Source organism: Macaca mulatta, chromosome X, assembly GCF_049350105.2.
Source record: "Macaca mulatta isolate MMU2019108-1 chromosome X, T2T-MMU8v2.0, whole genome shotgun sequence".
In the NCBI taxonomy this organism is placed as follows: Eukaryota; Metazoa; Chordata; class Mammalia; order Primates; family Cercopithecidae; genus Macaca; species Macaca mulatta.
The window spans coordinates 129191554-129263642 of record NC_133426.1 but is presented as its reverse complement, the minus strand read 5'-3'; the positions used below and the strand labels follow the sequence as shown (position 1 = coordinate 129263642).

At 38.2% G+C, this 72089-nt stretch overlaps 1 non-coding gene across 1 annotated transcript; it reads right to left on the bottom strand.

Annotated features, from left to right (window-relative positions):
* Nucleotides 1–40470: 40470 nt before the first annotated feature.
* On the bottom strand, nt 40471–40688 carry LOC114675286 (small nucleolar RNA U3). The gene has a single exon (XR_003726360.2). It is a non-coding gene; the product is annotated as a small nucleolar RNA U3 (small nucleolar RNA).
* Between the last annotated feature and the right edge of the window lie 31401 nt (nt 40689–72089).

Below are 72089 nucleotides of genomic sequence, written 5' to 3'. Positions count from 1 at the left end.
CTCTTACTTGACAAATATTAGTTGAGCACCTATAATGTGCTAGGCTTTATATAAGTTGCTGGGTTTATAACAAAGTTTAAGATACAGTTCCTGACCTAAAGTATTTCAGAGATGAATTACAATACAGCAAGTATTTTGATGAGATGAGCAAAGGAAGGGGTGGGAGACTGAAGAGAGGCTCAGCCCAGTCTCAGGGTTTAGTGGCATCTCAACTTTACAACTAAGAATCCTAACAGTGAGACAAATAGAAGCTCAATTTGATTTTTTGTCATGCCCTACTTCCTTTCTGAGCACTCCATCCCTCCAGGATATATGATTTGAAAGTCTATTATTTCAAGAACAAGGGCATTTGTCAGCATTTATGTTCCTGAGGGTCAGTTAGTAGTAGCAGCAGAGGGAAGGCCTTTAAGAGGGCTAAGTGCTACATGTGCAAAGATAGGGTTAAAAGAGTTCTGTTCAGATATCTCATCCTCAGAGATCAATGCCCAAAATAGCCAGAAAGAATATTAAGTCTTAGAAGTAACTTCCTATGAATGACGGATGTGGTGACAGATTGCATCCCGCTGGGAAAACCAGCATCAGCTACTCAGAAGAGGGAGCTTTTAAGGTTTGAGATATCGTTTCTGCACATTGCATAGGGCAGACAACTGCCTTCTCTGAATGGTATGTCTCGTGCTAACAATGGTGGCAAGTCCTAATTCAAACATTTTAGGCAAGGAAAGGAAGGAAATTAATACATCTACTGTGCTGTTTTCACATGTAAACTCACAATAATCCTGGAAGATAGTAATCAAAAGTCTCTTTTTATAGATAAGAACATCGGACTCAGAGAAATTAAATATCTTAATTGGGGTCATGCAACTATAAGATGGCAAAGATTTGAATTCAGCTCCAAATTTCAACAGGCAGCAATAAAGTTATATTCAAAGGAAGATGTGTTTGGAGGGTGGACACACTTACGTGTTGAAAATGTTTGATTTCACTATTCTGTTTCCCTTGCCTCCAACGTAGTTATGGTGCCCTGGGTAATAGCTTGTGGGTGCTTAGTGTTAATCACCATAAATTCCCTTTACAAAGAGCTGTCTTGGTGGATTTGCCACTCTTGTCAAACTCTTGTAGGCACTAGCTAATCAGGTCATGAACATAGTAGTCAAGACCAGAGCCAAACAGAAACTTGTCAAACTATTTTGACTATCTTAACATGACTGAAGCACATTCACAGTAGAAACATTTGAGGAATATTCACAACTGTTGAAGCTCCAGTTCAGTGTAGTTCCCAGCATTCTTTATTTTCACCCCTACACCTACATTTTCAATGTATTTTGAACTATTTTAGATAGGCCATGTTACTGGAGTGGAAAAGATTTTAAGGAAAAGGCTATGCATAAGAGCAACTTGCTGACAGCCCATTAGGAGGCTTCTGCTGAAAGTCTACCCTGAACTGACAGTAGAGATACAAATCTAGAGTAACCTGGCCAGACTGAAACATTCCCCTAATGGCCCTTGAAGTGAGCTTTTGGGGGAAAACAAAAGTCCAAACTGTCATATATAGAAAGGTTGCTTGGGTTGTTTTGTCTTTTTTTTTTAAGTAAGAAGAAGGGACAGTGAAAATGAGGTTTCAAGATTGTTTGCCTCTGTTTCCACCATTCTCTTTTCAGATGGATTATTTATTTTCTCTTCTGTAAAGAGAGACTACTTCTCCTTGATGCCTCAGTGTATATACATAGCCATATTTATGACTTTTTCATATGGTGACTGATAAATACCCACTTTCAATACATGTTCAGTTTTTTGGGTGGTAGTGTGAAGAATTAGTCACAGACACAATTGCTGTTGATTCAGATTGTTTGTCTTCTCTATGTTATAAATTATAATCCCATTTATCCTGAACATCACTTGACACCAGAGCAAGACAAGATATTTGGGAGGACCCAAGTGAGTCTTTCAGAATAAAAGATTTGCCTTAATAATAGAAATACTACTAGTGGTGATGATGTTTTTGATGGTGCTGATGATGATAATGACACAGTGATGATGATGATGCCCTTAGTTCTGCAGCCCTAATATAATGTAGGCTAGCATTTTCACCTTTAGAGAAGGAACTCCATAGCAATGTTTCTCAATGTGTCTTTTCTTTTCACGGCACATACAAAATAATATTATTTTCATGCTGTAGTAAAAGGAAAAGACTTCTTATTGCCAGAGTTGAATAGTACAAGACTCTGGCTACCCTAGTGCTACCCCCACTGCCGCCGGACCCCTGAGTGCTGGTGTACAATATTTCAGCACACCTGTAACTCTTGCACACAGATTCAAAAAGCCCTCTAATCTAGACAACAGATGACAAAAGGCTTCCTTCTGATTCAGACTCACATAGTAGTTTTCCCAGACAGCCCAAATCTTCATGCATCTTAAAATCCTTTAGAACTAATCTTTAATGTCTTCGATTTATCAATTTCAGCCGAAGTAGCGTTGTCTTTTTTTTTCATTAAATACTGACAGTTTATTGATATCTTGAAGGTCTTTGAGAACCCTATGTAAATGATTTGCTATCCTAATCACAGATGGATAATGCTACAAGCTCCCTATTTATCAGCATGGTGAACAGTTTGAGCTACTCTTCCAGGAAAAAGATGGGTTTTCCATTACCCAACTATTTTCTCTCTGTCTGAGGGCTTAGAGCCTAAAGGATTCTGTCTAATGGACTGAGTGGGATTGAGGATTTAGTTTGTTACAACAGAAACATCAACTAATCTTTGCTATGCTGTCTCCCCTGGCAAAAGTCTCTTTCCCTTTTCTCCAGCCTGGTAATAGCTACTCTTCTTTCAAGTTTAAACTCAGATCCCACCTCCTTCCAGAAGCCTTCTCTGAGCCCTCTCTTCTACTGTGTAGACTTCTCTTCTACTGTGACACCTTCTCCTCCATATACAATATGGTAACTGAGTCTACCTCTACCATAGCATTTATCACACCTTGTAGGAGATGTCTCTCACTGATGCCCTCTACACTGTGAGCTCCAAACAGGCAGAGACTCTTAGAACTGGCTTCCCAGGGCCTGGGTCAGGGCAAAGGAATTTGTTGAAAACATCCATGAATATGTGAACTGGCCTATATGGAGATCAAATTCACAACTTTGGACTTATGCTATATACCAACTCAAAATGAGAATAATAGTACTATGTATTAAGTACTTCCTGTGTGTCAGGTGTTTGATACATATTATGTCATATAATCATCTCAACAAAATGAGATGGGCATTACTTTCTCCATCTCACAAAAAGCTTAGGAGAAGGAATATAAAGTAATTTGCCAAAGGGACGTGGCCAAGCCAGGGTTTAAAACCCAGGTTTGGTGGACTTAACTGTGTTGTTTTTATCAACTGCACCTCAGTATTTTTTCTAAATTGTGCATTCCTAAATGATAATTGATACAGAGCAGACCCTTTTAACAGATAAGAGATTATTATATATTTTACTTTTGAACTTTGAGGCCCTGACATTTCTGGGGCCCTATAATTTTTAGAAGTTGCTTGAACTGTAACCATTCTATAACTGCAGCATTATCAAATGAGATCAGCTCATTCCAGTACTTTTGAAAAATGAAATTCCATAGCGATGTTACCCAGAGATGCAAAAAATAAAAGACATACACAAGCAAGTTCAAGCTAGAGCTCTAAACTATTATTACTATAAACTGTTATTATCAGAATATTTCCATTTCTTCTTCTACTCAGGAGACTGCTTTAAGCTCAATATTCAGGATATGTTATTGAAACATGGGTAATAGTTTTCAAAACTACCTGCTGTTATCACAATTATTATGCTTATAATTATTAATGCTTACCATAATGGTGTCACTCTAAATTTGAAGGGTGAATTAATGATGGCAAGGCCATGATAACCGGCTGCTCACTGTATATTAAAAACAGCCATTGCCAATATATGTGTCCAAGGCTGCAGTGAGCTGGGCCAGTGGAATTTTAAGACTATCTCAGCCGATGGCTTCTCCAAGTTGTCAAATTACGTAACTAATAACTTGTGAGCTTACCAAATTCAAAGTTATGAACTTGATCTCCATACAGGTCAGTTTACATATTCACAGATATTTTCAACAGACCCTTTTGCCCTGAGCCAGGCTCTGGGAATTCAGCCCTGAGTCCCTGTCCCCTTGGCACTCACAGCATAAAGGACATCAGTGAGAGATGTCTACTACAAAGTGTAATAAATGCTATTATAGAGGTAAGTTACATTTGCTGGTTACAGGCTGTAGATAGTGAGGTAAAGGTTTATGGGTTAAATGTCCAACCCAGGCTACTCACTGGGCTGGGTTCTGGAGCTCAGGTAGGCTTCTAAACTCTACCTACTCAGGGAGCACATGAGGGTCTATGGGGTTCTTTGTTAAGAATGATTGCAGAGCTCCTGGAGGTTCAGCATACATAAGGCTCAATTCCACTAAAATGTACACACTCACACATACACACAGATACACATACACTTACAGAAACACACAATTCTTCCTGAGCTCCTACCATGTGTGAAACCCTTTGATTCTGTGGGTGATTTATAAATAAAAACATATAGGATCCCCCTTGTCCTTAAATAGCTTATAATCTAGTCCTTTAGAAAGGTATATATTTAAATAATTTTAACATAAGATTGACTATGTAAATCTTTATAAGGGGTGGTAAAAACTAGGTGCTGTGGGATTGTAAGAGAAAGAGAGAGAAATTTCCACCGACGTCTCTGAAGATAGTTATGTGACTTAGGTGGGATTCTAGGAATGCTTGAAGGATGACTGTGCTTTTGAAACATAAATGTCTTTGAAGGGAAGGTGGCTTATATGGGACAGACCAAGCAGAAAGAATAACTTGAACATATAAAAATCCATGGTGAAGTCTAGATTCACTTTGAAAGTACTAAGGAGAATAATATTGCCAGGTTTAGAAGAGACTTGAATTAGTAAAGGACTTTGAAGACAACATTGCTGGGTTAAGGTATTTGAAGTTTTAAATTTGTCATTGTTGTATCCATGCGTCATTCTAGGCCTGAGGGTGGCTTTATTTGGTCTATGAATCCAGGGCTAACTGAGGGATGTGGTAGAGCCAGTTGAGACTGAAATCTGGGAGGCTTATTTGGTAACTACTATTAGAGTTTGGACAAAAAAATAATAAAGGTTAAACTGAAAGAGACTACTGGGGTTTCAAGCTCTGGTGGCCTTTAAGAGTAGCGAGACCACATGACAGGAAGTACTGGTTTGAGGAGGAAGGCAGGATATATTGCCAAGTTTAAAATCCAGCAAGAAATAGAGATTTATAACTTCAACTCAGTTGAGGTTAAGGTCAGAGTCATACATTTGGGACTCATTTACACAGAGTTAGCTCTTGCAGCTGCAGGATATGTGACTGCCTAGCAAGAGTGGGCTTTGTGGGAATTGGAGTGTCCCAGAGCTAGAACCTTGGAAAATATCTGTTGAAGAGGCTGGAAGAGAGAAGCTTCTAGTGCAGGAGATATTTTATGTAGCAGCAGGAGCAAAGGCAGCAGCAGTAACAACAACAGAATATAATTTTAGACTGACTAAAAAGGGAGAAATTTAAGAAAGAGGGATGGTCAATAAAGAACAATGTAGCAGACAGGGAAAATAGAATGAGACTTAAGAGCATTCGAATTGACATTTTGGAAGTTATAGATGACCTTTTTAAGAGTAATTTTAGTATAGTTGCAAGTCTAATGCTGGATTGCCAGCGGAGGAAAAGGAGAGGAAGGAGGCAGTAGTGCAACAGCCTGTTGCTAGGCATACATTCCTTATCTCCTTTAGTCCTCATAACAGAAATATGTATCAGGATTCCTGTTTTTCAGAGGAAGAAAATAAACTCCAGAGGTAAGAGTTACATTTGTCGAACACTCCCCCTGTGCCAGGCACCTTACTAAGCATTTCACATAATCTATCACATTTGGTGCTCACAGAATTTTTTGAGATAAATACTAATAGTTCCTTATGGATGAGACAATAGGGTTCAGAGAATTTAAATAGTTTAAGATCTCATCATTAGTAAATGTTAGAGCAGGTATTCATCAAACCCTGTTTTGTCTGATGCCAGAGCCCAAGCTAAGGTAATTTACCCAAAGGATAATGTTAGTATGACTCAACTACAGGTCTTCTTGCACAAAGCTTAGCATCTCACTTTCTCATAACAACCAAAATGTATTAGGTCTGGGAGTATAGATCCATGGAATAGGGTCATGTCTCTCAAGGGTTACAAAGTGTAGTCCAATAAGCATTTTAGGGCCTTGACATAAGAAAATTTGGTGGTGTTGAGTTATTGGCGCTCTATCTTGGTATAAAAACCAGGATCACTTTTGTACTTTTGTGGTTTACCCAAGCGGTTAAAAGTCTAGATTTTGAAGCCTCACTTTTGGGTTCAAATCCCAGCTCCAACACTTCCTAGTTAAATAACATTGGGTGAGTCATTGAACCTTTCCAAACCTCAGTTTTCTCATCTGTTAAATGGGGGTAGTAATAGCACCTACTTCACAGAATTATTTTGAGAATTAATTAAGTTAATAAATATAAAATAGAATGGTGCCTGGCATACAAGAAATGTTAATTAAATGTTCTAGATGTTTTGCAGATCAATGGGTTCCTGCTTTCCAGCTTCTTATAATGTTTAAATCAGACCACTTCTGGGTCTCTTTCTCTAAGAAGACAGGGCAATGGACTTCAGCCCTAATTTTATTTGTCCATTTATTAATTTAGTCTACATACGCACGCTGAGTACCTATTTTGTACCAGCTAATGTGCTAGGCACTATAAATATAAGAAAGAAATGACAAGTATGATCTCTCCTCTCATAGAGCTAACAGTCTTGACAGAAGAGATGGGCAAGTAACCAGAAAAACAATACAGTGGGGTCAGTGTTACGATAGGGGAAGCACATGGCTCTGTGGATGCACACTAGTCCAGGCTTGGGTTTTGATGGAGGCTTGTCAGAAGAGGTGACATTTAAACTGAGATTTGACTTCCAGGTTCTATCCAGCAGCAACAAGGTTGCTGCCAGCTGCCATTCTTAGATCCACTGGAATTGAGTCCATAATGTCATTAAATTTTCCTTTCACTCAGTTTTATTGGTAGCTGTCAAATCCAGAGAAGTCCTGTGCATTGAAAAGAGAGTTCAAGCACTGCCTATGATGTCATAGCTAGTTCTGCTTTGGCACTTTCCTTTGTTAGGGGTGCTAGGGAAACTTATGATGGAAGGATCCCTAAAGCCAGAGATATAGCCCTTAGCTCTCATGATATGAAACAGACTGGGCAGTGAATTAAGACTTGTGCATCATGACCTTGTCCTGAGGGAGGCACCATCTATTATGGGCAATGGAACCTCAGCCTACTCAAAATGATTAAAGATTCTTTGTGTGTTTTCTTGGCAAAAATTACATCAGCAAATTACATCCTGTCTGTCTGGACTGCATATAGTTGCTTGGATTGGGAAACTGCGCTTTTCCTGTCTGGCTCATGGTATTTAAAATTCCTACTATCAGCCAGAAAAGGCCATGAACTGGTAGGGTTAGATCATAGTTTAACTCTTAGGTCAGTCTCTTACTATTAGGCCTTGAGCAAGTTGCTGATTTTCTTTGAGGTTCAGTTTTCTTTTTGCTAAATGGGAAAAATAATAATTCTTATCTCACAGTGCTGTTATGGAATTAAAAGGAGATAACAGCTTTGTCCCTGAAACATATTTGTACTTAATAAATAATGGCTTACTCTCTACTTACTTATCTTTGCATCAGAACCTTGATGGCCATGTCACCGTACAAATACTTTACACACAAGAGTGAACAAATTATCATTTTTCAGCCATGGATATATTAACTCATAGTAGGTACTCAATTAGTACTTGTTCTTTTCTTACTCACCTTGTTGTAATTGATCATATTTTCTAATAAAAAGAGGACATTTGGAACGTAAGGCAGAAGAGTTATCAGTCTTATCCATTATGACATTTCCCTTCATGTTTAACTTTATCATATAGCCCCCATTATTAACCCTATGATATAACATTTGGAAAACTATAGGTACTCAGTATATATTTGTTGAGTAATTGAGTAGCTGACTGAATACATAAATGAATAAGTGATTGACAGGTAAGCTGTGATGAGAATAGGAGCTGACTGGAGCATAAGCAGTGACTAGTAGTGGCATGGTTGTGCTCAGAGGAGGGACATCAAATCAATGGGTCCTGAAAGTGAAGAGGGAGGAGTAGAACCTATGAAAGATGACTGTCTTGTGCCTCACCTTTTTTTTGTGTGTGTGTGTGCTGGGATTGACTAAACTGATAACTAGGAGCTTGAAGTGACCACTTGGCTCCTCAGGTGGAGCCCAGCTAATCAAGCTGACTGGCTCGGGTCTACATTTCTAAAAAAAAATCCAGCATTATAGGAACAGAACTTGCAAGTAATGTTGAGGTACCAAAGGAATAACTTTCTGAGGAATTTTTTTTTGAAAAACATGCAATGGAATCCTCCTTACACTGTTGCCACGCATGTAAATTGGTACAATTACTCTGGAAAATAATTTGTTATCCTTTGGTGAAGATGTGGATATACCCTACAGTCCAGTAATTCCATCCCTAGATATTCCCCCCCATATGGTTTGAATTTGCGCCCCACCCAAGTCGCATGTTTAATTGTAATCCTCAATGCTGGAGGTGGGATCTTATAGGAGGTGATTGGATCATGGAAGCAGGTTTCTCATGAATGTTTTAGCATCATCTCTTTGGTGCTGTTCTTATGATAGTGAATGAGTTTCTCACAAGACCTGGTTGTTTAAAAGTGGGTGGCGCCTCTCCCAGCTTTGCTGTTACTCCCACCATGTGAGATGTCTTGCTCACCCTTTGCCTTCTGCCATGATTGGAAGCTTCCTGGGGCCTCCCGAGAAGCAGAGGCTGCCATGCTTCCTGTACAGCCTGCAGAACCATGAGTCAATTAAATCTCTTTTCTTTATAAATTACCCAGTCTCTGTTATTTCTCTATACACGTGTAAGAATGGACTAATACACCCCCCTCTAGGGAAGATCTTGCACATAAGTGCCAGGAAACATTCTCACAGCAGCATTAGTTGTAATAGCAAAAAGGTGGAAACAATCTGAATGTGCATCTACAGAGAAAACTTTATAAATTTGTAGTATATGAATACAATGGAATACTTACAGAAGTACAAACGATTCAGCAAGAGCTATGTGCATCATTATGGATGAATCTCAACAATTGCAATGTTGAATGAATAAAAATTATTGAAAAATACATACAGTATGATATTATAAAACAAAAAGAAAATATTACATGTTGTTTATGGACATATATGTACATAGTATTAAAAATGCATGGGAATAGACAACACAAATTTACAATCAGTACAATAAGTGCTTACTTATTGGGGAGAAAGGAAGGGTATGGAAACAGGAGGAGATGCATGAGTGGCTTCATTTATATCTGTGATGTTTTATTTCATAACATGAGCAGTGGATAGGAGGGGGTTTTAATTATTTACTATGCCTTTTGCAGTTCTTAAGTAAACAAATTTAAAAGCTGCATACCCAGAACATTCTCTGGAAGGCTGGGAACAAGGATTTCTGGTAGTGATCTGTCTTCACTGTGATACACACTTTCAAAATAACAAGCAAAAGTGGGAGGTTCTACTTACCCTAGAATATTTTACTATGCACAAAATCTGGGTGCTTGGTGATGAGGTCTGAAGCCAGAAAACAGCTTGACCCTTGGGCAAAATTGTTTTGGATAGCAAAGACTCTGATTGTTCAACCTATTTTTAAATGGGCCTTGCATGGTTAGAAGTACATTTCTGCTGCACTTGATTTGTGAACACATGGAAATTGCCACTTTTTATTTTTCATGGACAGCAAATGTGAGATTAAATGAACAATTTACAAAATTAAATTTTCATCTAACTGCTTTCTGTCAAGCCCAGCACCTCTTGTACCTAGATAAAATTGATTTCTGAGAAAAGTGGTGCTTATGTGAGCTATTTCAGCATTGTTTTAGCACCCCAGGTCTTCTAAAAATTAAGTGCATTGTGGAGAAATCTAGAGTTCCATGTCTAGGGATCCAGGATGTATCTTTATCTTACAGTAGCTGCTAATGCTGAGATTTTTTTTTTTTTTTTTAAATTTGAGATGGAGTTTCACTCCCTCTGTTTCCCAGGCTGGAGTGCAGTGGTATGATCTCAGCTCACTTCAACCTCTGCCTCCCAGGTTCAAGTGAGTGTCCTTCCTCAGCCTCCCGAGTAGCTGGTATTACAGGCACGCCACCACGCCTCACTAATTTTTCTATTTTTAGTAGAGACGGCATTTCTCCATGTTGACCAGACTGGTGTTGAACTCCTTACCTCAAGTGATCCCTCTGCTTTGGCCTCCCAACGTGTTGGGATTACAGGCATGAGCCACCATGACTGGCGCAATGCTGAGAAGATCTTAAGGCACTTCAATGACTCATTCTCTAGTAAAACAGAACAAGTGGGGCCCTCTTAAAAATTTGATAGGAAGTTCATACAGAGCATTCACAACCATGTCTGAACTTGGCTTTTGCTCTATTTATGACTTTTGCTGAATAATTAGCATTTACAACTGCTGTTAGTAATTTATCATAATTAGTTCCACCAAAGCAGCTTTCCATCATTAGAAGTAACTTGCACATGAGCATAGTCTGAATAAATATCTAAATTGCCTTCCAATTAAAATGCACATTATGCATATTATGTCATTGGAGACCTTTTCTCCTTAGTTATTCATATAATAAATGATTAGAAAAATTTCTATAGCGCTGAGGTGGAACCTGGTGATTAATTACCTATTGACAATGAAAGATGCAAACAAGAGGAAGTAATGGTGTCTTTTGCTCTTGGAAGATTTGTGTAGTCATTCCAGCTGCTCTGGATTGAATTGAACATTCTGAATGGGTTATGAGCTTGATTGGAGAGGGTAGCTGCTGATATGAAGGCTGGTCTGACATCGCACTTATTTTATTTTCCTGACTTACAGAATATGGCTAAAGGTCTGACTTGATGAGGCCAATTAACTTGGCAATCAGTTCATCCATTCTAAATTAAAACCAAATCTGTAGATTCTTTGACACTTTGGGACCATAGTTTTTGATGAAATGAGAATAATTATTTCCCCTAAGTGCTGATAATTTACTATGTGAGTGTGTGAGTATGTGGGTGGATGATAGTGTTAATCAGTTTTACTCCTGATGTTATTAGCAACACAAAATTTACTATTTTTGCAATGAAATTATTGTGGAAGCCAGTAGGCTAGTGCTATATGATATTTGTAAGGATTTTCTAGAAGAATAGAAAGAACAGCGGAGGGTCTAAGAATCTTGTATAAAGTTTTCTTGGTGAGCTCCAACCTGCAGAACGTAAACTCCTTGAAGTTACAGATTTGCTTTATTCATCTCTGTATCTCTTGTTCTTAGTATAGGATACACTGGAAGTGCTCAATAAATATTTATCAAATGAATGAATGCAAAAAAAATAACCAAATTAGCATACCTGGCCGAATGGTTTTGGATCCAATAGATTCAGCGTTCTCATTTATACAATGTGTGGGATGTATCTAACTGCATATGGTGCGGGCACAAACACTGTTATAACCCATATAAGCTGGGCTGCAAAAGCCACTATGACTTTAGAGGTCCAGTAGGGAAGAAAATAATCCAGGAGAGAACATGGTCAGGGCTGTGGTCAGGGCTGTGGCACTAAACCAGTTTAGCAATCGATGGCTTCTTAAGGAGCAAGCAAGCAGTTAGTGTCCATAGTAGTGTAGCATGTTTGGACCTAGCCAGCATAGATCTACAAGGGGGAGGGTGGCCTAATGTGATTGGATAGTATATGGATGCTCATTAGTAGAAGTTTCCAAGTAATGGTTAGCTCTGTATGCAGAAATATGGTAGCACTGTGATTCTATAAGGTCCATTTGTTTGAGGGCAAAAATAAGGAGTATGTCTCTATCAGCAAAAGATAACCAGGGATTCAGGGATTCAATATCTAGACCCACTAAAGAAACTAGAGTGCAATGTGGAAACAGAGACAGTAATTCCAGTTATATACACTAGCTAAACATAACAGGAAATGGTAAGGAAGCTAAGGTTCATAAAGTACATGGTAACTAATTCTGAGCTTGTCCCAGACACACAGGTATTAGGCTTAGGACCAATAAAACAATTCAAAATCTTCTCAACTGTCAGTGAGGCTCAGGAATGTGATGGACTTCAGTCTGCAACTTTAAAGGCCTTCAGCCTCTATAGCACGGAGGCATGGAGAAAGCAGAGGCTGAAGGGTCTTGTAGGCAGAAAATCAGTTCAAAACAGTCTTTAACTCTGGAGGATATGTTACAGCACAAGCATCCATTTCAAAAAGGAGAAAGTCTAAATAATTACAACAACAATAGTAATAATAATAGTAACAGCATGACTATAGTAATAACAACATCTATTGCCATTTAATGACTATTTATCATGCTCCAGGGCTGTATTAGGCAGTTTACATATATTATCTCATTTAATTCTTACAACAACCCTAAGAAATAAATTCCAGTATTATCCTAATTTTAGCCACTTGTAGAGATTAAGTAACATGCCCAAATTCACACAGCTAGTAAATGGTAGGGCTAGGACTTGAAGCCAGACAGTTTGATTCCCAAGCACATGTTTGCTATTAATACATATAATACACACATATAATGCTGAATAAATATTACAAGAGACAAATTTTGTTATCAATTTTACTTAAATGCAAAAATAATGAAGTGGATCTCAGTTAGTGATTCAAAAAACATGTATTGTGCACCTACTATATGTCAGGCATTGTGAGGTACTGGAGATAGAGCAATGAACAAAGCATGCAAAATCACTGTCCTCACAGAGCTTAACGCCTAATATGGGGCCCTGGGATAGTTATTGGCTACCCTTAGCCAACCATAATTTAAAGAAGATAGTTTACAGTCTGCGTTATTCACCTCTTAGACTCTCTGAAAAATTCTGTGGAATGAAATTCTTCTCTGAAAGAGTAAGGATAGCATAGCAATTAAGTGCATGAACTCTGGGGCTAGACTGTCTGAATTCAAAATTTTATCTGTTAGGGTCTGGCCAGTAAAACATAAACTAATCTAGATCATTAAGCTAAATGGAACTTCATATTGGAGGCTGGCTAAATGAATGATGGACTCAAAAATGAGTGATGGACTCAAGAAGTGAGGCCATCAAGAGATTAGCACCAACAGGAAGCTGCTTCCACTTCTGGGACTATAGGGGCAATGGAAGAAGGTGATGTTAACAGAATCTAGAAGCTAGGCTGTCTAGTTGATGCTAAAACCCAGGAAGGAGCTGCTTAGATAGACCTGTGGCTATGGAGAGAGGACTGTCTACTGGGGCTTTTCTCCAGCTTCTGTTCTACAATTTTTTATACGTGCCTCCCATTTACCAAACCTACTCAGAAGACAAAGGACAAAGGAAACTTGGAAAGTAGTTGCTTGTGATGAAGAGTGGATCAGGAGAAGGCGGGAAGGATTTGAAGCAGTTAGTGGCTACAAGAGCCAAGTCTTATTATGTATTAACTGTCATCATGAGTGAATATCCCTGTACCTCAGTTTCTCCACCTATGAAGTTGAGATTTTGACATAGTACCTTCCCATAGGGCATTAGTGAGAATTGAACAAGTTGATACATGTAAAGTGTTTAGGAAAATGTTTGGCAAATAGTAAACCCTCTAGATCTTACTTATAATTTTTACTACATACAATATTACCTGCTAATTGTATTTAATAAAGGATTCATAGTTACAAGAGCTGATAGCTCAAGTGTCTCAACAAACACGAATTGGAAATAAACGAATCTGACTATTCTTTTCCATGGCATCCCTCCCTTGAAATCATTCTCATAGACCTGAACAATGATCAGGCCAGAATTAAAGAAAGCTTATGAGTCAGATGATAGGCCCAGCCGCCGACAACCCAACCAGGAAGAAGTACTCAACATAACCTGCTGTGTTAAGTTAGTATGGTTCCAACACATTAAAAATAAGAAACATAAGAAAACAGTGTTTTGAGTTTACACCACAAATAAGTGCCCTGTGGTCTTTTTGACAAACATATACATTAGTACTAAATCCTCCCTTATAATTACTATCATCAGAATCCTGGAATCAGACACCAAAGCTGGTAATAAAACAGAGAATGCGAATAGGATGGAGATAGGAGCAAAAACAACACAGTAGTCCCCTCCTTATCTGCATTGTATATGTTCCAAGACTCCCAGTGGATGCCTGAAATCATGAATAATACCAAACCATACATACTAGTTTTTTTCCTATACATGCATACCTATGATAAAATTTAATTTATACATTAGGCACAGCAAGAGAGTAACAATAATAACTAATAATAGAATAATTATATCAATATGTTAAAATAAAACTTAAAACTTAAAATTGCTTATTTCTGAAAATTTCTGTTTAATTTTTCTTTTCTTTTCTTTCTTTTTTTTTTTTTTGAGATGGAATCTCACTCTGTCGCCCAAGTTGGAGTGCTGTGGCATGATCTCGGCTAACTACAAGCTCCGCCTCCTGAGTTCACGCCATTCTCCTGCCTCAGCCTCCCGAGTTGCTGGGACTACAGGCGCCCCCCCACCACACCTGGCTGATTTTTTTTTTTTTTTTTTTGTATTTTTAGTAGAGACAGGTTTCACTGTGTTAGCCAGGATGGTCTCAATATTCTGTCCTCGTGACCCACCCGCCTCAGCCTCCCAAAGTACTGGGGATTACAGGCGTGAGACACTGCACCCAGCTGTTTAATATTTCTGACCGAGGGGGGCGGAGCAAGATGGCCGAATAGGAACAGCTCCAGTCTCCAACTCCCAGCGCGAGCGACACAGAAGACCGGTGATTTCTGCATTTTCAACTGAGGTACTGGGTTCATCTCACTGGGGAGTGCCGGACAATCAGTGCTGGTCAGCTGCTGCAGCCCGACCAGTGAGAGCTGAAGCAGGACGAGGCATCGCCTCACCTGGGAAGCACAAGGGGAAAGGGAATCCCTTTTCCTAGCCAGGGGAACTGAGACACACAACACCTGGAAAATCGGGTAACTCCCACCCCAATACTGCACTTTAAGCAAACAGGCACACCTGGAGATAATATCCCACACCTGGCCGGGAGGGTCCCATGCCCACTGAGCCTCCCTCATTGCTAGCACGGCAGTCTGCAATGTCGCGGCAAGGCAGCAGGGAGGCTGGGGGAGGGGTGCCCGCCATTGCTGAGGCTTAAGTAGGTAAACAAAGCTGCTGGGAAACTCGAACTGGGTGGAGTTCACAGCAGCTCAAGGAAACCTGCATGTCTCTGTAGACTCCACCTCTGGGGACAGGGCACAGTAAACAACAAAAGCAGCAGAAACCTCTGCAGATGAAAACGACTCTGTCTGACAGCTTTGAAGAGAACAGTGGATCTCCCAACACGGAGGTTGAGATCTGAGAAGGGACAGACTGCCTGCTCAAGTGGGTCCTTGACCCCTGAGTAGCCTAACTGGGAGACATCCCCCACTAGGGGCAGTCTGACACCCCACACCTCACAGGGTGGAGTACACCCCTGAGAGGAAGCCTCCAAAGCAAGAATCAGACAGGTACACTCGCTGTTCAGCAATATTCTATCTTCTGCAGCCTCTGCTGCTGACACCCAGGCAAACAGGGTCTGGAGTGGACCTCAAGCAATCTCCAACAGACCTACAGCTGAGGGTCCTGACTGTTAGAAGGAAAACTATCAAACAGGAAGGACACCTACACCAAAACCCCATCAGTACATCACCATCATCAAAGACCAGAGGCAGATAAAACCACAAAGATGGGGAAAAAGCAGGGCAGAAAAGCTGGAAATTCAAAAAATAAGAGTGCATCTCCCCCGGCAAAGGAGCACAGCTCATCGCCAGCAACGGATCAAAGCTTGACGGAGAATGACTTTGACGAGATGAGAGAAGAAGGCTTCAGTCTATCAAACTTCTCAGAGCTAAAGGAGGAATTACGTACCCAGCGCAAAGAAACTAAAAATCTTGAAAAAAAAGTGGAAGAATTGATGGCTAGAATAATTAATGCAGAGAAGGTCATAAATGAAATGAAAGAGATGAAAACCATGACACGAGAAATACGTGACAAATGCACAAGCTTCAGTAACCAACTCGATCAACTGGAAGAAAGAGTATCAGCGATTGAGGATCAAATGAATGAAATGAAGCGAGAAGAGAAACCAAAAGAAAAAAGAAGAAAAAGAAATGAACAAAGCCTGCAAGAAGTATGGGATTATGTAAAAAGACCAAATCTACGTCTGATTGGGGTGCCTGAAAGTGAGGGGGAAAATGGAACCAAGTTGGAAAACACTCTTCAGGATATCATCCAGGAGAACTTCCCCAACCTAGTAGGGCAGGCCAACATTCAAATCCAGGAAATACAGAGAACGCCACAAAGATACTCCTTGAGAAGAGCAACTCCAAGACACATAATTGCCAGATTCACCAAAGTTGAAATGAAGGAAAAAATCTTCAGGGCAGCCAGAGAGAAAGGTCGGGTTACCCACAAAGGGAAGCCCATCAGACTAACAGCAGATCTCTCGGCAGAAACTCTCCAAGCCAGAAGAGAGAGGGGGCCAATATTCAACATTCTTCAAGAAAAGAATTTTCAACCCAGAATTTCATATCCAGCCAAACTAAGTTTCATAAGTGAAGGAGAAATAAAATCCTTTACAGATAAGCAAATGCTTAGAGATTTTGTCACCACTAGGCCTGCCTTACAAGAGACCCTGAAGGAAGCACTAAACATGGAGAGGAACAACCGGTACCAGCCATTGCAAAAACATGCCAAAATGTAAAGACCATCGAGGCTAGGAAGAAACTGCATCAACTAACGAGCAAAATAACCAGTTAATATCATAATGGCAGGATCAAGTTCACACATAACAATATTAACCTTAAATGTAAATGGACTAAATGCTCCAATTAAAAGACATAGACTGGCAAACTGGATAAAGAGTCAAGACCCATCAGTCTGCTGTATTCAGGAGACCCATCTCACACGCAGAGACATATATAGGCTCAAAATAAAGGGATGGAGGAAGATTTACCAAGCAAATGGAGAACAAAAGAAAGCAGGGGTTGCAATACTAGTCTCTGATAAAATAGACTTTAAAGCATCAAAGATCAAAAGAGACAAAGGCGGCCATTACATAATGGTAAAGGGATCAATGCAACAGGAAGAACTAACTATCCTAAATATATATGCACCCAATACAGGAGCACCCAGATTCATAAAGCAAGTCCTTAAGAGACTTGCAAAGAGACTTAGACTCCCATACAATAATAATGGGAGACTTCAACACTCCACTGTCAACATTAGACAGATCAACGAGACAGAAAGTTAACAAGGATATCCAGGAATTGAACTCATCTCTGCAGCAAGCAGACCTAATAGACATCTATAGAACTCTCCACCCCAAATCAACAGAATATACATTCTTCTCAGCACCACATCGCACTTATTCCAAAATTGACCACATAATTGGAAGTAAAGCACTCCTCAGCAAATGTACAAGAACAGAAATTATAACAAACTGTCTCTCAGACCACAGTGCAATCAAACTAGAACTCAGGACTAAGAAACTCAATCAAAACCGCTCAACTACATGGAAACTGAACAACCTGCTCCTGAATGACTACTGGGTACATAATGAAATGAAGGCAGAAATAAAGATGTTCTTTGAAACCAATGAGAACAAAGATACAACATACCAGAATCTCTGGGACACATTTAAAGCTGTGTGTAGAGGGAAATTTATAGCACTAAATGCCCACAAGAGAAAGCAGGAAAGATCTAAAATTGACACTCTAACACCACAATTAAAGAACTAGAGAAGCAAGAGCAAACACATTCGAAAGCTAGCAGAAGGCTAGAAATAACTAAGATCAGAGCAGAACTGAAGGAGATAGAGACAAAAAAAACCCTCCAAAAAATCAATGAATCCAGGAGTTGGTTTTTTGAAAAGATCAACAAAATTGACAGACCGCTAGCAAGACTAATAAAGAAGAAAAGAGAGAAGAATCAAATAGATGCAATAAAAAATGATAAAGGGGATATCACCACCGACCCCACAGAAATACAAACTACCATCAGAGAATACTATAAACACCTCTATGCAAATAAACTAGAAAAACTAGAAGAAATGGATAATTTCCTGGACACTTACACTCTTCCAAGACTAAACCAGGAAGAAGTTGAATCCCTGAATAGACCAATAGCAGGCTCTGAAATTGAGGCAATAATTAATAGCCTACCAACCAAAAAAAGTCCAGGACCAGATGGATTCACAGCTGAATACTACCAGAGGTACAAGGAGGACCTGGTACCATTCCTTCTGAAACTATTCCAATCAATAGAAAAAGAGGGAATCCTCCCTAACTCATTTTATGAGGCCAACATCATCCTGATACCAAAGCCTGGCAGAGACACAACAAAAAAAGAGAATTTTAGACCAATATCCCTGATGAACATCGATGCAAAAATCCTCAATAAAATACTGGCAAACCGGATTCAGCAGCACATCAAAAAGCTTATCCACCATGATCAAGTGGGCTTCATCCCTGGGATGCAAGGCTGGTTCAACATTCGCAAATCAATAAACATAATCCAGCATATAAACAGAACCAAAGACAAGAACCACATGATTATCTCAATAGATGCAGAAAAGGCTTTTGACAAAATTCAACAGCCCTTCATGCTAAGAACGCTCAATAAATTCGGTATTGATGGAACGTACCTCAAAATAATAGGAGCTATTTATGACAAACCCACAGCCAATATCATACTGAATGGGCAAAAACTGGAAGCATTCCCTTTGAAAACTGGCACAAGAAAGGGATGCCCTCTCTCACCACTCCTATTCAACATAGTGCTGGAAGTTCTGGCTAGGGCAATCAGGCAAGAGAAAGAAATCAAGGGTATTCAGTTAGGAAAAGAAGAAGTCAAATTGTCCCTGTTTGCAGATGACATGATTGTATATTTAGAAAATCCCATCGTCTCAGCCCAAAATCTCCTTAAGCTGTTAAGCAACTTCAGCAAAGTCTCAGGATACAAAATCAATGTGCAAAAATCACAAGCATTCTTATACACCAGTAACAGACAAACAGAGAGCCAAATCATGAATGAACTTCCATTCACAATTGCTTCAAAGAGAATAAAATACCTAGGAATCCAACTTACAAGGGATGTAAAGGACCTCTTCAAGGAGAACTACAAACCACTGCTCAGTGAAATCAAAGAGGACACAAACAAATGGAAGAACATACCATGCTCATGGATAGGAAGAATCAATATTGTGAAAATGGCCATACTGCCCAAGGTTATTTATAGATTCAATGCCATCCCCATCAAGCTACCAATGAGTTTCTTCACAAAATTGGAAAAAACTGCTTTAGTTCATATGGAACCAAAAAAGAGCCCGCATCTCCAAGACAATCCTAAGTCAAAAGAACAAAGCTGGAGGCATCACACTACCTGACTTCAAACTATACTACAAGGCTACAGTAACCAAAACAGCATGGTACTGGTACCAAAACAGAGATATAGACCAATGGAACAGAACAGAGTCCTCAGAAATAATACCACACATGTACAGCCATCTGATCTTTGACAAACCTGAGAGAAACAAGAAATGGGGAAAGGATTCCCTATTTAATAAATGGTGCTGGGAAAACTGGCTAGCCATAAGTAGAAAGCTGAAACTGGATCCTTTCCTTACTCCTTATACGAAAATTAATTCAAGATGGATTAGACACTTAAATGTTAGACCTAATACCATAAAAACCCTAGAGGAAAACCTAGGTAGTACCATTCAGGACATAGGCATGGGCAAAGACTTCATGTCTAAAACACCAAAAGCAACGGCAGCAAAAACCAAAATTGACAAATGGGATCTCATTAAACTAAAAAGCTTCTGCATAGCAAAAGAAACTACCATCAGAGTGAACAGGCAACCTACAGAATGGGAGAAAATTTTTGCAATCTACTCATCTGACAAAGGGCTAATATCCAGAACCTACAAAGAACTCAAACAAATTTACAAGAAAAAAACAAACAACCCCATCAAAAAGTGGGCAAAGGATATGAAGAGACATTTCTCAAAAGAAGACATTCATACAGCCAACAGACACATGAAAAAATGTTCAGCATCACTGGTCATCAGAGAAATGCAAATCAAAACCACAATGAGATACCATCTCACACCAGTTAAAATGGCCATCATTAAAAGGTCAGGAAACAACAGGTGCTGGAGAGGCTGTGGAGAAATAGGAACACTTTTACACTGTTGGTGGGATTGTAAACTAGTTCAACCATTATGGAAAACAGTATGGCGATTCCTCAAGGATCTAGAACTAGATGTACCATATGACCCAGCCATCCCATTACTGGGGATATACCCAAAGGATTATAAATCATGCTGCTATAAAGACACATGCACACGTATGTTCATTGCGGCACTATTCACAATAGCAAAGACTTGGAATCAACCCAAATATCCATCAGTGACAGACTGGATTAAGAAAATGTGGCACATATACACCATGGAATACTATGCAGCCATAAAAAAGGATGAGTTTGTGTCCTTTGTAGGGACATGGATGCAGCTGGAAACCATCATTCTTAGCAAACTATCACAAGAACAGAAAACCAAACACCGCATGTTCTCACTCATAGGTGGGAACTGAACAATGAGATCACTTGGACTCGGGAAGGGGGCCATCACACACCGAGGCCTATAATGGGGAGGGGGGAGGGGGGAGGGATTGCATAGGATTTATACCTGATGTAAATGACGAGTTGATGGGTGCAGCACAGCAACATGGCACAAGTATACATATGTAACAAACGTGCATGTTATGCACATGTACCCTAGAACTTAAAGTATAATAATAAAAAAATATATATATATATATATAAAAAAATATTTCTGACCACAGTTGACCACAGGTAACTGAAGCCACAATAAAAATCATGGATAAGAGGGAACTACTGAAATTCATCAAAATGAAAAAGACAGAGAGAGTTCACTTGGTCTACAGATATTTGAATAATTATAGTATATCATTTTAGAATAAAAACAATATAAAACGTTTAATCATTGAAGGAAGTTATTAGATAAATGTATCATTCTGTATCAAAATGGAGAAACATATAAGGTAGCATATAAATAAAAAGAAAAGACAAAGGAAACTCTAGTCAGCAAAATAGTGTTTAATGTTTTAATGCTGTGAGAGACTCAGTGTTTTTGCTGCTATTTGGCACTTGCTGAGAGACAGATTGGTAGCAGTCTAGCAGGTATTTTATATCTCTAATTTCCTTATGGTGAGCCCATTGGATTACTAAACGTAGAGAAAATTCTAATATCTTTGAAACAAACAATTGCTAATCTGGACCTGGCAAGTAGATTTCTGTAAATACATTTAAAAATATTATTGTTTTCTTTACTGGGAGTGCCGATAAAATTGTGGCATAAGCAAAGATGTTAGATATTTTTGTTTGTCTTTGGAATCAGGCTGCATTGGTAAGAGCAGCACTTTGCTGGCAATGTGAGCGGAAAAGCTGGGCCAATCATTCTATTAAGGTAAGCCCTTGGCTTTCTTTTAGCATCCCTGATTCAGGTATTTCAGTCTGAGACTTTTTAGGATATGAATATTGCAGGTAAATGTCACATGCTCTGCAGCACTTTGCATGTCCAGACTGGGCTGAAATGTTTATTTGGTGGTATTTTATATATCAATGTTTCCTAGACTAGACTGTGGGCATCATGAAGGCACAGATTTAGCTGTCCTGTTTACCATTGTATCCCCATTGCTCAGCATAGTGCCTGGCAAATGCTAGGCACTCAGGAATTATTTGCTGGGTGAATGAATTAAAGTTTCTGGTGACTAGTAGACATATCTATAGGAGTTACTAAAAAAGCAACACGAAAAATTTGCTAGACATTTTCAATGATATTGTTTTTCCAAATGAAGAAAAATGTTATATTCCTAGTGGGAGACTGTCTTTAGAGAACCCTGATTGTTTCTGGGTAATATTTTTTATATAACAAATGTTAGATTAGTAACACTTTGGCTGATGATGATGTTGATGGCTACTTTCTCAGTTTTTCTTGAATGGAACATCCCGCCTCAGCATTTTTAACAGCTGAATTGAGTCAAGGTTCTGGCAATTGAATTTGCCACTTAATGCTTTACCATATATGATCTCTGAAAGTGACAGTAAACAAATTGAGAGTTATGGTTCATTCCTTTTGGAGGCTAATACAATTCTGTCTTGGTATAGTGTAGCTTTCCAAAGTGCATTCCATAGAACACTAGTCCCACAAGATACTTTATAAGAGGGATAAAAAGATTATATGGTCTAATAACTTGCTCAATGCTGTCTAGTATAGTCCTATCTTGGAAATTCATAATGGACATTAATTAGCATAGCAAAAGCTCTGAGAAGTAAAGAAAGCTATTTTTTTAATGTTGAGTTTCTCAAATTGAGTTAATTACAGCTTTCTCCTTTTATTAACATTCCTACAAGATTATTATTCCATTGACCAGACATTAGGAAAATCTAGTAGAATAAAAAAGATTTCTCTGTATCTCTTATTTAATAACTGTGTGACATGAGTCTTAGTCTTCCAGGCCAAATTTTTTCCTATTTTCAAAAGGAGATCATACCACATGTCCTCAGGTCTAATACAAAAGTTTTGTTTTCATACTTTAAAGTCTCTGAAATCAGAATAAGTCTTATGTTCCATTTAACATAATATTTAAGTTTTCTTAGAAAAGTTATAATTAAATTGATCGTTCATCTCATAATTTAAGCCATTTTAGAGACAAAGAAATGTAGTAAAAACCTTCCTGTCAATTTCCCAGCATTGCTGTGCAAATCAAATGAGGCAATAGATAAGAAAACATCATATACAAATAACCTGTGATGATGGATTTTCTAATGGCTGGTTTGTCTATTTTAAGTAGGAGATGCAAGCTACTAGGCTGACCATATCATTTAATGTCATTTCTTCAGGTGGACATGAACACATTTAATCCAAGTATCATAACTGATTTGTTTCCATTTTCATTTGGTTGTTTGGCTTGATTTATATGACAGTTCTGCTTTAGTACATAGTCACTTCCTCAGTTACAAAAACAAAAATAAACCAACTTTTAATGTTTAGCTAAGATTTCTACCAAAAAAAAATTTTTAAAATGTGTTATAACTTCATATGCCATTGAGAGAAATTTGTCACAAACTGGAGGCTTCTTAGAACCCAGCAGGGGAATTAATTCCTCAACAAGCATTTACTGAATTTCTGTGCCCCCTTTGGCAGTAAGAGCTGTTAAAAATACAGTTAGGAGGCACTAAGTGGATGTTTTTGGAATGACTTTGGGTTAGACTCTGCAGTAGGTATAGAGTACAATAGAGATGAATGAAGGCAGATCACTATCCTGGAACAGCTCATAGTCTAACGGAAAATACAGACTTATTTCCAGGTAAGTGCCATAAGTATTTATAAAACATGATTGCAGACACAAAGAAATAATTACTGGACTAATTCAGCTTTGTGGAGTTTGAATGAGAGTTGAAACTTCACAAGATGATGTAATATGGGCTAGATATTGAAGAATCAGTATAAGTTGGGGCAGAAAGCATGGAAAACCGGTGAAGACATAAAAACTCCACATGTGCCGAAACATAGTTTGTTGAAATTTCATGTGTGCCCCAAGATCTGTACAAAATATTGAGTTTATATGATATAATATTTCTTGGATGCATAGCAAAAGACAAGCCCAGAAATATAGTTTAGGTCAAAAGTGAAAGGCCACTGCATGCCACGATAACATTTTTGGACTTTATAGTGAAGATGATGGGGAGCTATTAGAGGATTTGAGTTCCAATAGTAACATGGTCAGTTTTGCATTTTGGAAATATTACTCTGGTAGGAGCCTGGAGCATGGATAAAAAGGTGACAATACTGGAGGAGGGAAGACTGTTTAAGAGCTGTTGCAATAATCTAGCCAAGAAGTGATGTTAGTGAGGGTGGGATGACAATGATTGATTTGAGAGATGAGTCTAAGGTATAAGTTGTAGATCACAAAGACTAAGTGGACATGGGTTGTATAGAGGGAGAGAAGAGAATCAGAGAAGTCTGCACCTTTGAATTTGAGAGACTAAGATAATGATGTCATAATTTACAATCAGGAGTTTAGAAGGAGGAATGAACTTAGAGACAATGACTTTAGTATCAGTGTTATTTTTAATAGTCAGTAAGACATATGGATAAAAGACAATATTTTTGCCCTTCTAGAGTCTAGTATTTTTGTTTACTAGGCCAGAAATACATGTATTCTTCAAGTAGCTTCTATACAGTAGGCGCAAAGTCTCCACTGAGCCCAAGGAGAGAATTCCAGCAAGACTCTCCAGCATTATTTTGTGCCATGAAAGGCTTCATAAAAGAGGTAAATTTTAAGGTGTATCTGGAAGAATGAGTGAAAATTCATGAGAGATTTATAAGAAAGCCATTCTAGGCAGGGGAAATAGTATGAACAAAAGCAGAGAACAATGAAAGATCATAGAATTACTGGGAATTTTAAGAAGTAGCTAAAGTGTGTGGTAAAAATGGTGGGAAAAGAGATCTAAAATTGTTTTCACCAGTATCAAAGTTAAAGACTTTATACTTTACCCAGTAGTCATTGAGGAACTAATGAAAATTTAAAGCAGGAGAGTAAGCATCCACAGATTTGTATTTGTAATTGCTGATGAGGCACTGAGTTCAAAAGAGATCAGAAGGGAAGCCTATGATTCCCTTTGTAGTACTAGGTAAAGTCTGAGAACCTTAAGAATACCTAATTAAGGCCTTCCATCAATTCTACCTCCCTAGAGCTTTGGCTCAATTTGGGATCTTCTTGCTCTTATTTGAGATTGTCAGACATTTGTCTTTTACACAAAAACAGCTTCTCTCACTGGAATATGGCATCAAGCAGGCTTGAATTGATTCTGCTAAGTTCAGCCTGCCACACAAACTTTGAGATTTCCCGTGGAAAGGTTATTACTAAGAATTCCCCATTGTGTCTGATATTTTTAAATATTTTAGTAAAGATAGTTCTAATAAATTCCACTGAGTGCCTAGTAGATATCAAATATCTGGTTAAAGGCAGGTTGGGGCCTGGCGCAGTGGTTCACACCTGCAATCCCAGCACTTTGGGTGGCTGAGGTAGGTGGATCACCTGAGTTTAGGAGTTTGAGACCAGCCTGACCAACATGGTGAAATCCCATCTCTACTAAAAATACAAAAATTAGCTGGGTGTGGTGGCAAGCGCCTGTAATCTCAGCTACTTGGGAGGCTGAGGCAGGAGAATAGCTTGAACCCGGGAGGTGGAGGTTGCAGTGAGCTGAGATCATACCACTGCACTCCAGCCTGGATGCCAGAGGGAGACTCTATGTCAAAAAAATAAAATAAAATAAAAGCTGGTTGGGAATCTATCTAACCTATTTACATATTTCAAGGTATATAAATTGAGTGTGTGTGTACAGAGTAATAGGTTTTTTCCATGTAGAGTTTTATTTTGAGGACTATTTGTCTTAATTCAGTATTCCTTCAGCTATGAACCTTGTTTAAAATGCAGATTCATGATCTCTATTCTAAATCTACTAAATCAAAATGTCTAGCTGTAAAACCCAATAATATCAATGTAAAAGGTCTCCACATAATTCTTATGCTACAATCTTGAAAACCACAAAAATAAGGAATCTATGGATTAAAAATTCATAATGATATATTTAATTTAGAGATTCTACACTGCATGAAGTTACTTTTAAATGTGACAAGATAGTCTTCCTTCTAAATACCTGTTAGTATTCTTTTTAAAATTAAAAAAAAATTTTTGTGAGTACATAGTAGGCATATATATTTATGCATTACATGAGATATTTTGATACAGGCATGCAATGCATAATAATCACATCAGAGTAAATAGAGTATCCATCACCTCAAGCATTTATCCTTTGTGATTCAAAAAATCCAATTGTATTTTAGTAATTTTAAAATGAGTAATTAAATTATTTTGACTATAGTCACCCTGTTGTGCTAGCAAATACTAGGTCTTTTTATTCTAACTATTAATTTGTACCTGTTAACCATCCCACTTCCCCCACACCCCTTACCCCTTACTAGCCCTCCAAGCCTCTGGTGAACTATACTCCATGAGTTCAATTGCTTTAATTTTTAGCTCCCACAGATATATAAGAACATGTGATGTTTGCTTTTCTGTGCCTAGCTTATTTCACTTAAAATACTGACCTTCAGTTTCATTCCTATTGTTTCAAATGACAGGATCTCATTGTTTTTATGGCTGAATAGTACTCCATTATGTATATGTACCACATTTTTTAATCCATTCACCTGTTGATGAGCACTTAGGTTGCTTCCAAATATTGGCTATTGTACAAAGACTTGGAATCAACCCAAATGTCCATCAGTGACAGACTGGATTAAGAAAATGTGGCACATATACACCATGGAATATTATGCAGCCATAAAAAAGGATGAGTTTGTGTCCTTTGTAGGGACATGGATGCAGCTGGAAACCATCATTCTTAGCAAACTATCACAAGAACAGAAAACCAAACACCGCATGTTCTCACTCATAGGTGGGAACTGAACAATGAGATCACTTGGACGCGGGAAGGGGAACATCACACACCGGGGCCTATCATGGGGAGGGGGGAGGGGGAAGGGATTGCATTGGGAGTTATACCTGATGTAAATGATGAGTTGATGGGTGCTGACGAGTTGATGGGTGCAGCACAGCAACATGGCACAAGTATACATATGTAACAAACCTGCACGTTATGCACATGTACCCTAGAACTTAAAGTATAATAATAAAAAATAATTTAAAAAAAACAACAAAAACAAATATTGGCTATTGTAAACAGTGCTGCAACAAACATGGGAGTGCAGATATCCCTTTGATATATTGATTTCATTTATTTTGGGTATATGCCTAGGAATGGGATTGCTGAATCATATAGTAGCTCAGTTTCTAGTTTTTTTCAGAAACCTCCAAACTGTTCTCTATAGTGGTTGTACTAATTTACATTCCCACCAAGAGTATACAAAGGTCACGTTTCTCCTTGCCTCTGGGGTACTGCTCAAGAAGTCTTTGCCCAGATCAATGTCTTGCAGAGTTTCCCCAATTTTTTGTAGTAGTCTCATATTTTGAGGTCTTAGATTTGTCTTTAATCTATTTTTATTGGATTTTTCAATATGGCGAGAGATACCAGTCTAGTTTTATTCTTCTGTATATGGATTCCAGTTTTCCCAGCACCACTGATTGAAGAGACTGTTATTTCCCCAACGTATGTTCTAGGACCTTTGATAAAAATGAGTTCGCAGTAGATGTATGGATTTGTTTCTAGGTTCTCTATTCTGTTCCTCTGGTCTATGTATCTGTTTTTATGCCAGAATCATGCTGTTTTGGTTACTACAGCTTTTTAGTGTAATTCGAAATCAGGTAATGTGATTCCTCCAATTTTGTTGTTTTTGCTTAGGATAACTTTGGCTCTTCTGCATCTTTTGTGGTTCCACATAACTTTTAGGACTCTTTTTTCCTTTCTGTGGAGAATTTCATTGGTATTTTGATAAAGATTGGATTACCTCTGTAGATTGCATTGGGCAGTATGGAGATTTCAATAATATTGAGTCTTCCAATCCACAAACATGAAATATCTTTCCATGGTTTTCCTCTTCAATCTCTTGCATCAACGTTTTACAGTTTTCCTTGTAGAGGTCTTTCACTTGTTTGGTTAATTCCTAGGTATTTTATTTGTAGCTAGTGTAAAAGGAATTACTGTCTTGATTTCTTTTTCAGATTGTTTACTATTGTCATATAAAAATACTGATTTTTGTATGTTGATTTTGTACCATGCAACTTTACTGAATTTGTTGATGAGTTCTAATAGTTTGTTGTTGTTGTTGTTGTTGTTGTTGTTGTTGGAGTCTTTAGGTTTTTCTAAATATAAGAATTGAAACCCAGTAATATGCATTTTGAAATGGTCTCCACATAATTCTGCATTCCAGCCCGAGTGACAGAGAGAGACTCTGTCTTAAATAAATAAATAAATAAATAAATAAATACATAAATAAAAATAAAATAAAAGCAGGTTGGGAACCTATCCAACCTATTTAGATATTTCAAGGTATATAAATTCTGTGTGTGTGTGTGTGTGTGTGTGTGTGTGTGTAGACTAATAGGTTTTTTCCATGTAGAGTCATATTTTGAAGACTATTTCGTTTAATTCAGTATTTCTTCAACTGTGAAGCAGAAGGTGTTTTACCCCATAGCCATCACAGCTGGGAATGTGCCGAGTCTCACCTGAAGCCAACAACGCTCAGAGGCTCACCCAAGACCCTCACTGTAGTACTTGGGTGTTGCTGCTGGTTATTTGGAGACCAAGGGCTCTTCAGTTCACGTGTGATCCCACCAAAACTGGGTCCTTTCATTACAGGCAACAGGCCCTTCTGGCCCAGGGTGTTTCTAGAAATGTCATCTGGGAGCTGGGGCCTGAAAAATGGGCCTCACAACTCTGACTGTTGCCCTGTCTTGCTGTGCTTGAGGTAGTATCTAAGATGCAAGACAAAGGCCTCCTCAGTCTTCTCTCTCCTCAAGTGGAAGGATAGGGTCTCTTTTTGAGCCATGAAGTGTGCAGTGTGAGGTTAGTGGAGGGGTGATGCCAGCACTTCCTTAGTGGCCCCAGCTGGTGTCTCAGTAGGTTGTGTTCCCCTGCTTAGTCCACTGACTCTGAGCCCAGTTCAGCATTCTACCCATCAAGTATCATTTAGGGCCCAGAGCACTCCAGCCTACGGTAGTGAAGTTTGCCAGAACTCAAGTGCTGACCATTGGGACAGGTGATTCCTTTCTGGCTTGAGTTGGTTTAAATACCCACTCCATGGGCAGGTACACAGCTGAGGTTGTTCTGGGTTTGCTTTCCACTATAACAGCATAGCACTGAATTCCATGCAGAATTCAATGAATTCTCCCTGTCCCGAGTGTGTAGATTCTCTCTCTGCATCACGTAGCCACTACCTGGGAAATGGAGGAAGGGTGGTGCCTGTGATTCAAGACTGATTTTCATGCCTCTTCAGAGCTTCTTTCAGCAATATGAAGATAAAACCAGGTACTGTGAGTACTCATCTGATTTTGGGTTCCTATGAAGTGCTCTTTTGGTGTAGATAGTTCTTAATTTGGTGTCCTTGAATGGGGGACAATCAGTGGAACCTTTTACCATCTTGCTGCTCCTTATGTTCCACTCCTGGTATCCTGAGGCAGGAGATCAGAAATAGTAGATTAGAAAGTGGACTCAAGCTGCCACCTGTCCAGGTGGTCAATTAAAAAAATAAGCCACAGTGAAAGTAACAATCAAGTTTTTATTTACTTCCTGTTAAAGTGCAAACAAGAGGCAAAAATGATGCCAAATCCCTACTGTTCCATTTCTCCCTTGGAAGGGCTCCGGGCAAGGGTCAGATGGATGCAGTGCAGATGAGGGTAGTTCTCACTGCAAAAGAGCCACAAACTAATGGTTTCTTCTTGTTTATACACCTGTGAGCTGGAGATAAGGAGAGCAGGAAGGGCTAGGAGTGCAAAGGTACTCAGTCAAAGCAGGGAAAAGTGTTTCAGCCAAGACCTAGGCAGAGATGCCTGTAAGTGCCTCAGTTGAAACCCCCAATAAGGAGGTCTCCAAATAGAGATGCTTTAGCTGGGCATGGAGATACATGTGAGCATGGAAGGCTTGAAGGGGTCAGCCTGAGCCTTGACTGTAACTCCCCCCAGAAAATTGCAAGGCCCTGGCTGTGGGGAGGGCAGCTTCTCTCCATGAGGCTTGCAAGCAAAGTTTTGCAATTGCCTATGGTCAGGCATGAAAGAGCAACATAGAATTTTGCTCTGGAGCTAAATTCCTCAAGGACTAAACTGTGAACCAGGAGATAGAGTTCTAGGCTGAATTTTACCAGGTTTTCACTGGGCAAAGTCACCTTTCATTTTTGGGCTTCTGTTTTCTAATTTGTCGAGTAGGCTCTAATTCAATAGCCTCATGCTCAGCCTGTAAAGATCTTTTCAACTCTGATGTATTGCAGTTTTATTTCTGAGAGAAAGTGGTAAGTGTCCATAGGTGACTATCCTGTCACAAGAGTGGTTCTCATGTAAACTGGGAAAAAACAGTTAATGACCACTAGGCAGCTGTAGTGAATTCTTATAATTTAATATTGCCTTGGCATCCATTTTGAATGCAGGTTTAACTCTCTCCTACAAGAAGCAGGGCTTAGTCACCCTTGCCACAGTTTCTAGTTCTATACCACACTCAAATTGCTCCAGTAGGTGGCTAGAGATAAGAACTTAGATATATTTCTCCTGTCTAGCAAACTGGGCTCCTGACTTTCCCACTGCTTCCTTTAAACACACTATTAAGGCATTTGCCCATGAATTTAAAGTGACCCACATCCTATTCCCTTATCTTCTCTCCCTCTGCCTCTTTCTTCTTGCCTTGTGTGATTTTGGGGAGACAGTACTGCTCTTCTGACTCATTATGCCTTCATTGCCCAGGCAACTAAAAGTCTTTTAACTTATTTCCTACTGTGGTGGTGGATTGAATGTGCAACTTCCACTTGAAGAACTAGAGGCTACCCCAGGCTGGGTCTTCTCTGGGACACAAAGTTGATTTTTAAACACTAGAGGAACACCAGTCAGGCAGGCGTAACCTAAAAACAGGTCAGACAAGACCCAGGAAGGAATCTGCCAGCATGAAGTTTTGCATGTGAGGTACCTCCTAATCACAGGTGGAACAAGTAGTCATTAGGCTGTCTACCAAGTAAAAGAAGTATACCATGAAAGGCACACGGTAAACACCCATGTCCAACTCCCTTTCATTTTCCATTAGGGCATAGTGGCCAGCTCCTTTGCTACTGAGACCCCAGTTTAGTTGGGGGCTCTCAAAACAGCAGCTGCATAACTCTCAGCCTGAGGATGGTGGCAGCTTCCTTATCTTAGAAAACTAGAGAGGTTTTTGAACACCTTTTTGCTTTCTGGAGATTCTCTTTAGCAAATACTAGGTAAAGGTCAAAGGGAGTAACAGCTCCATTAGAGGTGATTCTTAGCAAGAGACTTTTTTCTCCAATCTGGCTTGCTAGGCTGTACCATTTGTAGTCTGAAGGCAGAAAGCCAATTTGTTATTGTGGGTAGGGTTGCTAAAACACAAAAGCTTCCATAAATGGGGATTTATATTTAGCAGGTCTTCTCAGCAGCAAGTTTCACATGGTTTTAGCCATCTGAGATGGAGATAGATAGATGATTAACTGCTCCAGATTAGGTCTGTGGCTTACACAACTTTGGATCCCCAGCCCATAACTTGTAGTATGTAAGAAAATATGTAGAATTCATGTTGTTATCAGTAGCCAGTGATTATTGAGAGCTTACTCTATTTCAGGCATTTTAAATTTATTTTTTACTTGTTTAATCTTCACAACTAACCCTATGAGGTAAACACTATTATCATTCCCATTTTATAAATGAGAAAACTGAGCTACATGACCTACTTGAGATCACATAGATAGTAACTGGCAGAGCCATGATTCAAATCTAAGTGTGTCTGGCTTCAGAGACTACATTCTTAGCCACTACCCTATACTACCACCTTCAAGTCAGGTTAATTCAGTGAAGGCTGACCACATCCTTGGGTGTGGCAGATAACTACCTAGGTCATGTTATTTGTGAATTGCTACAATATGCAGCCAAGTCAACTTTTAGCATTTCTCTCTCTGTTAGACTTTAAAAGTGGATTCATACATAGTTTGATAAAGATATGTAATTTTCCATAGAAACAAATAACCTGGGCCAATGTGCCTGTATATTTATTAATGTCCTTTTTTTCCTTCCAAGGTTCCATGCAATGGGATGGTCCAGGTTCAATGACACAATCTTGATAGGTCAAGAGTGTAAGATTCAGCTTTGAAATATGACCACTGAAAGACCTTAATGATACCCAAAGGTACAATACTAGGGAAATTGGCTACTTTTGTGCTAGAAATATATTAATAGTAATTTGTCATACAAATGACAAATTACTATTAATTTGTCTGTCAGGATAAAAAGGCTGTTCTAGGTGTTGAGTGTGGGTGGAACAGAGCAGCCCTCTATGGATATGTGTGCATCATGTACAGGAGGAGATGAGATAAATCTGTACTTTCTCCAATCTTTGTCTCTTTGTTTGGATCTGTGCTTAATTACAATGTGGGAAACTAAGGTAGGTTAGACAAATTTCTAGGGCATGGTATTTTTAGAAGTTTATTGTTAAAGTGCCAGTGCCCTTTGGGAAAGGTGTTAGACGTCATTGGTTCCTTAGCTGTAGCTATATACTTAGGTGGAATCTGAGGAAGCCCCAGTTTATTCAATTTTACTCTGAGCTTAAATCTGAAACATGGGATAGAAGAGTGAGGGGCCCTATTTAGGGGGTGATGGGATGGCAGAGATGGAGGGTAAGGTTAATGCTTGGGTTCTGGGTAACTGAGGGAGATAGTACCTCTAACTTTTGGGGAGAGGCAGAGGCAGGCAAGAGAGTCAAAAACTGGCTTTACCTCTCTTTAATTCACAGCCTGACTCAGAGCACCTCTATCTTGACAGGGACAGAATTTCTGAAAAGCCAGTTGGTTTTGCTTTTTTAGCATTGATTATTCCTCCTCACCTCAAATACACTGCTACTTGAATTCTGAACAGTGATACAAGGAGCCATAGTCGAATGCTCAGCAGTCTGAACAAAGTCCATAGAAAGTTCTCTAAATAAATCTAAGACTTCATAGTGAGAAAAGAAAGTGCTTGCTTTCAGAATGTTTTTCTAACTTCAGAAACACAAAACAACACTTCCCTCACAGTGGGAATTAATTGGTTAATGAATTCATTTTACAAAAGATTTCATCAAGGTGTTCTTAAATAAGAACTCTGGTAATGGAAAAATATGCTTCCAGAAAATTGAGAAAATACGGTGCAACAGAAAGATCACGGGCTTTGGAAAGCGACAACCCTACTTTGTAGTCTTGGCTCTTCCACTTACTACCTGTGTGGTCTTGGGCAAGTTACTTAATTTTGCTTTGCCTCAGTTTCAGTTCTCTGATCTGTAACATAAGGATGATAACAATATAAAACTCTGCTTCAGAGTTGTGAAGCTTTAGTATGATAACATATGTAAAGTGCATAATACAGTTCCTGGAACATAGATTTTGGAAAATCCTAGTTCCATTCCTTCTCCTGGATGGAAGAGGCTACATTGGGGTACAAATTCTAGAGGGACAGGAGCCACAACCTATGAAATATTGATCCTAATGAAGATATAGCAGCACCAAAAACATGATGCAATTCTGTAAGCAAAGATGATACAGTCTCTACAAATGGCTTGTGCACAATGTCTCAGATAGCAACTTTCTGCAGTGCCTGGAAGAATGGGATGGACACATGATGGTAGCATCAAATGGTAGCATCAAATGCAGTTGGCACTGGCGCTCTAATCACTATCAAATATGGCAAAAGGCCCTTCAGTATGCTCCTACAGAGCCATTCTTGTGCACCAAGAAAGTGGCTACTTAGTTGGGTGAGATTTTCAATGTGAGTTGTCACTAGCAGTTGGGGAAAAGTTCCCATTCCCAGCCAAGACTACAGTACCACAGTACCATTTTAGCTATTCAAACGGAGAAAAAATAAGCACTTATAAATGTTGGAGAGGATGTGGAGAAAATACACTTATATACACTGCTTGTAGGAACATAAATAGGCACAACTCTTCGGAAGATAGTTTGACAGCTTCTGTAAAATATTAAAACAGACCGTTGCATCCACTCAGCACTTCCACTTCTATGTATATGTGCCAGAAACATACCGCTATGTGCATTTGGAGACATACAAAAGCTGATTATTGGATAGTTAGTTGTAATAGACTGACTGTAGAATGGTTAAGCATTAAAGCACATTCATGTGATAATTATACAGCCATTTAAAAATTAAGTGTATTAGGTGCAGAAACATGGAAGTATTCCAGTGATTCATTGTTGAGATATAAAATCAAGTTACAGTAGAGTACATGATATCAATTTTAATACCCAAATGGTATATACTTACATTTGCATTAAAAAAATCTGGAAGGATATGAGTGTTGGTAGTGGGGGGAGATTTGAAGGGTCACATTACCTATTCAATTTCTAGATGTCTGCATTACTTGCAATTATTTAGATGAAAATGTTTTACTGTTGAAAGCTTTTAAGTAAATCATAAAATAATAAAACAAATGTAAGTAATAGATTGGCTTAATCATTTCTAGCCCACATGTGCTTTTACTCAGTTTTCAGATGTTAAGATAGTAATAGTAGCTAGCATTCATTAAATACTTATGTACCAGGCAATATTTTAAGTTCTTTACTAATAAATCTTCATGTATACTTATCTTCACATTATACCTATAAAATCTTCACAAGATCCTTATGAGTTAGAAACTATTTCCACTCACATTTTTGTGGATCAGAAAACAGAATCTCAGAGAAGTTCAATATCACATTAAATCCCATACATCTTGTAAGTATTCATCTGGTATTTGAAGCCAGAGGGCATGGCTTCAGAGCCAGTATGCTTAAGAAGTATTTCATAATGTCACTCAGATGAAAGTGGTAGACTACACCAGTCTATATTCTAAGAAGTTGAGAGACTGCTTGGGCAGATTATTGCTCTCGCTCTCTCTCTCTCACACACACACACACACACAGAGAGAGAGAGAAATACACACGAAAAATACAATACAGGCTGGGCACAGTGGCTCACACCTGTAATCCCAGCACTTTGGGAGGCTGGGGCGGGCAGATCACGAGGTCAAGAGATCGAGACCATCCTGGCCAATATGGTGAAACCCCGTCTCTAATAAAAATACAAAAATTAGCTGGGTGTGTGTGGTGGCAGGTGCCTGTAGTCCCAGCTACTCAGGAAGCTTAGGCAGGAGAATCTCTTGAACCTGGGAGGCAGAGGTTGCAGTGAGCCAAGATTGCGCCACTGCACAATCTGCACTCCAACCTGGGTGACAGAGCAAGAGTCTGTCTCAAAAAAAAAAAAAAAAAGCAATACAAAGGTATGTACTATAGAGTGCTAAAGAGATTGAATGCTACAGGAAGCATCTAGGAGAAAGGATGGTCATTGTAGGCTCAGGAAATCATGATCCATACTTGGAGTTGAACCTACAGCCCTCCTTTTCACCTGGTTCTTCTTGAGGCCAAGAATATGCTTAGTGGAAAAGTTGACAAGGGTACTGTAACAACTTGCAGCTAAAGAATGAAACAAAGCCTATAAACCTATCCAGACCCCTGCATATATGTTACTTCTCATAGTAGAGCTTAGGCAGTGCAGCAGCCCTGAACCCAACCATGGTAACTGAAGTAGGTCTATTAGCCTGTACTGCAGTGAGATCTGCAGAGTAGGCCAGGAGAGCCATTGTAGCATTTTCTGCCTCAGCCTCATCTCTCATTAATATGGAGGAATTCCAATCTAAGATTACATGAAACATCACAACCAGAAGTCTTTTGATACTCTCTATTCACTCTTTTTATAAATGAAGAAACTGAAGCTCAGAAAACTGAATTAACTTGTTCAAGATCACATTGCTATTTTGGTAACATATATGGCAGAATATTACTTTCCTTTGAAGCAAAACATATCTTTTGACTAAAGGATTTCTTTTGCCTTGTGATTTAGAAAAAGGATTCGGGGGCTTTCATATAGGATTTACTTTCTCCCTCTTTCTCTCTCTAAAGACACACATACGCATGCACACACACACAAACACACATACATATACAACAATTTCACTTCTTGATGTTTTTGTTTGTGCTTTTCACTGTAGGTTACCTACCCTCCATATAACATATGGGTGAAATTTGGGTCAGACCTTTTATCTCTAAACATGAAGGGGAAGGGGAAAATGTTTGTTCTTCCCAGTCACCACTTTTCAAATGGTATCATTATCATGGCCAGAGAATAAATAATGGGACTTCTAATAGAATCCTGAATACTGGCCCAAGTTTTTAGAGATGGCATTTCACGTGCTTTCTTGGAGGACACAGAGTTAGTACCTCTGAGACATGATCAATTATAAAGGGCCAGGGTTAGAGTTACGTAACAGGCCAGCCTACAGGAAAAACTTTATAAAATAGGGGGATGGAAAAAAATGTGCTGTGCCATTGCATAATAATCTTGTGAAAAACAAAATGCCTTATTCATTTTAATATAAACACTGGAAAAAAATGTTGAGTCTTCACTCTGTCTAATCACATGCAGGGCTTTGCAATAAAAGTGAGGCTGCTTTTCCCCACTAATAAGCACAAAATCAGTCTTCAAAAGCAACATATTTTATTGCACCTATTCTTGGCTCTTCAACCTCCCAATTTATAAATGATTTTTTCCTAAGTTGGGTGGAAGGGTGGGGAAGAGCAGATCAGGACTCATTAGGTGTCTATAGCTTTCTGAGCTATGTGTCATGGGGCTGTGTTCAAAGTCCTTCCCAGTTCAATAGTAGCATCTATGCTCTCGGGGCCTTTATCCTCAGGCCCAGAAAGGTTAATTTGGGGGTTTATTCATGCAGGGTGTATGCACACAAAAAGGTATGGCAAAAAAGTTTCTTGATGCAACTCTGCTTTGGATAAGCTCTGACCCTTGGCAAAATGGTTATCCATGCTTATTTTAGGCCCAACCAAGCCCATCATTCCTTGATCATCTCTGGGATATTTCATACCTGCCTACACATAAAATCTCATCCTTAAATTTTATTTCCCCATCCAAATACCCAAACAATATCCTGTCTCTTCTTCCTTTATGCTGAAAGAGCTCTTGCATTTAGCCTACTTCTTGTTCTAAAATGTTTTTAAGGTGAATTCTTCCAAGAAACATTTCTTAGCACCCCTCCCATAGGCCTTGCCTTCCAATATAGATCTAGATGTTTCTCTTCAGGATTATCTTGATACACCTTGCTTTATCTGTCATCATCTACTTACATGGCTTTCTTACCCCATTCTCAGAATGTTCAAGGATAGGGAACAGGTATACTTTGGTTCTGTATCTGCATCAGGTGGCACAGTGCTTGGCCCAGAGAAAGGGCTCAGACAGCCATGCCTTAAGTCAAACTAAGTGCTGCTTTACCTGATATCATGAAATAAGAGGGAGCAGTAATAAGATAATTAGGAAAACGCCCCCAGTAGAGTAGATTTTGAGAAGTAGCTGTATTCAAAGAGCCTAAAAGCAAAAAATATGGAGGCCGTAAGTTGCAGCAGAACTGCAATCAGAGATAAAGAGCTTGAATCTGTGACCTGGACATATTTACCTTCAGTTTGTGTCCTTAGAGCCAACCATTGCCAGGATTATTTCCTCAGAGAGGTGTCTTCATTGAGCCATATTTATCACTTATTTACCTAAGTTGAGTTGTATTTCATGGGTAGTTTACCTAGTCCAGAGACTCTCAGTAACATTCAGGAAACACTATGTACCCATGATGAGCAGCAAGAAACAGCTGGCTTGATTGATAGAGCTGCTTATTTGCTGATCAGGAAGGCAGGTGGTACCGGGCCAGGACCTGCTATCATTATTATGGAAAAAGAAATAGCTTTGTTACAGTAGAAGCTCTACTAGTCAAGGTGGTATTAAAAAATGAGGAATGAGGGCTTTTCTAAGATGAAGAATGTCAGTGCAAATGGAGAGGAGGAATAGGAGTGTGAGGTTGGGGAAGAGAGAAAAATTACTTGATACCTATAAATTAGAATTGCATCTTAAAATAATAGCAAATACTTACGAAGTATTTACTCTGTGCCAAATAAGATATGAGGATGATCTTATTGAATTCTCACCACCACCTTATGATGTAGTTCTATTATAAACTTGTTTTATACATGAAAATAACAGGGCTTATGTAAGTGAAGTGACTTACCAAACATCACAGAATTGATAAGTGGCAGAAATGGGAATTTAAACTTAATTTGTTTGATTCAAAAGTTCAGTTTTTTCCTCTAATTAAAGGTACGATATACATGAAGTAAAAGGCACAAATCTGAAGGGTACAGCTGTATAACATTTTACTTATATATGTAGCTACATGATCACCACCCTGGGTCAAAATATAGAACACTTACAACATCGCAGCAAGTTCCATCGCACTCCTTCCCCATCAATACTGCCTGCCCTCCACACACACATACACACACAAACAGATAATCACTGTTCTGACTTACATCACCATCTGTCAGTGGCTCTCACATTGTAGATCCCGAACCAATAGCATCAGCATTATCTGGGAACTTATTAGAAACACAAATTCTCTTTGTTATTTACCCATTAGTCATTCAGGAGCAGGTTGTCCAGTTTCCATGTAGTTGTGCAGTTTTGAGTGAGTTTCTTAATCCTGAGTTCTAATTTGACTGCACTGTGGTCTGAGAGACAGTTTGTTGTGAACACTTGGACACAGGGCAGGGAACATCGCATACTGGGGCCTATCATGGGGTGGGGTCTGGGAGAGGGATAGCATTAGGAGAAATACCTAATGTAAATGACGAGTTAATGGGTGCAGCACACCAACATGGCACGTGCATAACTATGTAACAAACCTGCACATTGTGCACATGTACCCTAGAACTTAAAGTATGTATATATATATAAAAGATATCACCTAGCCCAATAATAGCCAAGAAAACTTATAATAATAATAATAAAGGGAACTTGGACTACCAGATGTTAAACAGTGTTAAATAATGTAAAACTAGAAAGAAAAGACAGATATATTAAAAAAAAAAAAATTCTCAGCTCCCACCCCAGAACAACTGAATAGGAAACTCTGTGAGCAGGGCCCAGAAAATTGTGTTTTAACAAGCTCTCCAGGTGAAACTGTTGCACAACTGAGTATGAGAACTGTTGCATAGAGCAGTTCTGCATGTTTTAGAATTTCATATACATCAGTAGAATCATATAATATGTACCTTTTTGTATCTGGCCTTTTTTCTCAGCAAAATGTGAAATTTATTCACATTGTTACATGTATTAAGTTGATGCAAAGCTGATTATTGTGTTTTTTGCCATTGCTTTGGCAAAAACTGCACTTAACTTCCTTTTGCACCAACCTAAATATCAGTAATTCTTTTTTTTTTTTTTTCTTTTTTTTTGAGGCGGAGTGTTATTCTGTCGCCAGGCTGGAGTGCGGTGGCGCATCTTGGCTCACTGCAACCTCGGACTCCCTGGTTCAAGTGATTCTCTCGCCTCAGCCTCCAGAGTAACTGGGATTACAGGCACGCGCCACCACGCCCAGCTAATTTTTTTCTTTTTTTTTCTTTTTCTTTTTTTTTTTTTTTTTTTTTAGTAGACACGAGATTTCAACATGTTGGCCAGGATGGTCTCGATCTCCTGACCTTGTGATCTGCCCACCTCGGCCTTCCAAAGTGCTGGGATTACAGGTGTGAGCCACCGCGCCCAGCCAATTATTTCATTTTAAATTGCTGATTAGCAATCCATTGTATGAATATACAATGTTGTCTCTCTGAGAGATCATCAGTGGAACTTTTGTTAAGGGAAGTATGTTTTCTTACTTTTTTATTTATGGCAAATAAAATTGTGGAATCACAAAATTAAGGCCCAAGTTATGCAAGGGAACAGATCATTATGTCATAATTTCAGAAAGGCAATGCAGCCCTCACAACAAAATCTTTCTTACTTGCTTCCTAATGCCAGAAATTTATTTAATAGGGAGCCAAGACTTTTATTCCATAATAAGCATTAATATTTAAAAGGCATGTGTGTATTCCAAAAATAAAAAAAATTTAAAATTATACTGAAGTGTTAATGACCTATATTTTCCTGGCAGTAGAGTATGTATGCTATCATTTACTTATCCAAATCCTCAACTGACATTAATAATCAATCATGCTACTTTTATATTTTGATTTCCAATGGAATCTCAGGATTCCTCTCATCAAATTATCCCAGGCAGGAACTATCAATCCATCACAGCTGACATACCATCTCTGGCTTAATTCTGTGTGTGTGTGTGTGTGTGTGTGTGTGTGTGTGAGAGAGAGAGAGAGAGAGAGGGAGAGAGGGAGAGAGGAGGGAGGAGAGAAGAGAGAGACTTTGGTGGGGCTTAGAACTAGAGAGAGGGGATGTATGGATCAAAAGGAGAAGCAAAGTCACATTTTCTCCTGCAATTACATTTGAAAGCCTATGAGGTTTGGGTAGCCAGGATGCAGTAAATTCCTTTCTTTTTCTTTTCTTTTATTTTTATTTTTATTTTTTTACTTTTAATAACATAAACAGGAGCCACTCAGAATGCATCCTCTCCTCTTACTCTCTGAGAAAGAGAACAATCATCATCAATGGCAAATGGCAGTTGCATTGGGGCAACACACTGCCTAGGGCCGGCTTTATGCTCAGGAGAGAACACTGCACCTCCTCCTCATGGTTTCTGGTGCTCTACACATTCAGATTAACTCCTCTAGTAATAAGCTATAGAAATGATCCCTGAAAGTATAGCCTTAGTAAATTATTAGTTAACTGAAGCTATGAGATCAATGTAGTAACAACAAACAATGACAACAACAACTATTACTACTACTACTTTTACTGAGAGCTTTGTGTTGGGCTTTATGGCCAGTGATTCACCTGAATTGTCTCATTTAATCCTCAAAACCATTCCAGGCCAATATTATTATTCCCATTTTAAATATTAAAGTGATGTTTAGATGGGTACCCAAATCCACATGAAAGAACTGAGATCCAAATCCAGGTTATCTGATTTTATATCCTGAGTTCTTTGGAAACCATTACTCTTTACTGACCCTGAGATAACTGGATTTCTTTAAGGCTACATAGAAGCCCTTCCCAACCCTTATGAAAAGTGTCTGAGTCCACTTTCCTGCCCTAATAAGAATATAGCGACCACCACTGAAGATCTTAAGGTTATCATTCTTACCATCAGTGGTAACATGATAGAATGATTAATATAATAGAACTGTCAGTGGCACGGGTGTAAGAAATTAGGTATAGGTGATTCATCTCCCCCATGGTGTCTTCTCTCCTCTTTAGTTCTAAATACTGTATGGCTACAAAAACACGCACACTCAGAGTTAAATTTTGAATTATGTATGAAACTAAATGTATCAATAAATTTATCCAACATGTAACACATGTCTACTATGTACCATATATTAGACTTAAAGCTCCAGGAGAGCAAAGACCCATCTTGTTCTCTTCGATATTCCCATCACCATACACCTGGGAAAATGTAGGTGCTCAACAAATATTTTTTGAATGGATGGAGGGATGAATGTATAAATGTATGCACAACTGCCATTATACTGAACTATGGCATAGGTGCTTGATGTCTAATGTTGGTAATTTGCCTAAAATGGTGGTGTTAGTACAGGGATCTTGTGCGATGGGTAAAAGTTTTATGTTTCTGCCTATTAGACATCTGCAATTACCGTGAACAATATGTAAGGAATAAACAAAATTTGGTTTTCTATGTGTATCTGATATTTTCCCCTGATAACTTAATGGTTAAGGTTTTATTTTCAACAGAAGCTTGCTTCCTTTTTTAGAAAAGCTGAATATATTAACATTGACAGGATAATATAGATACTGTGTCCTTTGTGATTTTTACATTGGATGCTACATTTTTAAAAATGCAAAATAACAAAAGGAGGAATGGAATTCCCAACAATCCATTGCATGGTTAAAATGCATTACATGGTAAGGTAGTCTTTTTCAAAAATAAGTCAGCGTTGGTTCAGTATTGAGAAAATGCTTCAGTGGTTTTATAAAATTGAAAGTAGCACGTTCCTAATCTAGTGAAAGTGAACTTTCAAATATGTCTCATTTTCTCCTGAAATTATGCACAGAACCTGGGACAATGGCAAGCAACTTACCCAAGCATATTTCTATGGTAGCTCAGATTTCCTATTTTTCTGCCTCACACCAAAGCAGTACAAATGGCACACTTGCAAAGTTGGAATGGTGCCCATGTCCACTCAGCATCAAATGCAATTGGTTGCTGTTGAGCAGGAACTAGGAGGCTTACATTGCTCATAAGAACAATGCCAGTCACTCAATTGGAACCACCCTTTAGGCCCAGATGGGTGAAGCAGATTATTTTTCCTTAAAGGGTAAAGGGAATGATGAACATATTTCTTGCTATCTCTTGCAGCCCCAGAGTGAAAATCATCTGTGAGGAAGGTCACAAATACCAATACAAACTTTTCCTTTTGGTTCATATTATACATTCTAGGATTATGTTCCAAGAAATGTTACCAACAATAACAATCAAGGGCTTGTGTTCCAGAGTGACACCATGATTTGGAAGAGGAATTCAGGTGGGTTTTTTGATAGTTTATAGGTAATGATTGCTGTGGTGCCCAGGTATGAAGATATTTGATTATATCAGTCCTAAAGCTGATCTTTTGAAAGATTTTGACAGCTTGTTGAATTCTTTTAACCAAGTCCAAATTTCTTAGTTTTCTATTGCTACTATAACAAACTGCCACAAACTTACTGGCTTACAACACTAATGTATTATCTTACAGTTCTGAAGGAAAGAAGTCTTTGAAGTCAAGGCATCCATAATGCTATGTTACTTTTAAAACTCTGGGAGAGAATCTGCTTCCTTGCCTTTTCATTCTTCTAGAGGTCACCTGCATACCTTTGCTTATAGTCCCTTCCTCCATTTCCAAAGCACATTACTTCAACCTCTGTTTTTGTAGTCACATCTCATTTTTCTGTTTTTGACCTTCTTGACTCCCTTTTCTAAGGACCCTTGTAATCACTTGGGGCCCAACTGAATAATGCAGGATAATCTACCCATCTCAAAATCTTTAAGTTAATCACATCTGAAAAAATGCCTTTTGCCATGTAGGGTAACATATGGCTTAGGACGTAGACATCTTTGATGGGCCATTATTCTGTCTACCATACCAATCTATCTGTAATAATACAATGCTTTACACTTACAGTTAAGGCACTTGCGTCCATGAGGCCAAAACTGCTTGCCTGATGTTCATAAGTACCATTCTTATAAGTACATAATAAGATTATCAAGGGTTTACCATTTAATCCTAATAACTATATTAGGTAGAAATTATTATAATCCTCATTATGAAGATGCAGTTGTGGAGCTCAGAGAAATTAATAAACTTTTCTAAGTTCACAGAGCTAGTGAGTGTCAAAGCTAGGACTCAAATCCAGGTGTTACTCTAAAGCCCATGAAATTTCTTTTTTTTTTTTTTTTTTTTTTTTTTTTTTGAGACGGAGTCTTGCTCTGTCACCCAGGCTGGAGTGCAGTGGCCGGATCTCAGCTCACTGCAAGCTCCGCCTCCTGGGTTCACGCCATTCTCCTGCCTCAGCCTCCTGAGTAGCTGGGACTACAGGCGCCCGCCACCTTGCCCGGCTAGTTTTTTTGTATTTTTTAGTAGAGACGGAATTTCACCGTGTTAGCCAGGATGGTCTCAATCTCCTGACCTCGTGATCCGCCCGTCTCGGCCTCCCAAAGTGCTGGGATTACAGGCTTGAGCCACTGTGTCCGGCCTGCCCATGAAATTTCTAGTTCTTTACTCTGCCTTATTAGTTTTTTGTTGAGTTTATTTGCTTCGCTTTCTGGCCATAGTATATACCTAAACCTTGTCCATTAATACCACAATTGGGTTGCTTTGGGCCACATGTGGCTAAGTCAGGGCAAATTCAACATTGCCACTGCAAGTACAATTCAATTCAAGAAACATTTATTGAGAATCAATATATGCTCTACCCAGTGCAAGGCCCATGCCTCACTAATGGTGATGACTCATTTGAGCCATATTGATATGTTATATTACTGCCAGAGAATTAGGCTGCAGCCAAACTATTCCATGGTTATCTCTCAGGATGAAAGGGAGCAGATACCTCTTGAGCAGTTCAGTATAAAGGCCATGCCTTGCCACTGGGAAATTGTCAAGTTTTATAAGCTCCTTTAACACTGAAATCCATCTACCTCCAGGAGATAAGAGATAGTTTTCTGCATTTTTTAACCGTTCAAAAGATAGTCCCTAAGATAAGCAGTGTCCCTGGGCTTATGAAGGTAGAAATAAAGCTGTGGACCATTGCAGGCTGGTTTACCCAAAGTTAACATGACTATATTTGAAATTTTTCCTTCTACATTTCTGTTAATATTATATGACTTTATCTTTTCAGGGATAGTGGAAAGTCAAACCCAAAGATGATGCTAAGGTGACATTAATCTGATTGTTGTGTTGGCCAATGAATGCATTACTCTTTCAGAAGCCACCCTTTAAGCAATCCATCTCAGGCTTTGTAACTCCCCCACATTTCATACACCGCCTTGCCCAGATGCTCTATATCCTTTTATACTCTAAGCTCAAACTGATTGCTCTTGTGTCTCAGTGCCCCATGAAGCTTTATTTTTTATAGGTCTAATAAACATTTATCATTATTAAAATATAGAACTTTGTTATCCCTCCAAAATAATGATTTTACCTGTTAAAGGATCAATGGAGAGTATATTAGTCAGGGTTCCCTAGAGGGACAGAACTAATAGGATGGATATATATATATAACAAGGTCCCACAATAGACTGTCCCAAGCTTGAGGAGCAAGGAGAGCCAGTCCGAGTCTCAAAACTGAAGAACTTGGAGTCTGATGTTTGAGGGCAGGAAGCATCCAGCACCGGAGAAAGATGTAGGTTAGGACACTAGGCCAGTCTCGCCTCTTCACGTTTTTCTGCCTGCTTTATATTCGCTGGCAGCTGATTAGATTGTGCCCACCAGATTAAGGGTGGGTCTGCCTTCCCCAGCCCACTGACTCAAATGTTAATCTCCTTTGGCAACACCCACATGGACACACCCAGGATCAATACTCTGCATCCTTTAATCCAATCAAGTTGACATTCAGTATTATCCATCACAGGGGGTGGGGGGGAGAGAGAGAGAGAAAGAGAGAAATTGAGATTGAGACTGAGATTGAGATTGATTAAGATTCAAATATCTCACTCCTGGATTTTTTTTTTTCCTTTCCTCCTGAATCTGCTCCTTTATCAGAACTTCTTATTTTGCCATATTCTCTTAATATTCCAAATACAGAGTAGACTCAAGAGCTGCTTTTTCTCCATTTATCAAAAGTTACCTAGATAAACTATTGATTTTTGGTTTAGTTTTACACTTTTAAAAATGTTAATATGTGTCAGGCATTTTGCTAGGTTCTAGAGAGACAAAAGAAATCAGACAAATCTCATAACCTGGTGGAGCTTTTATTAAGAAGAAATAGATATAGTAACAGAATGTTTTGGTGTGTCTCAGTATAGACAAATACACATAAAGCTATGGAAGATTAGAATTCTTGATAAGCTAACTTATTTTGCTGGATGTATACACTGTCATTGGGCAAAAAATTGGCTTACCGCCTTTCTTTTCCAGGTGTGTGGTCCCACCCTGATTCAAACTTGGATCAACTTAATCTCAGACTGTATTACAATAGTCTCCCAGCTAATTTTCATGTTTCTTCTCTAGTGTTTTAATTTCCCTACTATCCATTGGCCCTTTCCATCCTCTACACTGAACAGATTAATCTTTATGAATTAAATTAAATATTTATTTGAAAAAATCATTAACTATCTCTCCACTTACCTCTCCCAGTTCTGAAATCTTCATTGACTTTCTACTGCTTTCAAGATAAAATATACAGCCCTTCATCTGGCATTTAGTACTCTCCATAATGCAGTCTTCATCCATGGGCTCAGCCCCATCTCCTATAATTTCTGCCATAACCAACTTTCTACTCAAATTAAATCTGTGTGTAATTGCTCAAGCTTTCAGATATATTCTGCCTCTGTAATTTGCTCACATGACTCTTGTCAGAATGTTTTCATCTATCTAATCCCTAGGCAGAACTAAGTCTCACTCTTCCCTCAAGAACTAGCTCAAGTCCCATATCCTCTATAGATCCTTCCTAGTCCACCACATCCCTCTGTGATCATGGCTTTCTCCAACAGACTTCAGTCACCTAGCCTTTATCATTTGCATATGTAATCCTCTCCTGCACTTACTCATCATGTACAATTCCAGTCTCTCTTACTGGGCAATAATCCTGTTACGGACAGGGACTCTATATTGTGCCCTTAGTATCTCCAGAGTTTAATTAGCTCGGAAGATTTTTATGATGATTTTAATGAGTCAGCCATTGGTATATTTATATGAAAATAGAACTCTTTGGAATCCCTTATTTTTACCGTGTATGGAGGGGCCACACACATTGCTTACATGAAAGGCCAAGATGAAAGCTTTCTTATGGATAAAATTAAACCAAAAGTATGAGCCCAAATGCTTATAGGGTCCAGGGAGAGAACATGATTAGGCTGGAGATAAACCAATATTTATTTAACAAACCTTTACACAGTGCTTATATTACACAGTCTGCTTAGCATTATTTTAATTGCTCTACGAGTTTTAACAGATTTAACTCTCACTGAAACCCGACCATTATTATCCTCATTTTAGAGGTAAGAAAACCATTATACAGAGATTAAGTCATTTTCCCAGGGTTATGTGGCTAGTAGGTGATAGGTACTGAATTTTAACTCATACACTCTGACTTCTAGACTCTGTATTCTTAATAACTGCATGGAGCCGAATTTTCAAAAGAAAATGGTATGTATGATGGTGTACTGGAGAGTGTATAACTTAAAGGACATTTAAATTTATTTAAAAGGAAATCATGAGCCAAAATAAACAGGTCTGTGGGCCAGATCAGCCAAAGTACTCTGAGTTTGCAATCCCTGGACTGAATTAAACAATGACAGGCAAAAGTTTATTCTTCTATCCTTAGTAACACCACTTATATTACAGGGCAGCAGGAAGCATTTCTGATTTTATCCTCTTTACCTTGACATAAGTCACATGCCCATTATGGGGATTTGTCAAAGAAAAGGAGATATCAGTGTTCAGTGTCATCACTTTATATGTTTAGGTTTGCAGATACAACTTGCCAGAGATTTATGAACCTTTCAAAGGAACTAATGGCTCCCCTGCATTTGCTCCCATAGCATTTTTTTATACCTTTACCAAGGTATTTATCAAATGTCACTCCCTTTTTGAAATGAAGAATTTTCACTTTTTCTTAGTGTAAAAGATCATCCAAATGCTTACTTACAGATTTTAACAGCTTCTAACAATTTTGAAGTGTATTGATTTAAAATATATTTAGCAAGTTTCTATTAGTGTCTAACTTGAACATTTTGCTTTCTAATACAGAACATATTCTTTTATAGTGCCTCTAGATATAAATTCAGACTTTTACCAGTCCAGAACTTTAAAAAGTAACATACATTAATCTGCATCTTTGACATGTTTACAGCTCTATTTCAATGTTTGTTTTGATTGGGTTCAAAGAAATAAATGCAAACATGGCATACATTTGAAATTTCTACATAGCTTAACAAATACAGGAAGTAGAAAACTTCAGTCACAAACTCAAATGTAAAAGAGTGTAGTGTTATTTATTTCTCTTCAACTGAAATTCACCTAGCTTTTAACCTGCATTTTAACTTTCTGCAATAAACTTAGTCCTACAATATAATATAACTTAAGTATTTCTGATTTTAAACTCAGTGCATTATGATTCTCACTGCTCAACTCTTCCTTCTTCCCTTCTCTTCTGGGGATTCTAATTTCCTTTGGGTCTGAATGTCAATCTGCTATTCTTATTGACTTTATAAGATTATTCTGCTACACAAGGAAATAAAAATCACCTGTAATCCTAAATCCCAGGAAAATGTTAATAATATTTTAGGACATTTCTTTTTTTTTTTTTTCTGTGCATACAGATCTGCATAGAAACACATGAAATATATGTTTCTCTGTGTGTATAGGTAGGCTCTTTATTTTTTTGGCCCATATATCTTTAGATATTCTCCAGAGAGGAAGAGATGAAAGGCAAATTTTCTGGGTGAATTATTGTCTCTTTGGCATCTCTCCCCAAGGCCCCATAGACCATTCCTTGCCCTCCTGTGGGAGTGGGAGAGATTAGTCTATCTAATACCAGTTATTATCTTGCGACCCTCACAAGTAAACATCACAGAAATAAGTTCAAGCTGGTTTTTGCTCAAATCCTCTGGTGATTAATCCAAACCATACAGAGTGGTGCTGGTAGACAGTGGATTTAAAAATTGATTAGTGAGTCCCTGATTTTTCTCTCTTATCCTATCTATTTATTGAGGGTGTGTTCACTGCACTTTCTCATTTTCCCATGAGGATTTTTTCTCTAGTTCTGTGAAGAAGGATGCCTACTCTCTTTTCTTCATGCCACCCTCTTTTCTCTTCAGTTCATTTGTTCTTATTTCCTTTTATTATTTTATTTTCCTTTATCCTGAAGTCCCTGCTTCCCATTTTTTCTGTGCCTGTTATCATACCATCAGATATTTGCAAGTCCTACATCAATGTCAACTTTCTCTCCCCACTCCTTCCTTGTATACCATTGGTTTCCAGCATGGATTGTCAGGTAAAACTGCTTCTTCTTCCTGGTAGAAAGAGTGGGGAGTTCTGAGTCCTATAATTGGAAATGGGGATGTGGTAAAAAGAATGTCAGGGTGATTCTCCACTCTGGATTACTGTCTGCTATTTAATATTTTTATATTCTTGAAGAAAACCTAAAATAAAAATAAACAAAAAAGTACATCTCACACAAGGAGAATTTCTTTTCTGCTAAAAATCCTTCATTGAACCATCATAAGACATTAATTGATTCCTTGCCAGCATAACCGTGACCTTATTATAGAAACAGTTTGTCCCCTTCTCAAGTTGGATTACATTGCACAGCCTTTTTCCATTAACTTGACATTACATGGCATCATTGAGCTATCCTTTTTATTCTTACAATCATATAGCAAACACTTTCTTTTGTGATTATTTTTGAAATATATTTTTTAAAATCATCACATTACTCCACCATGTTTATGCACCACAATATATTTAATTATTTCCCAATGTTTAATATTTAGGTTGTATCTATGTGTATTATAAAATTTCCAAAAATTATCTGGTATATCACTTGTGCATGTCTAATAATTTCCATAGAATGATTTCCTTAAAAGTAGAATTTTCGGCCAAAAGATAAAATGGGTTGCTTTTTATTAAAATAATTTACATGAAAAAGTAATTATAATTTTAAATTATAAAAGTAATACAAACCAGGCACTAAAAAAAGGGAAGGGTATAAAATAGAAACTATAAGTCACTTCTGTCATCTCACTCCTTAGAGATCATCATTTTATCAGGTTAATGTCTATTTTTAGTATGAACAATTTTAATACTCTTTTAAATATTGTCAGCTGGTATCCACAAAGGTCAACCATTTAAAAATCCCACTAGCAGTTGACAAAAGTGCTGATTTCACTATATACTCATTAACCTTATGGAATTCACATTTATTAATATTCAACATTTGATGAAGATTTAGAGTTTGAAAGTACTTTTTTTTACATTAACAATACTGGATATATGTATACTTATCATTTATACACACGTATTACAAATATTTGCTCCGTCTTGTAACTAAATTTTTTGATGTGTTTTTATGTAGTTTTTTCATTTTTTTGTAGTCATATTTATCAGCCTTTACCTTTGTGATTTATTTTTGCTTTTATATTTAAATGGTCTTCTTTTTCCCATGAGCAAATAAATGTTCACCTACATTTCCTCACAACCATTTAAAATTTGAAATTCTAACATAATTTAAATTATAATATATTGCAAACATAAGAAAAATATATAAGTTGAATATACTCAATATCTATGAACCAAACATAGATTTAACTGATGCTAACATTTTGCCATGTTTGTTAAATTTTTTTTGGCAAACAATTACAGCTATAGCTAAAGTTGCACCTCTATCCCTTTGCTCTCCCTTTCTCTGCTGAAATTTGCATAACTTTCCTGCATGTTTTTATATTTACTACATATATTTATAACCATAAGCACTACAAATTATTGTTTTGTGTGCTTTAACATTCTGCTAGATACAATCTGTTTCCAACAGATCTTTGTCATCTAATATTATACTTTTAAAATTTATCCAGATAGGTGCCTCTATTTCTAATATATACATTTCTACTACCTTAGCACATGTAATTGTATAAATGTGGAGTTCTTTGTGAATTACTGGTTCATACCACTTATATATTTTTAAATTGTGTTGTTTTTTAAAAATTATGGATATTTGGAAAGCTCTTTATATTCTTGATCCAAATCCTTTGTGTGTTATATATGTAAAAAGTATCTGTTACAAATCTGTAATTTTTCTTTTAAATTTATAATTTGTGACATACCCAAGTTTTATTTTTGTTTTATTTTTTATTTTTTGAGACGAAGTTTCCCTCTTGTTGTCTAGGCCAGAGTGCAATGGGCATGATCTCGGTTCACCACAACCTCCATCTCCCAGGTTCAAGTGATTCTCCTGCCTCAGCCTCCCAAGTAGCTGGGATTACAGCCATGTGCCACCACGCCTGGCTAATTTTGTATTTTCAATAGAGACGGGGTTTCTTCATGTTGGTCAGGCTGGTCTTGAACTTCCGACCTCAGGTGATGCACCCCCCTCAGCCTCCCAAAGTGCTAGGATTACAGGCATGAGCCATTGCACCTAGCCTATTTATTTCTTTTTTCAACTTTTATGTTAAGTTTAGGGGTATAAATGCAGGCTTGTTACATAGGTAAACTTGTGTAATGGGGGTTACACAGATTATTGCATCACCCAGGTATTAAGCCTACTACCTATTAGTTATTTTTCTTGATCATCTGCCCCCTCCCACCCTCCACCTTCTGAAAGGCCACAGTGTGTGTTGTTCCCTTCTATGTGTCCATATTCTCTCACCATTTAGCTTCCACTTATAAGTGAGAATATGCAGTATTTGGTTTTCTCTTCCTGTGTTGGTTTGCTAAGGATAATATCCTCCAGCTCCATGCATGTCCCTGCAAAGGACATGATCTCGTTTCTTTTATATGTTTGCATAGTATTCCGTGGTGTATATGTACCACATTTGATTTATCCAGTTTATCATTGATGGGCATTTAGGTTGATTTCATGTCTTTGCTATTGTGGATAGTGCTGCAATGAACATACTCATGCGGTGCCTTTATAATAGAATGATTTCTATTCATTTGCATGTATACCCAGTAATGGGATTGCTGAGTCAAATGGTAGTTCTGCTTATAGGTCTTTGAGGAATTGTCATACTGCTTTCCACAATGGTTGAACTAATTTATGCTCCCACCAAGACTGTATAAGCATTCTTTTTTGTTGTTTTTTTTATTTGACAACCTTGCCAGCATCTAGTATTTTTTGGCTTTTAAATAATAGCCCTTCTGACTGGAGTGAGGTGGAATCTCATTGTGGTATTTATTTGAATTTCTCTAATGTTGAGCTTTTCTTTTCATATGCTTGTTGACTGCATGTATGTCTTGTTTTCAAAAGTATCTCTTCATATCCTTTGCCCACTTTTTAATGGGGTTGTTTCTTTCTTGTAAATTTGTTTAAGTTCCTTGTAGAAGGTGGGTATTAGGCCTTTGTCAGATGCATAGTTTGCAAAAATTTTCTCCCATTCTTTAGGTTGTCTGTTTATTCTGTTGTTTCTTTTGCTGTGTTCTTTAGTTTAATGAAATCCCATTTGTGAATTTTTCCTTTTTTTGCAATTGCTTTTGGCGCCTTCATCATGAAATCTTTGACTGTGCCTATGTCCTGAATGGTGGTCTTCTAGGGTTTTTATAGTTTGAGGTTTTACATTTAAGTTATAATCATACTTAAGTTTTAAATTTTAATACAGCTCTATTTATCCACTATATCCTTTATGATTTGTATTTTTTTTTTTTTTGTAAAAAGAGTATCTTAATTCAATGGCATACAAATATTTTCCTTGCTCTAGAAATGTTCAAACTTGGATTATCAACTTTAGGTATTTGATTCACATGAAATTACTTCTGTGTATGGTGTGGGGTAGGGCTGTCTTTAAATAAATATCAAATGGGCACAGCACCATTTAAGTAATGATGTAGTAAGGGAACCTCTGCCATATGCTAAGTTGCCATATAAATACTCATCTTTTTCTAGGCTTTCTATTCTGTCCCATCATTTTATTTCTTTATTGCTGGCTCAAAACCTGCTTTTTAAGTCACTATACCTTTATGATGAATCTTTATGTCTGGTAGGGCAAGTTTTTTTATTATTATTCTTTGACATTTTTATTATTTTTAAGCCTTTGTCATCTCCAAATTAACTTAAGGTCAGTTGGCCCATTTCTATGAAATACCTTTTCAAAATTTTAATTGGAATTCTTTTGAATTTGTTGATAACGGGAACAACTGTGAACTTTAAAGTATTTTCTCTGTGTTAACAAACATGGTACATCTGTCTTTATGGTTTGTCTTTTATAGCATTATCGTCTGTGAATGATAGCAATTGTAGTTCTTCATGTTTAGTTCACAGGCCTTTAATTTATTTTTCTTTTCTTTTTTTTCCTACCAACTGGAACCTCTGCTATATGCTCAATAGAAGCAGCAATAGTGGTCATTCTTGTCATTTTCTCAACTTGAAAAGGAACACTGGATTTTCCATAATTTTTCACCGTCTATGAGAAACTTTATTTGTTCGCATATTTTTTCATTTCTTTTTAAAAAATTTTCCTTCAGGGGTACATGTGCAGGCTTGTTACATGTATATATTACATGATACTGAGGTTTGGGGTATGATTGATTCTGTCACCCAGGTAGTAAGCCTAGTCACCAGTAAATAGTTTTTCAGTTCTTGCCCCTCTTTTCTCTCCTATTTTGAATTCCCCAGTGTCTGTTGCTCCAATCTTTATGTTCATGTGTACCCAATGATTAACTCCTACTTATAAGTGAGAACATGTGATATTTGTTTTTCTTTCTCTACATTAATTCACTTAGGATAATGGTCTCCAGCTATATCCATGTTGCTGCAAAGGACATGATTTTGCTCTTTTTTATGGCTTCAGAGTATACCATGGTGTACATATACCATATTTTCTTTATGCAATCCATCTTTGATGGGCACCTGGGTTGATTCCATGTCTTTGCAGTTGAGTCATGCTGCAATAAACATACAAGTACATGTGTGTTTTTGGTAGAACTATTTATATTCCTTTGGGTATATACCCAATAATGAGATTGTATTTTAAACATTTTACCAGTAAGCACCTCATTTGCTGTGGGATATGGAATCAACCTAAATGCTAATCAATGGTAGACTGGATAAAGACAATGTGGCACATATACACCATAGAATATTATGTAGCCACAAAAAAGAGTGAGATCAGGTCTTTGCAACAATATGGATAGAGCCAGAGGCCATTATCCTAAGCAAACTAACACAGAAACAGAAAACCAAATACTGCATGTTCTCACTTATGAGTGGGAGTTAAACATTGAGTACATATGGACATAAATAAGGGAACAATAGATACTGGAGCCTACTTGAAAGTGAAGGGTGGGAGGAGGGTTAGGATTGAAAAACTGTCCTGTACTATGCTTATTACATAGGTGATGAAATAATCTGTTCGTTAAACTCCCATGACACTTCATTTACCTATATAACAAACTTGCACATATGTATCTTTGAATCTAAAATAAAAGTTTAAAAAAGTGAAAAGTAAAAAAAAAATTCCTTTTTTTTTCTTCTTGCACTTTATTGGATTGTTTAAATTTCCTTTATTCTCAAGGATTTGGGATCAACTTACGTGCCTATTGCCTAATGCTCTTTGCTCTGTCAGTACTTGCTTTCTCTTTCTTGAGAGTACTTATATGCATTTAAACAATTCTTGTTTCATTTTGTCCGTGAAATTAGTACACTATCTTGCTAGAAATGGAAGTCTGCAATTAATATTTTTAGTCCATATGGAATTTATCTTAGAGGGTCATATAAACTAAAAAATCCACTTCTAAAAATTTGCCAAGTTGCCAACCAACAGTTCCAGTGTCATTATTGAAAAATTCCTTCTTTCCTTATTAATTTGGAATGGTGCCTAATCATATACTCTTCTTCTATGGGTTAAGATCTACTTCTGAGACATCTATAATATCATGTAAATATGTTTGTCTATTCTTATATCTTATTCTAATGATTATAATTGTAGAATACATTTTAATGTCAGATAATGTAGCAGCCTCTTCGTTACTCTTTCTTTGCAAAATTTTGTTGACTATTTTATCTGGTTTTTCTGATGAATATTTTAAACTTTTGGTAAATTTTACATAAAAATGTTTCAAATTTTGTTTTCAAATAATTAAACTCTTTTAAAGTCACCTTATTAGAATGTTATTTTAGGTACTTCAGTAAGGTCCATATGTTTGTTACATATATTCTACATTCTTATTTATTACTAAGCATTTTTGGTTAATATTTTCTAGATTAAAAATAAACAATGTAAGATAGTGACATGGCAAAACATAATAATACAAAAATGCATACAGTGAGAAGTATATCTTTCCCATATGCTATGTCTTTGTGTCTGACAGTATCATTTTGGAATGCATTTGTTTGCAAATAACAAAATACAACACTAATGATGGGTAAATACATAAGGAATTTGCTCATTCTATGCAGTAAGATCTCCAGGATTAGGCAATCTGGAGTTGGTATGACTGAGAGAAGGCATCAGGGACCCAGGCATCTTTCATCTTTCTACCCTGCTGCCCTTAGCACACGGACGTTCATCTTCATGTTTGCCACCTTATGGTATTAAACTTCCAGTCATGAGTTCATGTTCACAGCAGAAACAAGGAGAAAGAGGTATGACTGCTGCAATTGTCTGAATGTTCGTGTTTTCCTCAAATTCACATGTTGAAATTCTAACTCCCAAGGTTATGATATTAGTAGGTAGGGCCTTTAGAAGGTAACTAGACCATGAGGGCAGAGCCCTCATGAATGGGATTAGTGCAACTTAAAAAAGAGGCTCAGAGACACCCTCATCCCTTTCACCATGTGAAGTAACAGCAAAAGGATGGACATCTGTGAACCAGGAAGGGGGCCCTCACCAGATACTGAATCTGCCTTAATCTTGGACTTGCCAGTCAACAGAGTTGTGAGAAATAAATTTCTGTGGTTTGTAAAATACCTTGTTTATGGCATTTTTTGATAGCAGCCCCAGACCAAGACAACAGCCAACCAAGTCTTTGTCCTTTAAAATTTTCCTATAAGTGTCATCTAGAAAGTTGCTGTTAGACCTAATTGGCCAGAACTTGGTCTCATGTCCAGCCAGGCGAAAGTGTGAGAAAGCGAATACTTTTAGCTGGACATGTTGCTTTCCCAAATAGAATTTGTGTTATGCTAGTAAGGAAGTAGCAGTGAACAGACATTGATAGCCATCTAACTACCAGTTCCTGCCTCCTCCCATCACCTGTCACTGTTAGCTGTTTCTGTTTTTTGTTCACTAGTTTATCTGTATTTATGTAACCATATATTTTGTGTGTTCTGTAATTCCACTTGTCGTTAAATTTAGTTCTATATTTAAGTAAATTTAATGCTCACTAACATTCTTTTCATATTGGGTTTTTTTTCCCCCATTCTTGTCTTGTTTGACTTCATTTTAACCTCAAGTATTTTTTTCTGAGAATTGCTAAAGTTTACTCTATTTCTGCATTCTTGCATGTTAAAAACAGCTATCAGTTACCTTTATGGTTGAAGGATAGATTGAATAGACATAGCATTCTTGGGGCATAATCTCTTTCTCTGAGGATTTTTTTGAATATTGTTCTACTGTATTTTAGCAGGAAGATTGAGGTCAACCTGAGGGTTTTTTTGTTTGTTTGTTTTGTTTTTTGTTTGTTTTTTGCTTTCAGTATGTTTTTAACGCCATATGTTTGTTGTTGTTTTTTATTTAACTTTTCAGTTCGGGGTACATGTGCAGGATTTGCGGGTTTGTTGCATAGGTAAATGTGTGCCATGGTCATTTGCTGCACACAGATCAACCCATCACCTAGGTATTAAGCACAACATCCATTAGCAATTCTTCTTGATGTTCTCCCTCCTTCCACCCACCCCAGAGAGACCTCACTGTGTGTTGTTCCATCCACTGTGTCCATGTGTTCTCATCGTTTGGCTCCCAGTCATAAGTGAGAACATACGGTGTTTGGTTTTCTGTTCCTGTGTTAGTTTGCTGAGAATAACAACTTCCAGCTCCATTCATGTCCATCCAAAGGACATAATCTCTTTCCTGTTTATGGCTGCATAGTATTCCATTGTGTGTATGTAGCACATTTTCTTTATCCAGTCTGACATTAATGGACATTTGGGTTGATTCCGTGTCTTTGCTAAGGTGAATAGTGCCACAATGAACATACATGTGAACATATCTTTGTAATATGATATATATTCCTTTGGGTATAAACCCAGTAATGGGATTGCTGGGGTCAAATGGTATTTCTGCTTCTAGATCTTTGAGAAATTGCCACACTGTCTTCCATAATGATTGAAGTAATTTACATTCGCACTAACAGTGTAAAAGCATTCCTTTTTCTCTGCAACCTCACCAGCATCTGTTGTTTCTTGATTTTTTAATAATCACCATCCTGACTGGCATGAGATGGCATCTCATTGTGGTTTTGATTTTCAATTCTCTAACAGTCAGTGATGTTGAGCTTTTTTTATATGCTTGTTAGTTGCATGTATTTCTTCTTTTGAAAAGTGTCTATTGGTGTCCTTTCCGCAATTTTTATGGTGTTTGTTTCTTTCTTGTAAATTTGCTTAAGTTCCTTGTAGACTCTAAATATTAGACCCTGGTCAGATAGATTGATTGCAAAAATTTTCTCCCATTCTGTAGGTTGTCTATTCACTCTGATGATAGTTCTCTTTTTTGCGTGCAGAAGCTCTTTAGTTTAATGAGATTCCATTTGTCAAGCTTTGCTTTTCTTGCAATTGCTTTTGGCATTTTCATCATGAAATCTTTGCCTGTGCCTATGTCCTGAATGGTATTCCCTAGATTTTCTTCTACAGTTTTTATAGTTTTGGGTTTTACATTTAAGCCTTTAATCCATCTTGAGTTAATTTTTGTATAAGGTATAAGGAAGGGATTCAGTTTCAATTTTCTGCATATGACTAGCCAGTTCACCCCGAACAATTTATTAAATAGAGGACCCTTTCCCCATTGCTTGTTTTTGTCAGGTTTCTGGAAGATCAGATGGTTGTGGATATGCAGTCTTATTTCTGAGTTTTCTATTCTATTCCACTGGTCTATGTGCCTGTTTTTGTAACAGTACCATGTTGTTTTGGATACTGTAGCCTTGTCATATGCTTTGAAGTCAGATAGGGTGACACCTCCAGCTTTGTTTGTTTTGCTTAAGATTTTCTTGGCTATATGGGCTCCTTCTTGGTTCTGTGTGAGTTTTAAGATAGTTTTTTCTAATTCTGTGAAGAATGTCAGTGGTAGTTTAATGGGCATGACATTGAATCTATAAATTACTTTGGACAGCATGGGCATTTTCATGATGCTGATTCTTCCTATTCATGAGCAGGGAATGTTTTTCCATTTTTGAATCCTCTCTGATTTCTTTGAGCAGTGATTTGTAGTTATCCTTGAAGAGGTCCTTCTCTTGCCTTGATAGTAGTATTCCTAGGTATTTTATTCTCTTTGTAGCAATTGTGAATGGGAGTTCATTTGTGATTTGGCTCTCTGCTTGCCTGTTGTTGGTATATAAGAATGCAAGCAATTTTTGCACATTGGTTTTGTATCCTGAGACCTTGCTGAAGTTGCTTATCAGTTTAAGAAGCTTTGGGCCTGAGACAATGGGGTTCTCTAGATATAGGATCATGTCATCTATAAACAAAGATAATTTGACTTCTCTTCCTATTTGAATACACTTTCTTTCTCTTGCCTAATTGCTCTGGCCACAACTTCCAATACTATGTTGATTAGGAGTGGTGAGAGAGGGCATCCTTGCCTTGTGCTGGTTTTCAAGGGAAATGCTTCCAGTTTTTGCCCATTCAGTATAATCTTGGCTGGGAGATTCTCATAAATGTCTCATTATTTTGAGGTATGAGCCATCAATACCTAATTTATTGAGTTACTTTTTTTAATTACTGTACTTTAAGTTCTAGGGTACATGTGCATAACATGCAGGTTTGTTACATATGTATACTTGTGCCATGTTGGTGTGCTGCACCCATCAACTCGTCAGCACCCATCAACTCGTCATTTACATCAGGTATCACTCCCAATGCAGTCCCTGCCCCCCCCTTCCCCCCTCCCCCTTCCCCCCTCCCCATGATAGGCCCCGGTGTGTGATGTTCCCCTTCCCGAGTCCAAGTGATCTTATTGTTCAGTTCCCACCTATGAGTGAGAACATGCAGTGTTTGGTTTTCTGCTCTTGTGATAGTTTGCTAAGAATGATGGCTTCCAGCTGCATCCATGTCCCTACAAAGGACACAAACTCATCCTTTTTTATGGCTGCATAGTATTCCATGGTGTACATGTGCCACATTTTCTTAATCCAGTCTGTCATTGATGGACATTTGGGTGGATTCCAAGTCTTTGCTATTGTGAATAGTGCTGCAATAAACATACGTGTGCATGTGTCTTTATAGCAGCATGATTTATAATCCTTTGGGTATATACTCAGTAATGGGATGGCTGGGTCATATGGTACTTCTAGTTCTAGATCCTTGAGGAATCGCCATACTGTTTTCCATAATGGTTGAACTAGTTTACAATCCCACCAACAGTGTAAAAGTGTTCCTATTTCTCCACATCCTCTCCAGCACTTGCTGTTTCCTGACTTTTTAATGATTGCCATTCTAACAGGTGTGAGATGGTATCTCATTGTGGTTTTGATTTGCGTTTCTCTGATGGCCAGTGATGACAAGCATTTTTTCATGTGTCTGTAGGCTGTATGCATGTCTTCTTTTGAGAAATGTCTGTTCATATACTTTGCCCACTTTTTGATGGGGTTGTTTGTTTTTTTCTTGTAAATTTGTTTGAGTTCTTTGTAGGTTCTGGATATTAGCCCTTTGTCAGATGAGTAGATTGCAAAATTTTCTCCCATTCTGTAGGTTGCCTGTTCAGTCTGATGGTAGTCTCTTCTGCTGTGCAGAAGCTCTTTAGTTTAATTAGATCCCATTTGTCATTTTTGGCTTTTGTTGCCGTTGCTTTTGGTGTTTTAGACATGAAGTCCTTGCCCATGCCTATGTCCTGAATGGTATTACCTAGGTTTTCTTCTAGGGTTTTTATGGTATTAGGTCTAACATTTAAGTCTCTAATCCATCTTGAATTAATTTTTGTATAAGGAGTAAGGAAAGGATAAGATTTCAGCTTTCTACTTATGGCTAGCCAATTTTCCCAGCACCATTTATTAAATAGGGAATCCTTTCCCCATTTCTTGTTTTTCTCAGATTTGTCAAAGATCAGATGGCTGTACATGTGTGGTATTATTTCTGAGGACTCTGTTCTGTTCCATTGGTCTATATCTCTGTTTTGGTACCAGTACCATGCTGTTTTGGTTACTGTAGCCTTGTAGTATAGTTTGAAGTCAGGTAGCGTGATGCCTCCAGCTTTGTTCTTTTGACTTAGGATTGTCTTGGCAATGAGGGCTCTTTTTTGGTTCCATGTGAACTCAAAGCAGTTTTCTCCAATTCTGTGAAGAAACTCATTGGTAGTTTGATGGGGGGATGGCATTGAATCTATAAATTACCTTGGGCAGTATGGCCATTTTCACGATATTGATTCTTCCTATCCATGAGCATGGTATGTTCTTCCATTTGTTTGTGTCTTCTTTTATTGCACTGAGCAGTGGTTTGTAGTTCTCCTTGAAGAGGTCCTTTACATCCCTTGTAAGTTGGATTCCTGGGTATTTTATTGTCTTTGAAGCAATTGTGAATGGAAGTTCATTCATGATTTGGCTCTGTGTTTGTCTGTTACTGGTGTATAAGAATGCTTGTGATTTTTGCACATTGATTTTGTATCCTGAGACTTTGCTGAAGTTATTTATCAGCTTAAGGAGATTTTGGGCCAAGACAATGGAGTTTTCTAAATATACAACCATGTCATCTGCAAACAGGGACAATTTGACTTCTTCTTTTCCTAACTGAATAACCTTGATTTCTTTCTCTTGCCTGATTGCCCTAGCCAGAACTTCCAACACTATGTTGAATAGGAGTGGTGAGAGAGGGCATCCCTGTCTTGTGCCAGTTTTCAAAGGGAATGCTTTCAGTTTTTGCCCATTCAGTATGATATTGGCTGTGGGTTTGTCATAAATAGCTCTTATTAATTTGAGATACATTCCATCAATACCGAATTTATTGAGCGTTTTTAGCATGAAGGGCTGTTGAATTTTGTCAAAAGCCTTTTCTGCATCTATTGAGATAATCATGTGGTTCTTGTCTTTGGTTCTGTTTATATGCTGGATTATGTTTATTGATTTGCGAATGTTGAACCAGCCTTGCATCCCAGGGATGAAGCCCACTTGATCATGGTGGATAAGCTTTTTGATGTGCTGCTGAATCTGGTTTGCCAGTATTTTATTGAGGATATTTGCATCGATGTTCATTAGGGATATTGGTCTAAAATTCTCTTTTTTTGTTGTGTCTCTGCCAGGCTTTGGTATCAGGATGATGTTGGCCTCATAAAATGAGTTAGGGAGGATTCCCTCTTTTTCTATTGATTGGAATAGTTTCAGAAGGAATGGTACCAGCTCCTCCTTGTACCTCTGGTAGAATTCAGCTGTGAATCCAACTGGTCCTGGACTTTTTTTTGTTGGTAGGCTATTAATTATTGCCTCAATTTCAGAGCCTGCTATTGGTCTATTCAAGGATTCAGCTTCTTCCTGGTTTAGTCTTGGGAGAGTGTAAGTGTCCAGGAAATTATCCATTTCTTCTAGATTTTCTAGTTTATTTGCATAGAGGTGTTTATAGTATTCTCTGATGGTAGTTTGTATTTCTGTGGGGCCAGTGGTGATATCCCCTTTTTCATTTTTTATTGCGTCTATTTATTTCTTCTCTCTTTTCTTCTTATTAATCTTGCTAGCAGTCTATCAATTTTGTTGACCTTTTCAAAAAACCAACTCCTGGATTCATTGATTTTTTTGGTGGTTTTTTTTGTCTCTATCTCCTTCAGTTCTGCTCTGATCTTAGTTATTTCTTGCCTTCTGCTAGCTTTGGAATGCGTTTGCTCTTGCTTCTCTAGTTCTTTTAATTGTGATGTTAGAGTGTCAATTTTAGATCTTTCCAGCTTTCTCTTGTGGGCATTTAGTGCTATAAATTTCCCTCTATACACTGCTTTAAATGTGTCCCAGAGATTCTGGTATGTTGTATCTTTGTTCTATTTGTTTCAAAGAACATCTTTATTTCTGCCTTCATTTCATTATGTACCCAGTAGTCATTCAGGAGCAGGTTATTCAGTTTCCATATAGTTGAGCGGTTTTCATTGAGTTTCTTAGTCCTGAGTTCTAGTTTGATTGCACTGTGTTCTGAGATTCTGTTTGTTATAATTTCTGTTCTTATACATTTGCTGAGGAGTGCTTTACTTCCAATTATGTGGTCAATTTTGGAGTAAGTGCGATGTGGTGCTGAGAAGAATGTATATTCTGTTGATTTGGGGTGGAGAGTTCTGTAGATGTCTATTAGGTCTGCTTGCTGCAGAGATGAGTTCAATTCCTGGATATCCTTGTTAACTTTCTGTCTCGTTGATCTGTCTAATGTTGACAGTGGGGTGTTGAAGTCTCCCATTATTATTGTATGGGAGTCTAAGTCTCTTTGTAAGTCTCTTAAGGACTTGCTTTATGAATCTGGGTGCTTCTGTATTGGGTGCATATATATTTAGGATAGTTAGTTCTTCCTGTTGAATTGATCCCTTTACCATTATGTAATAGCCTTCTTTGTCTCTTTTGATCTTTGATGGTTTAAAGTTTGTTTTATCAGAGACTAGTATTGCAACCCCTGCTTTTTTTTGTTCTCCATTTGCTTGGTAGATCTTCCTCCATTCCTTTATTTTGAGCCTATATATGTCTCTGCATGTGAGATGGGTCTCCTGAACACACCAAACTGATGGATCTTGACTCTTTATCCAATTTGCCAGTCTGTGTCTTTTAATTGGAGCATTCAGTCCATTTACATTTAAGGTTAATATTGTTATGTGTGAACTTGATCCTGCCATTATGATATTAACTGCTTATTTTGCTCGTTATTTGATGCCGTTTCTTCCTAGCCTCGATGGTCTTTACATTTTGGCATGTTTTTGCAATGGCTGGTACCGGTTGTTCCTTTCCATGTTTAGTGCTTCCTTCAGGGTCTCTTGTAAGGTAGGCCTGGTGGTGACAAAATCTCTAAGCATTTGCTTATCTGTAAAGGACTTTATTTCTCCTTCACTTATGAAACTTAGTTTGGCTGGATATGAAATTCTGGGTTGAAAATTCTTTTCTTTAAGAATGTTAAATATTGGCCCCCACTCTCTTCTGGCTTGTAGAGTTTCTGCTGTTAGTCTGATGGGCTTCCCTTTGTGGGTAACCCGACCTTTCTCTCTGGCTGCCCTTAAGATTTTTTCCTTCATTTCAACTTTGGTGAATCTGGCAATTATGTGTCTTGGAGTTGCTCTTCTCGAGGAGTATGTTTGTGGCGTTCTCTGTATTTCCTGAATTTGAATGTTGGCCTGCCCTACTAGGTTGGGGAAGTTCTCCTGGATGATATCCTGAAGAGTGTTTTCCAACTTGGTTCCCTTTTCCCCCTCATTTTCAGGCACCCCAATCAGATGTAAATTTGATCTTTTTACCTAATCCCATATTTCTTGCAGGCTTTGTTCATTTCTTTTTCTTCTTTTTTCTTTAGATTTCTCTTCTCGCTTCATTTCATTCATTTATCCTCAATCGCTGATACTCTTTCTTCCAGTTGATCAAGTTGGTTACTGAAGCTTGTGCATTTGTCACGTATTTCTCGTGTCATGGTTTTCATCTCTGTCAGTTTGTTTATGGCCTTCTCTGCGTTAATTATTCTAGTTATCAATTCTTCCACTCTTTTTTCAAGATTTTTAGTTTCTTTGTGCTGGGTACGTAATTCCTCCTTTAGCTCTGAGAAGTTTGATGGACTGAAGCCTTCTCTCATCTCGTCAAAGTCATTCTCCATCCAGCTTTGATCCGTTGCTGGCAATGAGCTGCGTTCCTTAGTTGAAAATGCAGAAATCACCTGTCTTCTGTGTCACTCACGCTGGGAGCTGGAGACTGGAGATGTTCCTATTCAGCCATCTTGCTCCACCAAAAATTATTTTCTTTAAGAATGTTGAATATTGGCCCCCAATCTCTTCTGGCTTGCAGAGTTTCCGCTGAGGGGTTGATTGTTAGTCTGATGGGCTTTCCTTTGTAAGTGACCTGGCCTTTCTCTTTGGCTAACCTTAACCTTTTTTCTTTCATTTCCACTTTGGAGAATCTGATGATTATGTTTCTTGGGATTGATCTTATCAGGGAATATCTTACTGGGGTTCTCTGGATGTCCTGAATTTGAATGTTGGCTTGTCTGACCAGGTTGGAGGAATTCTCCTAGATGATACCCTGAAATATATTTTCCAACTTTATTCCATTTTCCCTGTCTCTTTCAGGTGCCCCAATCAGTCATAGGTTTGGCCTTTTTATATAATCCCATATTTATTGGAGTTTTTATTCCTTCATTTTCATTATTTTTCCTCTATTCTTATCTGCCTGTCTTATTTCAGAAACATAGTCATCAAACTCTGAGATTCTTTCTTCTGCTTGGTCTATTCTGCTATTGATAATTACAATTACATTGTGAGGCTCTTGTGTTGCACTTTTCAGCTCCATCAGGTCATTTATCTTCCTCTCTAAACTGGCCATCCTGGTTATCAACTCCTGTATTGTTTTATCATGATTCTTAGCTTCTGTGCATTGGGTTAGAATATACTCCTTTAGCTCAGCAAAGTTCGTTATTACCTACCTTCTGAAATCTACTTCTGTTAATTCATCCATCTCAGCCTCAGCCTCCTTCTGTGCCCTTGCTGGATAGGTATTGCTATCATTTGGAGGAGAAGAGGCACTCTGGTTTCTTGAGTTTTCAGCATTTTCCCACTGATTCTTTCTCATCTTTTTGGACTTATCTGTCTTTGATCTTTGAGGTTACTGACATTTGAATGGGTCTTTTGTGGGGTCGTTTTATGTTGATGCAGTCTTTATTGTTGTTTTATGTTTTTCTTTTAACAGTCAGGCCACTCTTCTGTAGGGCTGCTGTGGTTTGCTGGGGGTCCACTCCAGATCCTAGCTGCCTCAGTTTTCCTGTACCTGGGGGTATCACCAGTGAAAGCTGTGAAACAGCAAAGGTGGCAGCCTGCTCTGTCCTCTGGAAGCTCCATCCCATGGTGGCACTGACCTGTTGCCGGCCTGAACACGCCTGTATGAGGTGGCTGCAGACTCCTGCTGGAAAGTCTCACCCAGTCAGGAGGAATGGTATCAGGGACCTTCACAAGGAAGCAATCTGGCTTCCCTTTGTTAGAACAGGTGTGCTGCATTGGGGGAGACCCTTCCTCATGGAGACCATTGGTATTCTCCAGAGCTGGCTGACTGAAAAGGCTGAGTCTACTGAACTGCAGAGATGGCAACTGCCCCTCCTCCCAGGAGCTTTGTCCCAGGGAGAGATCAGAGCTCTGTCTGTATACCCCTTGCTGCGGGGGTAGGAGTGGTAAGCTAAAGCCCCCACAGAGAGGTCTTGCCCAGTGAGGAGTTAGTGTTCTGCTTAAAGAAGCAGTCTGGTAAGGCTGCTGTGCTGCACTGTGGGAAACCCCTCCTCATCCAGACTGCCTGTATGCTTCAAAGCCAGCAGGCTGAAATGACTGAGTCTACTGAACAGCAGAAGGTGGCTGCCCCTCCCCCTGGGAACTTAGTCCCAACTCAGGCAGTCTCCAGCAGGCTGGTGGCAGACGGCTGAATTCCAAGCCAGTGGTCTCAATCCATGAGGCGCCATGCAAGTGGGGCCCACAGAATGATGCCCCTTGGCTCCCTGGACTCAGCCCTTTTCCTAGAAACATGCACAGAGGGATCTCCCACCTTGCTATGGATCCCAGGTATGTATGCAAAACTCCTGGGTGTGCCTGAGCGGCCACTCTGCCAAAACTCCACCCCACTCTGTTGATCAGACCCAAGGCCCTAGTGGTGTGGGTTCACAGGAGATCTGCTAATTCACGGGTTGCAAAGATCAAATAAGAGAAGCATAGGTTCCCAGGTGGGGTCCCATGATCACTCACTGCTTCCCTTGGTTGGGGGTGGGAGTTCCCTTGGCTCCGTGCCACTTCCGGGTTGGCTATTGCTCTACCCTCCACCCACTTCGCTGTCGATGGGTGGAGCTGTTTGCCTAGTCAGTCCCAATGCAAAAACCCAGACATCTCAGGTGCACATGTTGAATTGACTCATTCCTTTCATTCCTCTCCATGAGCGCCACAGACCACAGCTGCTTCCAATCGTCCATCATCTAACCACTTCCTTAGCTACCCAAGTGGAACTCCCAGAGAGGCAGGACACAGGGAGCCAGTTCCTCTTGGGTTGACATGGTGCTGGGGTCCAGGGCCCTGTATGCATCCAGTTCGGACCCCAACTTCTCTGGGTGACTGTCGGTGGCTGTCGGTGGCAGCAGCTGGGGCACGAGCCCAGATGGAGTGCTGCCTACCTGTGATGAAGGCACTGCTGACTTGGCCCCTGAGCAGGTCGGGAACTTGGCCCCATGGTCCACCAGCGGGACTGTACAACCACCTTCCTTCCATCTGCTGGCTACCAGCAGTGGCTACTGCTGTAGCCAAAGCTAACACTACAGCTGCCGCCCAGCCGGGAGTATGTCATGGTGTAATGTCATCAGCTGCATTGCTGCCTTTCTGGGCATCCAGAGTTGTCAAAGTTCTTTACTTGAGTTTTTATTTCTATACATAAGTGATTCTTTTGCATCATGTCTATAGAATTCTTTATTTGATTTTGAAATTAGCTAATTTTACAAAGATTTGTCTTTTTATATTTGTCCATCTTCTTTTCTAGAACATTGCGAGTTCATTCAGTTTGTATATTCTGGTCTTCTTTTATATAACTAAGGTGTCAAATGGGTCGGATTTTATTAATACAATAATCAACTTTATCTGTCTTTTACTACTTTCCTTCAAGCATGCTTTGTTGCACGTTTCTTGCTCCTGAGTGACATGCTGGATAGATCTCATAGCTTATTGGTAATTTTCAGTTATTCATTAAAAATATATTTTTAGATATCACAAACTCTAAGTAAAAATTTTTTTCTTACATGTAATCTAAAACTTATCCTCTTCTTCCAGCTCAGATCTTGGTCAGTTTTGGAAGTTTGCATTCAGAAGGAAGTTATTCTACTACTTTCAGTGGAGCAAACACAGACACACACGTACACCTTTTTACTAAATACCAGTAATATACCTCTCCATCACTGTGACAGTCAAAAACATCCACACACATTTACAAATGTCCTTTGTCAGTGGTGTCAACCAGGATGGTTTTGTTTCCTAAGGGACTGTTATGGTTAATTTTAGATGTCAACGTGACTGAATTAAGGGATACCTACATACCTGGTAAATCATTATTCCTAAGTGTGTCTGTGAGGGTATTTCTGGAGGAGATTGGTGTTTGAGTTGGTATACTGAGTGGAGAAGGTCAACCCTCAGTGTGGGTAGGCATCATCCTACTAGCTGGGGGCCAAAATGGAACAGAATGGAGGAGGAAATGTAAATTTGTTCTCTCTCTTGTAGAGGTGGGACAACTTTCTTCTCTTGCTCTTGGACATCAGAACTCCAGGCTCTCTGGCCTTTGGACCCCAGGACTTACTATACCAGTGCCCATATCCCTACCCTTGATTCTGGGGCTGATTGTGAGGCTTTCAGACTTGGACTTACTGAGTCATACTACTGACTTCCCTGGTTCTCTAGTCTATTATGGGACTTTTCAGTCTCCATAATAATGTAAGCCAATTCTCTTAATAAATCACCCCCCCATATATATATATTATTATATATATAACATATATAATATCTATAAAATATATGTTATATAATATATATAATATCTATAAATGTATAAATATATATATAAAATATCCTATTGGTTCTGTCTTTCTGGGGAAGCCTGACGAGTACAGTAACATTTGGCAGTATCTAGAGGCATTTTTGGTGGCTACAACTGAGGAGGCCAAGAATGCTGTTAAACATTCTACAGTTCACAGGACATCCCCCACAAAAGGAATTATGTCATCCAAAATGTCAGTAGTGTTGAGGTTGAGAAACCTACCCTAGAAGGTAAAAGATTTTACCACATCCAGCTGAGAACCACTGAAAAACTGACCAGCAATGAAGAATTTCTCTGTAATTATATTGCAGAGCTGATTGCTAATGACCCTTTCCCCCACCTCATTCATTGATGGATGACATATCTGTGCATTCTCACATTCATCCCTTATTCTTCTGCCATTCTATAGTTTTAAGAGAGCTCAGGCACAAATCTTTAAGAGATTATTGATGTTGCCCCTAAGGATGTACATCCTCTTTTTATAGAACCTTCTATGTTACCAAAGATCTGCTGAGATCTGTGTTCTACTCTTGGTTTCCTCATTCAATGAGGTCAATTGTTTTCCACATTGGACAGCCTTATGCATAGATTGTCACTTGAGAGTATTTTTTAAAATGTTTCATTGGGGATGTAGCTTTTCTCTATTTTTTATTCTCCTTGTTGTTTTTAGCTTGTTTTAGAGAAGAGCAAGAGACATAGTCACATTTACTTTGACATCTGTGATTTGAAGTTACCTAATTATTACATGTTTTTTCTCACTACTTGAAATAAATATACTTTATAGTCTACCTTCTAACGTGTTATTTCTGATAGAAAAATTCTTTTATCCATTTAATTTGAGACTAATTACCTTATTAAACCATCTTAAAGCTTCCATCAAATTTTCAGTGCAATCTCATTGTTTTTCTTGGTAAACAGTGAACAAATACTAAGAATTTTCCACCTATTTTTCAATGATTAAATCCCTTGAAACTTCTGTTATGTCCTATTGAATTGGCAAAAACTTTGAGGTATACACTGTATTTAATGATTGAGGTAATAAAAGACATTCTTTTCTTAACACTGAGAATACCACTAATGCTTTATCTTAATATATTTATGCATTCATTCCTTCATTAACTATTTTAAGTACCTGCAATGTACTAGCACTGTCCTAGCTACTGCATGTACAATAATGTATAAAACAGTGATCTCTTTACTCATGGAGTGAACAATCTCATGGTAATACAGATGTTAAATAAGCATTCATGAAAATACATTTATAATCACTACTTATGAGGAGATCCAATTTAAATTATAGATTAGGAAAAATCTACTTTGAATTAAAAAAACACATAAGCTGACTTCTGAAGTATAACTATGAGTGAAGGTGAAAGAGAAGAAATAATATGTGCCAAGGCCTTGAGATATATTTGAGGAACTTAAAGAAAACCAGTGGGGCTGGATCTTAGTGGGCAGGGAAGTGTACTGGCCAAAGACAAGAATAGCAGTGATTGGTAGTTCAGGATGTTGTTAAGGTTTTGGTATTTTGTTTGAAATTCATGAGAAACAGGAGGATGGTGGTATGATTTAGAGGAATGAGGAACACTGAGAAATGGGGAGCCTTCTTTTGGTGGGATAGGGAGATTGAGTGTAGTTCTGGACTGTTAAGTTTAAGAAACTTGTGAGAAATAATACAGGCATACCTTGGAGATAGTGCAGATTTGGTTCCAGACCACTATAATAAAGTGAATATTGCAATAAAATGTTACACAATTTGTTTGATTTCCCAGTGCATACAAAAGTTATGCTTACACTATACTGTAATATATTAAGTGTACAATAGCATTAAGTCGAAAAAGGAACAAAATACATAACTCAATTTAAAAATACTTTATTTCTAAAAATGCTTGTCTGAGCCTTTCAGAGAATTGTCATCTTTTTTAAGGTGGAGAGTCCTGCCTCCATGTAGATGACTGCTGACTGATCAGGGTGGTGGTTGCTGAAGCCTGGGGTGGCTGTAGTAATTTTTAAAAATAAGACAACAATGAAGTTTTGTCACATCAATTGACTTTTCCTTTTACAAAAGTTTTCTCTGTAGCATAAAATGCCATTTGGTAGCATTTTATCCACAGTAAACTTCTTTCTGCATATACTTTATACTCTCCTAAATCTTAATTACAAATAGCCTACAGTTGACCAGAAGCTTTACTGGAAACATAAACAGCTGATTAACACATATTTTGCATGCTATATTTATTATATGCTGTATTATTTTAATAAATTAAGCTAGTGAAAATAAAATGTTATTAAGAAAATCATAAGAATGAGAACATATATTCAGTATTCATTAAGTAGAAGTAGATCATAATAAAGGTCTCCGTGCTTGTTGTCTTCACATTGCGTACACTAAGGAGGAGGAAGAAGAGAAGGGGTTGGTTGTGCTATCTCAGGGGTCAGAGGCAGAAGAAAATCTGCATATAAGTGGACCAGTACACTTCAAACTTCTGTTGTTCAAGGAACAACTGTATTCTAAATTCTTTGTTTTCATTCCGCAGTATCTTCAGGAGTAGATTCCATCTCAATAAATCACTTTATTTGCTTTATTCATAAGAAACAACTCCTCATCCATTCAAGTTTTATCATGAGATTTCAGCAATTCAGTCACATCTTCAGGATCCATTTCTAATTCTAGGCCTCTTCCTATTTCTACCACATCTGCAGTTACCTCTTCCACTGAAGTCTTCAGGCATCAAAGTCATCCATGAGGGTTGGAATCGACTTCTTTCAAACTCTTGTTAATGTTGATATTTTGATCTTTTCCTATGGATCATGAATGTTCTTAATGCAAATCCTTTCCATGGGGTTTTCAATGTACTTTTCCCAGATCCATCAGAGGAATCACTATCTATAGCAGCTATTGCTTCATGCAATGTATGTCTTAAATATAAGACTTGAAAGTCAGAATTACTCTTTGAACTGTGGGCTGCAGAATGAATACTGCATTAGTGGGTAGGAAAACAACACTAATTGCCTTGTCATTTGAGCTCTCAGGTGAACAGGTGCATTGTCAATACAGTGATTTTTTGAAAAGAGACTTTTTACTGAGATGTAGATCTCAATGGCAGGCTTAAAATATTCAGTAAACCATACTGTAAACATATGTACTATCATCCAAACTTTGTTGCTCCATTTATAGAACACAGAGAAGACTTGGCATAAATCTTAAAGGCCCTACGATTTTCAGGATGGTAAGTTAACATTGGCTTCAACTTAAAGTCAGCATTAACCCCTAACAAAATAATTCTTCCTTTGAAGTTTTGAATCCGTGCATTGACTTCTCCACTCTAACTATGAAAATCCTCAATGGAATCTTCTTTCTTTCTATAGAAGGCTGTATTGTTTACATTGAAAATCTGTTTTTAGTGTAGACATCCCCATCAATTATCTTAGCCATAACTTATGGATAACTTGCTGTATCTTCTACATCAGCACTTGCTGTTTCATCTTGTGCTTTTATGTTATGGAGATGACTTCTTTCTGTAAAACTCATGAACCAACCCTGCTAGCTTCCAACTTTCTTCTGCAACTTCCTTACCTCTCTCAGCCTTCACAGAATTAAACAGAGTTAGGGCCTTGCCCTGGATTATGCTTTGGCTGAAGGGAATGTTGTGGCTCGTAAAATCTTCTATCCAGACCACCAAAGTGTACTCCTATTAGCAGGAAGGCTGTTTTGCTTTATTATCATTTGTGTGTTCACTGGAGTAGTACTTCTAATTTCCTCCAAGAAATTTTCCTCTGAATTCACAACTTGGCTAACTGATTCAAGTAGCTTTCAGCCTATCTTGGCTTTTGACATGCCTTCCTCACTAAGCTTAATCATTTCTAGCTCTTGATTTAAAGTGAGAAATGCGCAGCTCTTTCTTTCCCTTGGACACTCAGAGATCATTGCATGGTTATTAATTGGCCTAATTTCAATATTGTTCAGTTTCAGGAAACAGAGAGGCCTGAGAACAGAGACATGGAAGAATAGTTGCTTAGTGGAATAGTCAGAGCATACACATTTAGCTGTCTTATAAGGGCATGGTCCATGGTGCCCTAAAACAATTACAAAAGTAATATGAAAGATCAATTTCTACTGCAACAGGTATAAGAGTAATGATAAAATTTGAAATATAGTGAACATCACCAAAATGTGACACAGAGATATGAAGTGAGCACATGCTCTTGGAAAAATGGTGCCAGTAGACATACTGGGTGCAGGCTTGCCACAAACTTTCAGTTTGCAAAAAATGCAATTATCTGCGAAGTTCAATCAAGCAGGGCACAATAAACTGAGGTATGCCTGTAAGTGCCAAGTAAGTACATAAATATTCTGTACCCATCTGAAGCTCAGAAAAGAAGTTGTTATAACAGAGTAAGGAGCCTAAGAAGAGGCAGCCAGTAAATTGGAAGGAAATCTAAGGAGTTTGAAATGTAGAGAGGTAAACTCAGTCAAATACTGATGTCAAAAAGTAAAGTAAGATGAGAACTAAAGAGTCCACTAGACTTAGCAACATGGAAATCCGCTAGATTTAGCAACATGGATATCAACAGACTACTTAGGCAAGAGACATTTCAATGATCTGATAAGGACTAAAGCCATGGAAAAGGGAATGGAAAGTATGGAGGTGGAGTTAATGTACAGAAAACTCTGAGGAAATATGCTTTTGTTGAGAATGGATATGGAAAGGAAGAATGTGTGATAATGAAAATTTTATTTTAGATGGAAGATAATGAAACATCTTTGGACACTGATTATAAAGATGCTATAGAGAGGTGGGAAGATATAAGCATAGCACATGCAAAAAATCTGATATTTGACAGCA